Below are 72,089 nucleotides of genomic sequence, written 5' to 3' on the forward strand. Positions count from 1 at the left end.
AAATTAATACAAATAACTGAAAATGTCACAAAAGACTACACCAATTGTAGAGATGTATTTCGATATCATTTGATCACTGTCTTCATTTTAGTACTGAGATTGTTTACAAAGAGACAGAAAATAATTAGTAATAATAGTGCATATACATTTAGCTTCCAGAAGTAGAGGGTTTAGCTTTGAGAAGTGCTACAGGCAATAGGAATTTTAAGCCTGTTTTTCTAGTTAAAGGCTTACCATTTTGCATGGATCAGTATACAGAATCAAGGCATGCAACAATTATATTTTTGGAATAAAACTTGCAGTGCCTTTATAAATTAAAAACCTAAGCAAACAAACCATCACAAGTTGATGCTTTTACTTCACTCTTATCTTACTGGATAACATGACTATTTTCTAGATACAAAGTGAAAGAGTAAAATATCTCTCGTTGGTTTTCACAGAAAAAAAAAGGTGATCATTCTCCACCCATAGTCTCCTCTTCATGCTTGTTTCATAGCTAAGTTCTCTAAAATGAACTCTGAATATGAGATTAAAGATGCAATCTGTCCATTGCATCAAAGAACAAAAAAGTGAATATCCTTATAAAACAGCATGTATTACCTCATGATGAAGATCAGAACCCACATAAATCTATACATATTTTTTGCAGAAATTATTTTCTAGAATTAAATATTGGTTGCAAAAAAAAAACAAGGAAGAAAGAAGGAGAAGGAGGAAGATGAGGAGAAGAAGAAGGAGAAGGAGAAGGAGGAGAAGGAGAAGAAGAAGAAAGGCCATTGATAGGATAGCATCATGTATTTTATTTTATTAAATTTTGGCATTATGTCAAAACAGATTTTTCCTTTCAGTTAATCATGATGGAGTCATAACTCTCCATTCGTATTTAACTACTGAATGATTTTTATCAACAACATTTTTATTTCAAATTATCTCTAATTTCAAAATCACCCTAATTCTTAGTCTACTTTCTCCTCAAAAACTGACATATGGAGAAAATACCATTCCTCTGCTATTATTTAAGGACTGTTTCATTTTTAGGGAAGAAAGATTTGGAGAGTGTCAACTTGGCCAGGTGACCCTTGCTTCTTCTTGTTCAGCTGGCCATCTCCATTTATTTTCTTCCCAAATTTGGGCTTAGCAGAGCTCTGTTTGTTCTCATCTCTTCCTTGGGCAGAGTGAAGGCCTCTATATGAACTCCAATCATACTGTAACTTTGCCAGTGTTTTTTCCAACACTGGCTTTCCCTCTGGAAATATGTCTATCACTTTCTCACTACCATAGAGTATGAACAAAATCTCTTTTTTTCATAACTAGATGTTAATACTAATAATCCAGATTCTCTCTAATATTTGACCTGGTAACTCAGAAGTAGTAAAGGCATCTAGGTCTAGCCTATGCACCCAAGAATCTGCCCATTTCCTTAAACTTAATGAAGTCTTTCAAATCAAAGTGTTGAAGTATGACATTTGAAATGATGTTGTATAGATTTCCTGGAGTTTGGGTTTATTGAGGTAGCAAGAAATAATATTAGATTTGAGGGAACTTGTCTTAGGAGCCTACAAAATAGGATTTTTTAAATGTCCACAAGGATTAGATAGATCACACTTTACTGTTGCCTATCCTTTTTTTTTTTTTTTTTGGTTTTTCGAGACAGGGTTTCTCTGTGTAGCTTTGTGCCTTTCCTGGGACTCACTTGGTAGTCCAGGCTGGCCTCAAACTCACAGAGATCCACCTGGCTCTGCCTCCCGAGTGCTGGGATTAAAGGCATGCGCCACCACTGCCTGGCCACTATTGCCTATCTTTATAGGTATACCAATAAGGACTTGTCAAACCATTCCTTCCACCAACCCAGACACAAAACATTTGACCTACAATCAGTCATGCTTGTAATATGTGCTAGGGCAGTATGGCAGAGAACTTGAGAGAGTGGTCAACCAACAGCCCATGCCCAACTCTGCAAGACTGGCCAGGAATAGGATATTGGATAGCTCAGAGAGCTAGTGTAGAACCAAGTATGACCGGTCACAATAAAAGTCAATTTAATGATTCCTAATGATATTCTGCTATTGTTGGTGAATTCCTAAATGATCTTATTAAATAAAAAAATCATGGAGCCAGGTATAGGGGTGAAGACCTAAGAGATCAGGGAAATAGGGCAAGCCACAGCTAACCCCATGCCACCATCTCCACAGCTTCCTCTCTATCCATGCCTGTATGCCTTGCTGTTCTGCCATCTGATTTGCTCTCTCTGTCCTGCTACATCACTTCCTCTTCCTTTACAGCTCTGTCACTTCCTTTCTTTCTATGCAGACTTCCATGGTTAACTAGTGTTGGAATTTAAGGCATGTGCCACCACACCTTGCTCTGTTTCCAGTGTAGCCTTGAACTCACAGAGATCCAGACAGATCCCTGCCTGCCAAGTGATAGGATTAAAGGTGTCAATTTAATGATTCCTAATGATATTCTGCTATTGTTGGTGAATTGCTAAATGATCTTATTAAATAAAAAAATCATGGAGCCAGGTATATGGGTGCTACCTTTGCCTGACTCCTATATAGTAGCTGGCTTTTCCTCTGATCCTCAGGTAAATATTATTGGGAGACACAGTATACTGGGGGACACAATACATAGGTTGGTGCCTTGTCCAGTAGTTATTAGAGAGGCTTTCCTTTGTGTCAGATGGGAGTGGATACAGCAGTACAAAGCCACACATTATTCAGAGAGAGAGTCTAAATTGGAGGCCTCCATTAAGTACTTCCCCTTGAAGCTCAAGGAATCACATGGGAGAGGAGATGGAAAGATTGTAGGAATAAGAGAAGATAGAGGACATCAGGAGAACACAGTTCACTAAATCAATTAAACAGTGTACATATGGACTCAGAATTGATGTGGCAAGCAAGGGGTCTAAAAGAATTTGTACCAGGTCCTCTGTGGCTCTTAGCTTGAGGCTTTTGTAGGACTCCTAACTATGGGAACAGATGTGTCTTTGACTCTTTTTCCTGCTCTCGGGACTCTTTTCTTCCTCTTGGGTTACCTTGACTGGTCTTGATGTGAGGACCTTTGCCTTGTCTTATTTTATTTGGTTTGCTCATGTTTGTTGTCTCTTGGAGGCCTGCTCTTTTCTGAAGGCAGATAGTAGGGGGGTAGATTCAGGGCACAGAGGTGGTTGGAGGCAGGAGAATGAGGGGAAACTATGATAGGGATATATTGTATGAAAGAAGAATGTATTTTCAAATAATAAAAAATTCCCAACCACAGTCAATTTCTATAAAGAGTTGCATCATTGCTTACCAACCTTTTGAAGTAAGCTTTTTTTTTCTTGCATGTAAACATCTGATCAATTTTAAACAACTTCAAAGAAAGATTCATAAATGCATTGGGATTATTATTTTTAATGGAACATACTACTCACATATTTTCAGCTAATTATGGTCATATAAAACATATATACAACATGTGAAGAACAAATCAAAGTAATGTTTCCATCTCTTCGAGTGTTTTGGTGACATTGGCATCCTCTTCTCATCACATTGAAATATATTCTAGAGTGTTTTCACCAAAGTTTGCTCTACTGTGCTATAGAAAACCAGAGCCAATTCTTTCTCTTTATGTGTGGACTTCTTCATCTAACATGTTTTATCCTTTCTCCACTCCAGGGTCTGTAATCTCATATATATATATATATATATATATATATATATATATATATATATATATATATATATATATATATATATATATTTTTAACCTATATAATGTACACATATATTACATGTATCATTAATTAGTTCAACATCAGACTATTCTCAAAGATATTTAAATTTTTTTTCTCTATTTTTAACAATGCATTTTTTACCTCTGTGGCTCCTCTGTCAGCTCAAGATCATGGAACATACAAAGTAGGTGAAAATAGGTACCCACTGACTTTTATTTATATATTGCCTGATGAATTCAGACATCTTCCTGAAATAAACTGCTGTATTATGTATGACTATTCTCTGTGCATTTGTGCTTTTCTGAACTCATGGATGAAAGCTTCTGTCAAAATATATCATATTTACACAAAATCCAGAAATTTGAATTTAAAATAATATGTATGGCACAGAAGAGTTCCCAGATGAATTTTGAGTAAGATAAGATAAGAGAGGAAGGACAGGAAAGTATAAGTATTTTTACAGTATAATTTTCAGAACAAAAGAAAGGAAAAATGTAATTAGAATACTAGAAATTGAGTGATGGGATTTTTCTGAAGGACAATGAACAGGCATGTCAAATAAAAGACAAGTATAATACCTAAGGGAATCTACTTGAAAGATTGCATTTCATGAGGAATGATATATTTAAAGGATATATAAACAAAATGGACTCAAATTGATTTATAGTTGTATTCATCTCTGAAAATGTATAGGGTTTCTTAAAATCATATGTGTTTGAGTTTGAGGTGAATGGAAGACATACATAATATTAAGAACACTAGGTTTAATCATAGAGTTTTGATTTTAAAATATCCACTGGGGGTAGAGAGAAGCAGGGTGCTAGGGAAGTTCCCAGGAATCCCCAAGGATGACCCCAGCTTAGACTACTAGAAATAGTGGAGAGGGTGTCTGATCTGAACTGGCTTACCCTAGTGATCAGATCAGTGAATACTCTGTCATCACAGAGCTTTCCTCCAGTGACTGATGGAAGCAGATGCAGAGATCCACAGCCAAACATTGGGCAGAGCTCCAAGAGGCCAGTCAGAGAGAGAGAGAAGAGGGATTTAAGATCATGATGGGGAAACCTGCAGAGATGACCAGATCAAATTGGTGGGAACTAGTGAAGTTTGGATCAACAACTGTGGAGACTGCATGGGACTGGTTAGGCCCTCTGCATGGTGAGATGGTTATGTGGCTTGTTCTGCTTGGGGGTCCCCTGGCAGTGGGATTGGGATCCATCCCTGGTGCCTGAGCAGGCTCTTTGGAGCCCACTGCCTATGATGGGACACCTCACACAGCCTTGGGGGGATGCTTGGACTTGCCTTTACTGGATGTGCCTCCTCATTGGAGCCTTTGCCTTCCTGTGGAGGGGAATGGTGGGGTGGGAGGGGGAGGCTGGGGGCAGATGGAGGGAGGAGGGTGATCTTTGATTGGTATGTAAAATGAATAAAAAAATCTTAATGAAAAACAACAACAACAAAAATAGACACCAATAATGTGAATTCACATAGCAAGTGGTTTGTTCAAAAACATATGCTGGGCTTAAAATAATTGATCTTGGTAAAAATGAAAGCATTTGACAACATGATATTAATACTATCTGTGCAGTAGCCACCCTAAATGAATGAGTAACACACATTTTTATTGTTTTTTTTAAAGCCTATAATGGATGTTTTTGAACACGTTAATTTCCATGAAAATCTCTTGAAATTACCCACCATATTTTAAATACATCAATTTATTATATATTAAATTATGTTCACCCTCCTTGTTCCCTGCAGGGAGTAACACTATTAATTATGTTTTTTTCAGATCACTTTCATCTTTTTGAAGTGCATTGTTGGGGTGTACATGTTTTTCTAAATATACTACCATTACTGATAAAAAAAATTCCATTAAAAACAACACCCGTACTTATGAAACAAAACAAAACAAACCAAAAAGCATGATAACTAAAACAATCTTGAATAATAAAAGGATTACTGGGAGAATAACCATTCCAGATCTCAAGATGTAATACAGAGTTTTAGTAATAAAAACCTATGTTGACTAAAAAAATCAAAATGAAGACACAAAGGTAAGTTCATACATCTGTGGACATCTTATTTTTGATAAGGAAGTTAGAAATACACACTGCAAATAAGAATCTTCAAAATATGGTACTGATCAGAGTGAAGGCTGAATGTACAAAGAATGCAGATTGTTCAATATTTATCACACTGCAAAACTCAACTCCTAATGGATCATGGACCTCAACATAATATACCCTGAATGAAATAGAAGAGTTAATTGGCACAAGAAAAGAACTTCTGAACAGGACACCATTAGAATAACAATTAATAAACGGGACCTCTTGGAACTGAAAATCTTCAGTATGGCAAAGGACATCATCATTCAGACAAAATGATGGGCTACAAAATGGGAAATGATACTTTCCAATTACACATCTGATGGAAAGTTAATATCTGAAATATATAAAGAAAAAACTGGACATTAAGGAAACACACACACAAAAAACTATTTAAAAATGGATGGAGGTAGAAAACAAATATTCTGTATAAATTAACCCAGACCCCAAAACACATATTGTATGTATTCTCATGTGGATGTTAGCTTCTAAGCCTTCAACAAGAATCCTACAATCTATATAACCACAGAGGTTAGGTACAGATCAAGAGACTAGGGAGTAGGCTCATATCTCCCAAAGAAGGGGAATTAGAACATATAGTTATACAGAGATGAGGGGGAGAGATTAGAATGGGAGGTTTAAAGGGAGAGGGAGGAAGAGGAGGCAAAGGCAGGGAATATGGAGAAGGATAAATAACACTTAGAGCCACTTGAGGAGTCATAAGGAAAGCTACTACTGTAGAAGCTTTTGAAAAAAAATATATAGGAAAGAAATCTAAATGAAGTCACCAAATAATGGAGGAGACAATTTTCCAACACATCTTTCAGTATCAAGTGAAACACTCAGGGCAAAAAAATGAGTTATGTCTAGACATGTCATTGGGCAGTGGGGTGGGTGACATGAAAAGCTATAAACAGTTCAAATGAATGCTAAGGCTACTGTTTGTTCCCTGATATGCACCAAAACTTTATGAGATGTAACACTTGCATTTGCTCATCCCAGATAAGGACCCCATGACAAACAGAAGTACAGATACCAACAAAGTCCAATTTGAGAAACAATAACTTTTACTGAAGTTACTCACAAACATATGTATGAGGGGATCCTTACAGGAACAGAAATGACTCAGTGCAAGCTAAGTTAGTAAGCCCACTCCAGCATGGGTGACAGATCACAAAAGCTGGGCACCTGGAGCATACTGCTCAGCCAACTAGCAGCTCAACATATTGGAGAGTGGCCTTTCCAGGTGTCTCAGTCTTAACCTCTTTCGGGTATCTTGGTTGGTTTCTTCTTCCAGGTAGCTGGTCTGGCTTGGCAGCTTGGCTTCTCTGAGAATCTTCTTTATAGCTTGGTTTTGCTTTTCTGAGAGGGAATCTCAGCTTTTATTACTTACTCTTGCAAGGAGAAGCCTAGTGAATAGAGTCAATTTCAGGAACCTCCTGAAGCTGTATTGAGTTGTTTACCTTGGTGCTTAAGGAGCTTCCTGCAGGATAGAATGTCTTGATCTCAGAGGAAACTGCTACATAGCATCTTCACAAACTGATAGTAATGTCACATTGCTGAAAACATCACTTACATATCTCACTGAACACAGAGAAGTCTACCTTGTGCCTCACTAGAGCCTTTACTCATGCTGTTTAGTATGCATAGCACTGGAAGACACTCTGTACAATACCAGAGAAGAGAAGAAAGGTAACTGCAGAATATTGTTTTAAGATGTGTTACTTGTGTTCATGCTCTGGAACATGATGCAAAGATGTGCTGCATTCTTTTATGTTGCATTTGTTTAACTCTGTGAAGCTGTGTTACTGTGCCTGTCTAAAACACCTGACTGATCTAATAAAGAGATAAATGGCTAATAGCGAGGCCGGAGAAAGGATAGGTGGGGCTGGCAGGCAGAGGGAATAAATAGAAGGAGAGAAGGAAGAGCAAGAGAACAAGGAGAAGAGGATGCTAGGGGCCAGAAACCCAGACATACATCCAGCCACAGAATAGGAGTGAAAGTAAGATAACAGGAGTAAGAAAATGACCAGAGGCAAAAGGTAGACAGGATAATTTAAAGTTAAGAAAAGCTGGCTATAAACATGCCAAGCTAAGACCGAGCATTTATAATTAATAATAAGCCTCCATGTGTCATTTATTTGGGAGCTGGGTGGTAAAGTAAAGCAACAAAAGAGCAAAAGAGTTAATAAAAAAAAAACATTGCATAAATGTACCACATTTTGTTTACCCATTCTTCAGTTGAGAGGTATCTAGGTTGTTTCCAGGTTCTGGCTATTATGAAAAATGCTGCTATGAAATTAGCTGAGCAAGTGTCCTTGTAGTATGATTGAGCATCTTTTGGGTATATGCCCAAGAGTGGTATTACTGGGACTTGAGGTAGATTGATCCCAGTTTTCTGCAAAGCCATCATACTGATTTTCAAAGTAGCTGTACAAGTTTGAACTCACACCAACAGTGGAGGAGTGTTCCCCTTCATCCACATCCTCTCCAACATAAGCTGTCATCAGTGTTTTTGATCATAGCCATTCTGACAGGTGTAAGATGGTTTCTCACAGTCCTTTTGATTTGCATTTCCCTGATGACTAAGGATGTTGAGCAATCCTTTAAATGTCTTTGTCTTTTGGCCATTTGAGATTCTTCTGTTGTGAATTCTCTGTTTAAATCTGTACCCCATTTTTAAATTGGATTATTTGGTATTTTGACGTATCGTTTCTTAAGTTCTTTATATATTTTGGAAGTCAGTCCTCTGTCAGATATGGGGTTGGTGAAATTCTTTTCCCATTCTGTTTGCAGTTATTCTGTTTTATTTACTATGTCCTTTCCCTTACAGAAACTTCTCAGTTTCAGGAGGTCCCATTTACTAATTGTTGCTCTCAGTTTGCTACTTCACACTTTCTCTTCTGTCAGGTTCAGAGTAAATGGATTTATGTTGAGGTCGTAGGTTCTTTGGACTTGAGTTTTGTGCATGGTGATAGATATGGATCTATTTTCATTCTAGGTGTGTTGATTAATGTCATGGTCTTCAATTTGATTCCATTGGTCCAAATGTCTGTTTTTATGCCAATACAAAGCTAGTTTTATTACTGTATAGCTCTATATTAGAGCCTGAAGTCAGGGATGGTGATGCCTCCAGAGTTGCTTTATTGTAAAGGATTCCTTTGGCTATCTTGGGTTTTTGTTTTTCCATATGAAGTTAACTATTGTTCTTTTGAGTTCTGTGAAAAATTGTGCTGGTATTTTGATGGGGATTGTATTGAATCTGGTGGTTCCTTTTGGTAATTTCTAGTATGCTGATCCTATCTATTCAAGAGCATTGGAGATCTTTACATTTCCTGATATCTTCTTCAGTTTCTTTCTTCAAAGACTTAAACCTCTTGTTTCAATAATTTTTCATTTATTTGGTTAGACTTACCCCAAGATATTTTATATTACATTGGTGACTACCCTAATTATAGAACCTTCATCCAGTAGTGGGGAAAAGCAGAGGCAGAGATCCACAGTTAACACTGGGCGGAGCTCCTGGAGTCCATTTGAAAAGAGGCAGGGGGGACTATGTGAGTAAGGGGAGGGGGGTCAAGATCATAACAGTGAAAACCACAGAGACAGCTGACCTGAGCTAGTGGGAGCTCAGAGAATTTGGATTGACAGATGGAGAACCTGCATGGGACCGACTAGGCCCTCTGAATGTGGGTGACAGATGTGTGGCTTGATCTGTTTGTGGGACCCCTGACAGTGGGGCCAGGATTTATCCTTGGTGCATGAAATGGCTTTTGGTGGAGCCCATTCCTTACAATGAGATACCGTGCTCAGCCTTGATGTGAGGGAAACGGCTTGATCCTGCCTCAACTTGATATGCCAGACTTTTTTGACTCCCCAAGGGGGACCTTACCCTCTTTGAGGGGTAGATGGGGTATGGGGTGGGGGGAGGTGGCAGAGAGTGGGAGAAGAGGCATGAGGGGAAACTGAGGCTAGTATGTAAAATGAAGAAATTTAAATAATAAAAACAACAACAGGTAACCACTATCTCAGTTTAAACCCTTTGATCCACAATGGTGATGTGTGAATGATATGCTGATGTAATCATGGCAAAAACATAGTAGGAACAACAAATCCACTATCTAATTAGAATTAGGTCTGCCCTACAATAGACCTGCTTTGGTGTCTAAGAACTTGAATTTGAATAGGCCTTGGGTCTGAGAGAAAAATCAAATAGTGCTATTCTACTAAGGGAACATAGCAATTAAATGACTCCTAAGAACATTTGGCTAAATCCATAGATCATTGTCTTGCTCAGCCATCATCAGAGAAGCTTCCTTCTGTAGAAGACAAAGCCAACATAGGGACATACAACTGGACAGTGTACAGAGAGCAATAAGCTTTGGAACAAACAGTTTTAAATGGGATGTCCTCACCAAACCCTTCACTTCAGGGCTCAGAGAACTACACAGGAGAGAAGGGAGAATGATTTCAAGAGCTAGTGGAGATGGAAGACACCAAAGAAACAGGCCATATAGATACAATGAGACACATATATGAACTCAGAGAGAATGTGGCAGCATGCACAGGACCTGCACAAGTTTAAGCAGATGTGTTCACAATTCTGAGAGGATGAAGTAGACATGATCCCATCCCTAACCAAAAAGCTATCTTCAACTGATACCCATTTGTTAAAAAAAAATTGTTTTCTCTAATGGAGTCTCACTATACTTAAGGGTATGACCCCAGCTCAGCAGCAGATGGCCAATAAAAAATACATGCAATGATTTTTTTAAAGATTTTTTTTCTTCTATTTCACCTTCCCAAGGCAATCTATGTATCCTTCTTAGGGTCCTCCTTGTTTCCTAGCTTCTCTGGAACTGGGGATGAGAGTGGGCAATAGAATGAAGGGGACAGGGGATAAGAACATGAGGGAATAGGATGGTCAAGCTGGGGGTGGGACAAAGTGGGAGAGCAGTGAAAGAGATATCTTGATAGAGGCAGACATTATGGGGTAAGGGAGAATCCTGGTACTAGGGATATTCCCAGGAATCCACAAGGATGACCCCAAATTAGACTACTAGCAATAGTGGAGAGGGTACCTGAACTGGCCTACACTGGTAATCAGATTGGTGAATATCCTAGCTGTCATCACAGTGTCTTCATCCAGTATCTGATGGAAGCAGATGCAGAGATCCACAACCACACACCAGGTTGATCTCAGGGAATCCAGTCTAAGAGAGGAAAGGGAGATTGTATGAACAAGGGGGGGGGGGTCAAGATCATGATATGGAAATCTACAGAGAAAACTGAACCAAGTTCCTTAGGAGCTCATGAATTTTTGTCTGACAACTGTGGAATCTGCAGTGGACTGGGATTGGGCCCTCTGCATACAGGAGACAGTTGTGTAGCTTGGTCTGTCAGAGGGGACCCTGTCAGTGGGATTAGGATCTATTCCTGGTGCATGAGCTGGCTTTTTGGATCACATTACCTATGGTGGGATACCTTGCTCAGACTTGATGCAGGAGGGAGGGGCTTGGTCCTACCTCAGTTGAATGTACCAGGCTTTGCTGATTCCCCATGGGAGGCCTTACCCTTTCAGAGGAGGGGGTGGGGGAAGCCTGGGGGAAGTGGGGGGAGGGATGAGAGGGGGATATGTGGTTGGTATATAAAATATAAAAATATCATAATTAAAAAAATTTTAAGAAGAAAGAAGAAAAAAAGTTATTTTTTTCCTCTTATACTTTGTTTGAGCATGTTTTTACCTTACTGGTCTGTAGTGGGTAGCCATTCCAACCTTGATCTGGAAGTTCCAACCCCCATTGAGGCTTCAATAACTATCATGCCTACAAGGCAGGGCCAAGAGAGGACCTTGAAGACCTGAGATCCAGATGCACCCTCTCTCTTGTTTCCTGGACCCTGGACGTTGGAAGTAGACCTAGCAGAGTTCTCCAGAGAACATTGCCAGACTGTGCTGCGTCTCTCCCAGAACCTGCAACCTACCTATCCCTTCATTTGTAAGTTACACCACTAAATAAATCTCACTTTTAACTACATGGAGGGGCCTTAATAATTTCACCAATACTGTTCTATTTCTTTTATATGATAATTTGTGATTTTGTGTTATTATGGATTTTGCAATGTGTGTGTTTTTCTGTGTGTGTATGTGTGTGTGTATGTGCGCGTGTGTGCATGTGTGTGTTTCTTGTGCTTTCTATGTTAATTTTTTTTAAATTATGCTATTCTTTTTCTGTTTACCACCTGTTTTCTAAAAATACAGAGAAAGGAGCCATGGAGTTGGGTGGGTTAGGCTGTGGAGAGATCTGGGGGGTGGAAGAAAAACTATTATCAAATATATGACATCAAAATATTTATTTTCAGTAATAACAATAAAACTATTCACTAAAATACTGCAAACACAGATACCTACTTTCTTAAAATTTATTGTGTTCAATTCACATAAAAGACCGCTTCTGTTGTGAAGTGAGCAACACATTGCCACTTGTTTATTCTGATCTATGTGCAACCATCTTCCTTGTCCAAATGTTCCCATCCCACAAGTGAACATTCTGAGCCTTTAATTAATTCTCCCCAATTACTGCCTCCTGATCTCATGGTGATCAATAACTTGAATTCTTTTTCTCTCTATGATACTTCTAATTTGATATCTTGTCTTCAATGTGTGCTTCAGAAGAGGTCGTTTAAACATAGTAACTTAAGCCAACACCTTAAAACAAAGGATAATCACAAAATTTTAATTAAAAAAATCTAGATTGTGTGGCTAGGGAAATGGATCATTCAGTGAATGTTTGTCTCACAATCAAGCAGACCTTTTCTTTATCTCTAGAATCCAAAGTTAAAATGTCATTTTTGCGGAACATGATCTTGTGATTACCTCAATAGAATTTTCTGGACAATTAGATGTCTGTGGTTCTGGGCCACACAGTTTAACCCAGTGGGTGTGGTTCAGGCCAATTAGAGACTCTCTCAATGATTAGATGGATGGCATACCCGAGGAACATCTGAGGCTGTTGTCCAATCTATTCTCATATGTGTGAACTACACACAAATGAACACACACACACACACATACATACACACAACACACACACACACACACACACACACACACAACACACACACACAAATGTGCGAAAATCTTCATAGTATGGCCAGAGAGATGGGTAAAATTAGAAAAGAGAGTGTAAACTGCTCAGGGCCAGATGACTCACCATAGTTTTATCTAGTATTTTGGTATAGAAAATTATAATTTGCTACCAAATAAGGTTTTAAATTGTAGTAATTTAATAAAGTAGGGCAATTTTCAGTCTTTAAAACTTTTCTATATAAACCTCAATTTTCATCTTGTGAAATCATTGAAAGGGAATTTGTAGCACATCACTGTCATAAGACACATATATTTCCTTACAAATCATCAATAAACAAAAACAAAAAATCTAAAATATTTTACCTTAAGCAGAAATCAATTCTTCAGACCATTGGCTTGGATATAAAAATAAATAATGTCAAAAGTCTGATGAGTTTCCCGTGGCTTCTCTGTGATCAACAATGAAATCTTGGCTTTCTGTGAGATTCCATTTATTCAAAGCATAGAGACTGGGAAATCACTTTTATAGTTCTCACATTTCATGGCTTGTTGAGGGAGTCTTATTTTCCCTCTTATGACACTTAAATGAGAAACTAGTTGAATTATAAACTTGTTGCCTCTATGCAAGAATGGATACAAATTATGAAATCTGCTCTCTTACACAGATAAATTATACATTTTCTATCCAGTCCTGACCTTCACTAAAACATTAAGACTTTAGTATATCTTTTAAGCATGAGAACTGTAAAACAGATGAATGAATGAATGAATGAATGAATGAATGAATGAATCTATAATATAGGAATACAAGCCATAAGGCAAAGTTTTACTGGGTTAACGAGAGGATAAAAAGTTTTATGACTCCATGTCCTCCTGCATAAAAAATATCTTTTTTCCCTAGAATTATTGTCCAAATTAACTTGCTGATGTGCCATGATCTTACTGTCAACAAATGTAAATTTCTATTTAAATTAATGGTTTCTTTTCATTTTCCAGAACAGAAACTAAGTGCTTTCTCCAGGTTTCTTTCTAACCATGAAGATTTCTCTGCCTACAAATCTATTCATATTATTCAATATTTACAGACAAAATCTCTGTCTTGAGTAAAAACCTATGCTTGACACCACACTAAGTACGTATATTCTTTGCTGATGACCCCACTGAGGAGTACAGCATGTGGCACTTATGTTGCATTTAGTCTATATCTGTTGCATTGTCACTACACATGGTGAAATAAAGGGTGGTTTTGAAAGAGTATACATAGTAAAATTATACATGCTTAATAATATGCAAGTATGTTTTAAGTAGTTTCTAGTGTACAATAATAATTTTAATTATTGTACCCAAGCCACATCTTTGAAATCTGTTTTGAACTAATAGAAAGTCTATTTTCTTTTGTGTGTTTGGGCATTTTGTCTGAATGTACATCTGTGTAGTACCTGTGTGCCTGGTGCATACAGAAGTTAGAATAGTGTGTTAGATTCCTTGGAAATAGTTACAAACAATTGTGAGCTGCCAAGTAGGGGCTATGAATCAAATGTGGGTCCTCTGGAATTGTACCCAGTGCTTTTGACCTGTGAACCATCTTTACTTGTATCTTTGGTGTCCCGGGTAGAACTGTAAAGTCGAACTTGATTTTTCTTATTGTCCTGAGCATTTCTGAATTGTGGAGTAAATAGCAACTATAAAGGATGATGGGATGGGGGATTTGGTGGCTTTTAATGGTGGTTCATAAGAGGTACTAATGCATTGGAGAAAATGTTATGTTTCAAGCAATTATTCATCAAAGTAAAGAAACACATTAGTGCCACATGGTTTCTGGAATATTTAAAGAGTATGCTGACCACTTGCAGATGAACTGAACTTAAAGTCAAGTGAACATAGTTAAAGTAGCATAATTACAAGGCTTAGAAAATCTCTTGTATCAAATTCAGTTCCTTACAGGGAAACACTGCCATACTGGAATAGACACACATATACTCACACACATAGCTACTTTTTTCTATCTTTATTTTCTAATAGATAAATTAGAGTCACACACGGTGTTTCAGGAGTTGTTAAGAAGGATTAATGAGGGGTTTATTATTGGAACAGTCAAATTTGCAAAAAAATTAAAATATTCCTCATGATTGTAGGGAATATTTCAAAAGAGAACTTAGGGAATCTTAATAGTTCCTGTGAATAATATTTTACTATGAAATTAATTTTCATAAACTTAGGAATCTATATTCCTGAACTAAAATACTGCAGACTCACTTGTAAGACAAATTGTTGCATTTCAGTTTCATTTGGTTCCCATTGTATAACTAACTGGACGGAATGGAAACTGTTTTGATAAATCTTATAAAGATAAACATTAAACATAGTTTCTAAATAAAATAATTCCAGTCTAGATGAATATATATATATATATATGTATATATATACATACATATATCACTTGAGGGCAAGTGTTAAACACAAAGAATTTAACAATAATTGCCAGGACAAAACATTTCTTCAAAAAGCTTGAATGGAGTGTAGCAGACACTAAGACTCAAAGGATCACAGATACCCAACACATTTAATTTGTTCTAGTGCTATGAAAGAGCAATCAAAATGCAGTAGTTGGAGAACTGTTTTAAATTGTACTTTGATTTTGTGTGTACTTTTCTCTCCCACTAAAGTCACAGAGTACAGAAAGCTTCCCTCGCCTCCTCTCCCTTTCCCTTCCCTTCCTCTCTCTTTCCCATTTCCCCCATCTGCTCCATTTCCTTTGCATTTCATTTCTATTCTCATCTTGTATATATTTTTCTTCTTTCCTCCTTTGCCTCTGCTTCCTCCCCCTTTCCTCCTATTCATTTCTTTATGATGTACTGGAAGTGAATCACAAAGTCTTAATACATACTAAGGTGGTATGAGTTCTGCTATTATATGGTATCTGTGGCACTCACTCCACACTCTTCTAATTCTTAAACTAAAGGTGTTATTTCTCTGTCCACATACAGGGGTTTGTTATCATGGACTGTGAATCACATCTCAATAGTATCATGTTTACCAGTACTTCAGCTTGGAATCAGCCAAGGCTGCCCATCTGTTGGCACTGTTGTACTATGAAAGCATGAGACCCACTATGCCCTTGTCCAACACAGGAAAACCTCATTGATTCAGTGCATCAAACACAGCTCAGAAATAAAATTTGTATGCAATTTAGATAAGAAATCTTATCTTGGGGCTGTAGAGATGGCTCATTCATTAAGAGCATTAGTTTTTCTTTTAGAGGAGCTGAACTAGGTTCCTAGCACCCACATCAAGTAGCTTACAGACAGCTTCAACAGCTCGGATATTCTTCTTCACTCTTTGGGTACTTATACTCAGGTACACATACTCACATGATAACTCACACACACATATGCACACATACACACACACACATACACACACAAACACACACAATTAAAAATAAAATAAACCTATAAAGAACAAAATTATATTTTCTACCATTCCAAGAAAATAGTGTAGTATTTTAAAATGCTTATGACTTTAAACTTTAAATATTCAAAAAAATATTTTTATATTCTCACTGATTATATTGGAACTTTATATATAGGAAAAATTATATATTACAAGTGATCAGTGCATAATACTGAAATAAATAATTTTAAAGTTCACTTTTGTTGTAAACCTATTATCAATTCTAATTTATTTTTGGAGACTGAAAAGATCAAGTATTTGTCTTAGGATAAAAATGTTAATAAGAAGACAGAATTTTATCATTTAAAATTGTTTTAGGATTAAAGCTTGTTACTTCAATCTATATACTTTCTTTTTGAGATTTTACTTATTTACGTTTCTCCCTTCTCTTTTCTCTCTCCAAGCCCTCCCATGTAGTCTCCCCACTCTCCTTCAAATATATGGCCTCATTTTTACTAATTGTTATTTCATTTGTATATGTATATTCATATATATTCCTAGATATAATGTTCAGTATAATGTTACTTGTATGTATGTATTCACAGCTGACTATTTCTCACTAAAAAAAAAAAAAAAAATTGTTGTGCCTCTCCCTGGGGAAGACTATCAATTTCTCCCCTGGTCCAAACTATAAATTTTAAAAGCAAAATTATAAATTTTAAAACCACAATAGCTTTCTATATTTCTTTAAAACATAGAAAATTATAAAATTAATACACTGCCTCCTTATATTACCTAGTCTTTCAATTTAAATTTCTCTCTCTCTCTCTCTCTCTCTCTCTCTCTCTCTCTCTCTCTCTCTCTCTCGGTGTGTGTGTGTGTTATTTGTTCTTGTGCATTTTTGTACATATGTTCATGTTAGTGATTGTGGAGGACAAAAATTGATATTGGCTATCTTCCTCAATTGCTTATTCACCTTATGTTTTAGAACAGTTTCTTACTGAGATTGGAGCTTACTGGCTGATTATCTTGCCAGAGAACTAAAAACTGGGTAATCTCTCCATCCCTTACCTTCCGTCTTTTAACCACTTTTTTCAGTTCTGTGCTAAGAGATTATTATTATAGGTAAAAGATATCCAAGGTCATTCACTTTATTAAATATATTATTATTAATAAAACTCACAATAAAAAACTATTTGTTTCTAAATCACAATTTTAAAATGTACATCAGAAAAACACACTCCATTTAGAATCTTAGGCATTTTGTTTAAAGCATTATATCATGAGACCACCCTGAGTAGACACTAGGTGCTATCAAACAAACTGGGAGAACAAAGAAACTGCTTAACCCTTGAGAACAGTGAGCATAGATTGCTCACCTTAGTTTCATCTGGATGACTCAGCCACTCTGGAAAGATGAAGATTTATATCGGTATGGAAGAAAAGCATCAGAATTCATTCATAAGTCAGACTAGAGATCTTGGACCTGGGCTGCATGCAGTACACAGATAAGAAGTTACTTTATTGTTGAGATAGTTTGAATTGAAGCCAGTATAACTTCCTGATTACCTAGATTTTGAATGTGAAGCAAAACTAGGCTTTAGGTGTGCTGCAGAAATCTAGGGTCATTTTTAGAAAAAGTCAGGGGGAAAGATAAAGAATTTAATATGAGTTATATGAGAATAGAGGTACTTAACAAATACACAGCCATTGAAGTGTGAACACCCCACAGTCTCACATTCTCAGTGTCTTGACCAGTTGTAGATCTCTGCAAAAAGAAGACATTCTGATGAGGTTAGAGAGGTTCACTAGTATATGGGTACAATGATAAGCAATTAGGAGTCAATTTAATACTATATCCATTTAACAGGATGATAGTGGTAGGTTCTACCCCTATGGCCTAGAACCCATGACAAGTTCTTGGCCCAGATAATAGAGCTAGGTATGGATTTGATCATATGAAGTGAAACTTCATCCAACAATTAAATCTTTGCTATCATGGAAATTCAAAATGAAAATTCTTTGATATTTAACGTAATTCAATAAGAAAGGCTAAGATAAAAGTAAAAAGTCAATAAAAGTTGGCATGGTTGTAGTGAAAGGGGGCACAATTAGTAACTACTGATATGAATGCAAACTGGTGCAGACACTTTGGAAATCATTGAAGAAGTTATTCACAAAGTGATAAGTAAAACTACCACATGATTCAGCTATGCTACTCTTGGGCATTGTGGTAGTTTGAATGGCAATGCCCTCCTACCATAGGCTCATACGTTTGAATGCTTGCTTCCTAGTAAATGGAACTGTTTGGGAAGAATTAGGAAGTGTGGCCTTGTTGAATTAGCTATGGCCTTGTTGCAGAAGGTGTGGTCCTGTTGTAGGTGGTTTGTCACTGGGCTTTGAAGTTTCAAAAGTTCATGCCAAACCTAGTCTCTCTGCATACTGTCTTCAATCAGTATGTAAAGTTCAGAGCTACTGCTCCAGTGCCATGCCTTCTCATTTCCTACCATGATGATCATGGACTAACCCTCTAAAATTACAAGAAAGCCCCCCCAATTAAATGCTTCCTTTTCTAAGAGTTGCCTTTGTCATGGTGTCTCTTCACAGAAATAGCACAGTAACTAAGACAGGTATATATTCAAAGTACTCTATAAACTATTACAAAGATACATGTTCATTTACAAAAAAATGGGAACGACCTAGGTAGCTATCAACTGATGAATGGATGTTGAAAATGTTGTACTTTTACACAATGGAATATTATTCAGCTCTTAAGAAAAACAAAATTAGGAAATTTGCAGGTAAATGGATAGAGCTGGAAATAATCATTCTATGTGAGGTATACCACACAAAGAAAGATGCATTTCTCCTGTTTTCTGTCTTTTGTGGTTAGATTTGTCTCATGAAATATGTTTGTTTTGTTTAGAATGCCCAAGGAAGTCAGGAAATTAGTTAACAGGATTGGAGAGGGGCGTTTATGGGATATAGGAGAGAATGCAGTGGTATAAAGTGTTAGTCGGGTGGGAAATGGTAGTATAGGGTAGAGGAGGGAATGCAGGGAGCGATAATTAAAAATAAAGGTCTTTTAAAAGGGTCATTAGAAAGCATGCTACTGTAAAATCTTCCCGAAACATATACATACATATTTGTAAAGAGAGTTTAGGTGGTGTTACCCCGTAATGGAACAAAAAAATTCCCTAATAGACACTAAATGTTACCCAATAATAAAGTTCATTATGAGGATTGATTTAATTCTTGTGAATTGCTGGCCAGTGAGGTCCCATGGACCTCCATATATTTAAGGTATTGATAATGTTTGTAGTTATCAACGGGTCATGTTGCTGTGATCCAATTGCCAAAGACACCCCATAATTGGTCAGAACATGGGTAAATCCAGTTAATGATCACTGGGAAGCTTCATCTCTACTGCTGAGTTTTCATAGTGTTGTAAGGAGCTGGAGAGAAGACTATTGGTCAGTCTCACTCTGCTATTAACCCTGAATGCTATAATGATAGCCAGCCTGCAAGACATGCCTACTGCTAACCTAGAGGTAGAAATACCCTTAGAGTAAGTAATTCCTGTTCTAAGTCACTCTCTTCAGCATGAGGCCTTCTACAATCTGCACACATGGTCTCTTTTTTCTCTTGACATTGATGGATAAACCCATTCTAACCATAATTGTATACCAACTACATAAGCATTTTTTTCTTAAAACATTTACTTCCACTTGTCAAACTCAATGGCCAAGATTTAGTGTTTATACTTAGATATGCCTGAAACAACCATTGACAGGATACTTATTTTTTCTATGAAACATTTTCTTCCAGAACAACACATTTTATTATTTTTAGTGTGTGCACACACACACTAGCACATGTGCACCAGCACATGCATATGCCCAAACTTCACTGTGCTTATGCTAGAGTCTGTTCTCTTCTCCCACTATGTGGTTTTAGGGGTCACACTCAGGTAGTCAGGCTTGGCAGCATGCATGTTCCTCCACTATGGCATTCCATTGCCCCCAAATTCTAATTTAGTATAGTTTCCTCCTTTACACAGACTTTTCATTCTCTTTTATAACAATAATTATTCTTATTACTTGGTTATCTCCCATTGACCAAATGAAGTTAAAAACAGAACAAAATTTAATTCCCTGGGGCTATCTAGGAAAAAGGAAAACCAAAATTTCCTCATTGGATATGAACAGGAGGAAGTGCGAATACTGGGAGGAGCAAGACTTGGCTGGAGAATGAAAAGCTTGTGATTAACAATAGTAGATATAGCTTTTAAATTTACAGTAAAATGTCCAAAATTATTATGAAAAATGAGTGGTTAGTATACAAAAAACAAAGGTAGAAAAGGAAACTATTGTACAGTACAGGAGGCAATGCATTTGCAAAGTGTGGGAAAGTGTTCTGCTGGTTCACAGATAACTGCAGTAGAAAGGACAGAGAGTATTACATATTTGTGAAACTAACCTGAGAGTGGAAATCTATAGAGATAGAGGCATGAGAAGGATTTTAAATAAATTCCTAGATAGAAATTCTCAAATGAGGCTGTGCAGTGGGATTACCTGGAGAGCATAATGAATACTAATGCCCTAACTCTATCCCTCCTGATTGTGAGGAAATTAGTCCAGGCTCTATTCGGAGGCTTGCTATGTTTGAGATCCCCAGGGGATGGTTATGTGAAATCCTAAGCACTTACCTCCCCTCAATTTCAATGATAGTCAGGAGAGAGGAAAAAGGACTCGCCTGATAAGATTTACAAGGACCGAAATGACTCAGGGAAAGATTTAATTTGAAGGAAGTCGTAAGGGTAAAAAGGTCACTGCCTTCATTAGTTCACCCATGTTGACATATCACAGACGCCTAAGGAATAAAAGACAAGTTTTCAAAGTTCAGGAAGAGGAGAACCGACAATAAAATACCATGTTGAGGTATGTGGTAAGCAGACCCAGAACGGGGAGAGTCAGCTCACCCATCTTTGGGGGACCTAGAAGCAAACACAAAACAAAAGTGCCAAGGATAATCCTGCACAGGGGTGGAGACAGGAGGCTGTGAGTCTCAGTGGATTCATTCTTGACTCCTCTTGGCTTCTATGCACAAAGCCCCACTCCAGCCTCAGAACTTACTCTGAGACGCCTACTTCACTTCATGGCAGGGAGTTTGTTTTTCTTTGATGGATGAAGTTCTGAGAGAGACAGGTTTTTTAAAACCTTAAGACAGGTCAAAAGATGGCTTCATCACTGATATATCAAAGAAATTAAAAAAGTATTCCTGCTTTACTGTAGGCTAACTCAACACTTGGCTAGAAAGCCTGGAATATTAAAGTAAATTTAAAGCACACAGAGATAGGTTTTTTTTTTTTTAAAGTAACCATGATTTTATTTGGAACTATTAGTGAAAATTTATCAGAAAGCACATAAGAATACAACCTGGAAAATCAAAATTACTTCTAAAATAGATAGACATGCACTAGAAAATTATGAGTGTTCAACTTAAAAGCAAATTGTGATACAAAGATTATATATATATATATATATATATATATATATATATATATATATATTTTTTTTTTTTTTTTTTGGTTTTTCGAGACAGGGTTTCTCTGCGTAGCTTTGCGCCTTTCCTGGAGCTCACTTGGTAGCCCAGGCTAGCCTCGAACTCACAGAAATCCGCCTGGCTCTGCCTCCCGAGTGCTGGGATTAAAGGCGTGCGCCACCACCGCCCGGCTAAAGATTATATTTTTATTTACTTAATTAATTATTTATTTATTTAGAAAAACTTTTTATTCCTTTTACATACCAAAGATCCACCTCTTCCCTCCTCCTGCCACCCCAGCCTCTTCCTCCCAACCCATCCCCCATTCCCTCCTACAAGAAGGTAAGACCTCCCATGGGGAGGTACATTCAGTAGAGGCAGGTCCAAGCCCCTCACCCTACCTCATGGCTGTGCAAGGTGTACCATCATAGAAGTGGGCTCCTAAAGGCCTGCTCATACACCGGGAATAGATTCTGATCCTACTGTCAGGGACCCCTTTGAGCAAATCATGCTACACAACTGTTTCCCTATGCAGAGAGCCTAGTCCAGTCCCATGCCGGCTCCACAGCTGTGGATCTAAATTTCAAGAGATTCTACTAGTTTAGTTTGATTGTCTCTGTAGGTTTTCCCCATCATGATCTTGATGCCCTTGCTCATAGAATCCCTATTCTATCTCTTTGACTGGACTCCTGATGCTCAGCCTAGTGTTTAGCTGTGGATCTCTGCATCTGCTTCCCTCAGGTACTGGAGGAAGGCTCTATGATGACAGTTAGAGTATTCACTGTTTTCTGATTACTGGAGTAAGCCAATTCAGGCACCCTCTCCACTATTGCTAGTAGTCTAAGCTGGGTTCAGCCTTGTGGATTCCTGGGAACTTCCCTAGTACCCAGCTTCTCCTTATCCCCATGATGTAAATATTATCTTAATATAAGAACATATGTCCTAATCTTGATGGCATCAATAAATAATGACAGAATTGTATATATTATCAAAAATAATATAGTTTCCCAAGGGATTTGAAAATTAGATGAAGAAATACAGAAGCAAGACACAAGCAGGAAATAGTAAAAACAAAACTATGCAAAATAAGCAACACGACAATTGACTGTCAACACAAGTGACATTATACTGATTAGGCAGAGTTTTTTGGTTTTTTTTTTTGTGTGTGTGTAGCAAAGATCAAGAAAAAAGAGGCTCTGTATTGCAACAGGGCTATATGGGAGGGTATGGAGAAAAAAAGGTAGAGGGAAATGAATTATGTATTATTTTATAATCTCAAAATATGTAAAATACTATGCCAAGAAAATGATGGGAAAATCGCCTTGTAGAGCATTTTTAAGAGAAAAGATGTATGTGTTAAGAAGTCTTCCTTTTTGCTAGGCACATGCCTTTAATCTCAGCACTCTGGAGCCAGAGGCAGGCAGATCTCTATGAGTTCAAGGCCAGCCTGGTCTACAGAGTGAGTTCCAGGACAGCCAGGACTGTTTCACAGAGAAACCATGTCTTGAAGAAGTCTTTCCTTCATCATCATTGCTACCAGTTTCCTATTTTGTGATTCCTCCTGCTTTTGCTCTATTTAAATATGGTTTTGGAATTAATTTTCTTTTTCCAGTCAACTGAAAGACACAGACCACAGTTTTGAACTCATTTACAGGATATCTGTTATTTTACCCAGTATAATAGTAAATAATTCTTGATACAATTTGTCAACTTGTTACAAGGACTTGTGATCTCATTCAGTTGCCTAAGTTCTGCAATCAACATTATCTGAAAAGTCACTAGCACATTAGTGTGCACACATTTTATATTGAGCAACAGTTATCTTAATTTTTATTGGTCATTTATTTATTTTTTTTTGCAAAAGGGCCCATGTTATACATTTCTGCTCTTTTTCTTTCATTGTCTTTATAGAAACAGACTGTATTGACCCACCAAGACAAAGAATATTTTGTCACTTTTTCTTATCATGTACATCTCTTTTTTATGTTATTAGAGACAAATTGATGTACTTTGAAGATGTTATGAAGAAGAAAGATCAAAATAAAATTGAACAAATACTACTAACACACATGTAAAAGAATTAGGAAGAAATGCATAGTAATATAAACCAACATCTTATTTCAAATTTCTATAAATGAAGAAACATTCTATGAACTCCCATGGGCAGAATCTGTCTTGATTATACTAATTTTCCCCCAAATTCCCCTGTGACTTTCATGCTCTTATTGCTTTTATTATGTATTTACTCCAGGTAGGCAAGAAAACATGCAATCTTTGCATTTCTGGGTGTGACTTTTTTAGCTTAACCTCATCATTTTTACTGAAAATGACACTGTGTCCTTCTCCATATATGAGTGTAACTCCACTATGCACATTTATACAACTAAGTAAATTATGTACATGTATTAACTATCCTAATAAAACTCATTATTTGGTACTATATATGCTCATAAAATTATAGAACTTATTTGCCTGACACACAATAAAAGTAAAAATGACACAAATCAATTTTAAGATGTGTTTTTTAATGTATCTGGTCCACCTAGTTCATGATCATGGGTTCCTGGAAAATCTGGTTAAGGTCTAAAGACTCTCCATCTAATTCATTGACTGCAATTCCAAGAACATCTATTAAACTCTATAAAAATTGTTTGAGTATTTATGTCAGAATACTAATTTAGTATCAGCTAATTCCATTAAACAACAAACCAATATCTGTTCTGGATTAGAAATTTCAAAATCCTTCTATATATGCTAATCTTTACAGATGTCTCTATATAAAAAAAGGTTCATTTGTTGCCAAACCTCCTTTCTACATAACCCATATATGCTCTCATACTTTACCAGGATTGCTGTCTTATGGAAATAGCATATAGCTGATTTTCTGGTCATATTAGTTTCTTTTTAGGCCCAAAATTCTCATGCTTCACTACAGCAAAATACTCTTTTGCAAACAATTTTCTTTCCTTACACACTCCCAAGCTTCACACATATGCTAATAACCTTCTTCTGTTAGTTCCACCTATGGGAAATAGGTGATTAATTTTTTAAAATATGTTTAGATGTTTTACTTGCATGCATGTATGTGCACCACATTCATACCTGGTGCCTGTGGAGGCCAAAAGAAGGCATCAGATCATTTGGAACAGGAGGTACAGATTGTTGTGAGCTGCCATGTGTGTGATGGAAATTGAACTTTTATCACCTGGAAGAGTAACAAGTGCCCTTAACTGCTGAACAGTCTATCCATCCCTCACCATCATGATTTAAAAGCCCAACAGAAAATGGACACCACTGACGCCAAATTTCTTGATCATTTGGGTTTCATGCATATTTCAATGAATACCTATTTCAGATTCACCTGGACTCTTGTTCAGACTGGGGAAATGTGTGTATGTTCAGTCACACTGTCTTTCTGCATTTGCTGCTTAAGCTATTCCTCACAGGATCAAATTCATCAATGGACCAACATATACTTCTCAAGCTTTACAAACCTTTTTTTTTTTCCATTGGGGAATCACCTATAAAACAGGTAGTCCCTAAAATCCTACATGCAAATCATTGTAAAACATACTAGTGATCTTCTTAAAACAAGAAAGAAAGGGGAAATAGGTTCCTTTGAGCTTTCAATTCACTATCTCTAAGTTTTTTCACCCTTAATTTTTTTTAAAAAATAGGTGATGATGGATATTCTATAGAAAGGCACTATGCAGGATCCTCTGCTCACGTGGGCCTTATCTATAGAATTTCTGGTGAGATCCAAGTGCTGGCACTTGAAAAATACCCCAGACATTCTTACTTGTGGTAAGGAGTATGTCTTTGTAAGTCATAAAAATAACTGGTTTGAGTGAAGAAAAAAAAAAACACAAGAAAACATCAATCATCAATCGTGATGCAGTAAAACCTCCCATCTAGACAGTGAAATGACTTCAGCTCAGGGCTAAAACCCTGATCCAGGGTCAAGAGAAGAAGACCATTGATGAGACAGTGCAAGAGTTGAGGGATTTGAGCTAGTCCTGTTCCACTACAAACAGTTTCTTTATGATGGTTTCCATCATCAGTGCTTTGATTGCTGTTGCATATAAGATCTATTTGTCACATATTCCTCAGTCACTGTAGTTCATCCTATCATTTGGTTTGATGCTCTCTCAGAAGTGGTTTAAAATAATATTGCAAATTTACTTGCTTGTCTTTGTTAGATTTTTTTTTGTCAACTTGGCACAAGCTAGAGTCATTTGAGGAGAGGTGCTCTAAATTGCAAAAAAAAATTAAAAAAACAGAATAATCCCACAGATTTGGCCTGTATACAAGTCTATGGAGCATTTTCTTGATTAATGATTAATGTATCAGTCCTACCCCTCTGTGGATCCTGTCACTCCTGGACCCTGGATGGTATAAAAAGCAGGTTGAAGAAGCCATGGAGAGTTAGCCCAGTAAGCATGATTCTCTCATACCATCTGCTTTGCATCGTGCCTAACCTTTCCTTAATAGACAGTGACTGAGGAAATATAAGTCAAATAAACCATCTCCTCGCGGAGTTGTTTGTTGTCATGGTGTTTTATCACAACAGTAAAAACCTAAAGAAGATATTACTTGAATGTTACTACCCACAGGGCCTGTGGATAGAGTATCATCAAATACACCGGTTTAGTTTCTCAAACTCTGCCATATGTGGCTGCTAATAACTCCTTTGTTAGAACCTGTAGTGCAGATTCTTGTTGATCAAAATACCCAAGAAATGAGGTCAAATGACTATGTTGAATTTTATAACATCTTAGGGATTTGAGCCTGGGATCCATAGCGCTGTCACTTATACTCCATACAGATCTTTTTGTGCCAATCATAAACAATAGGACCCCACAAATGAAGTTTTAAGTTTTACCACACATCCCTGTATTAAAAGCATAGCTAAAAGAAAAGTGATAAACTGGGGATCACAGGGAGAATTGGTGGATGGAGACAATTGGATGCTGAATTGATATTTCAATAAAACACAATTTGATTACTCCTATCATGTGGTGATTTGTTCCACTATGAAGTGTGATATGGAAGGATTAGTATCCACCCCCACAAGGTGTGCTATTGATAGGTTAGTATCCCCCCCACAGTGTGCTATGGAATGGTTAACACCCCCCACACTCACACACAATGTGCTATGGAAGTGTTAGCACCCCCACATACATACACACACAGTGTGCTATGGAAGGATTAGCACCCCCCCCACACTCACACACAATGTGCTATGGAAGTGTTAGCACTCCCCCCACACACACACAATGTGTTATGGAAGGATTAGCACCCCCCCCACACACACACAGTGTGCTATGGAAGGGTTAGCACTCCCCCCCCACACACACACATACAGTGCGTTATGGAAGGGTTAGCACTCCCCCCACACACACATACAGTGTGTTATGGAAGGGTTAGCACTCCCCCCACACACACATACAGTGTGTTATGGAAGGATTAGCACTCCCCCCCCCACACACACAGTGTGCTATGGAAAGGTTAGTACCCTGCCTACACACAGAATATGCTATGGAAGGGTTAGCACTCCCCCCACACACACAGTGTGCTATGGATGGGTTAGTACCCTGCCTACACACAGTGTGTTATGAAAGGTTTAGTACCCTCCAAACACACAGCATGCTAAGGATGGGTTAACACACACACACACACACACACACACACACACACACACACACACACAAACTTAGGATAGTATTTGAACTTCTGCAAGATGTTCTCTGAAATTTGAGGAGCTTATAGCAGTGTTAAGGGGAGATTATACCTGGAATGCAACTCAAAGTGTTTCCCATTTAAACATAGTCACAAATAAGGAAGTTCATGTATCAGCATGTGTCAAGAATTTGAATATTTATATCTCATTTCTTGCTTTAACTATTATTTGCAATAATGCATTAACTCTACTCATTGTGTAAAAGACTATGTGTTTATGATTCTTAAAAGCCAGTAGCTTCCTTGGTTGAGGCCTCTCTTCAAGAGCCTTAGCCAGATACTCCAACGGTAGTCTTTAGGCAAGCAGTGGTGAAGCTCATCAAAAGTTTATTTGATGGTTAATCGTTAGAACTGTCATTGCCAGCTAGCAATGTTGTTACAGCAGCCATGGCCTTACACAGAAGAGAAAACAACTTCTTGTATTCAAGAATTTAAAAAGAACTTGATAAGCACAAGTCCATATTGACAAAGAAGATTCTTGGTAAGATCCAACAGTTAAAGGAGTTTATACATCAGTCAGGTGAACAAGTCCAAGACTTGAGACAGTCACAGCATCTGAAATGCCATCTTACTATTACTCATTCTCATGGTAAATGAGTCATTATTAACTTTGATACAAAGCAAGAAGTGTGGGGTGTTGCCAACAGCCTTGTCTGAGAAAAAAGCATTCTCCATTTAAGAGCATTCATTCTGACCCCTGGCATGCTAAGGACAGAAAGAAATAGCCTGTGAAGCTGGGATTTCTTAAGGTGTAAAAGTGAGATATGTTCCCACCTGTTAATCTCCCCATTCTACACTGTCTCTGTTCTCCCTGGTGAATTAGAACCATCTATTACTTTTAAGCAAGGAAAAATATTTTGTGGTATCTTTTAATAAATGCTCAAGGGCTGGGCGATTGTGGCACATGCCTTTAATCCCAGCACGCGGGAGGCAGAGCCAGGCAAATAACTGTGAGTTCGAGGCCAGCCTGGTCTACAGAATGAGATCCAGGGCAGGTACCAAAACTACACAGAGAAACCCTGTCTTGAAAAACCAAAAAACAAACAAACAAATAAATAAATAAATAAATAAATGCTCAAGGCCAGAGAAACTCTGGGTCCTTAGAGCTTCCCAAATGCTCTTTGGGTACCCAGCATCCCCTGACAAATGAAAGAGAGAGAGAGAGAGACAGAGACATAGAGATAGAGAGACAGAGACAGAGAGAAAACATTTTGTGATGCTTTTAGTGATCAAATGTGGATCAGTCTATCTTAACTCTTCACATATCTTGTATTATTGGCAATCAAACTCATAAAAAACAGTGTAGTATTTGTCCATATGTTATTATTATATTATTATTCTTTAAAACACTTTCTGCTCTAGGGCAGGTTTTTGCAGAAAAATTCTCTTCACTGTGAGAATGGATGTTTCAGTGAGAATTTTGTTTAAAAGTGTATTTCTCAGCTGTGTGGTGGTGACACACGCCTCTAATACCAGCACTCAGGAGGCAGAGACAGGCAGATCTCTGTGAGTTCAAGGCCAGTCTGGTCTACAGAGCACATTCCACAACAGGCTCCAAAGCTACCAAGAAACCCTTTCTCCAAAAGAAAAAAAATATATTTCCTTATCATGTGTAAAACGTGTATTTCTCTATCATTTATATTCCATTCCATATTTCCTACTTTAGACAGTTTATGTTTTATTTAATGAAAGCACCTCTTGTCTGTAGAGCAAAATTTGCTAGTTGAAACAATCAATTTTTGTATCTTTTTCACAATTAGTGTCAAAAGTCATATGTCCCTGTTGAACATACCAAGGCCAGAAACTAACTTTTTTTTAATACGTGTTTGGTGCCTCAGGGCTACATTTTGATTTTTTTTTACTTGTGTCTCAGTTTACTGTCAAATTTGAGCCTAGAAATCAAATGTCCTATTATTCTGTAGGCTTTACATGCAGTATTTAAACATTGAAGAATAACTTTTTATTCAAGGGGCGAGACACTCTGAGGGTTTGGGGGGTTGTTGCAAATGGGAAGGGCAACACATTTGCAAATGAGGACTCCCTTATAGACACCTATGCAAAATGTAGCTTTTTGTTTTCTTAACTGAAGATTTAAACAATTAAAATTTACCTATAATTATGATGCCTCAGTCCCAATTCTGCACATTTGGTTTCTGTAATTAGCCTTGTGTGAATGAAAACTGTTTCCAGATGATCAATGTCTTTTTTAAAAGAAAGTAACTGTAAAATATCTGAAAGCATTTTGAGTAGTTTTGTAAACAAGGTCACCAATTTAAATCACATTTTCTACAGAATCAATATAAACTCTAGCAGTGACCCTGTCTGCAAATAAAGCTTGGTTTTCCAAAAACGTTTTGCAATTAGACCAAAGAAAATTTCTCTCAACCTTATTTTCCGAAGTATTAAGGCATTTCTTCCAAATGTGTACATAATAAAATAACAGTTGAGACTGAGTGCAACGAAAGTGGAAAAGCACCTTCTGCATATGCCTCTCTGAAAGTAAATGCAGTCAAAGCAATGCCTTTAGTTGTTCCTTCTAGAACATCTGATGATGCATGGCTGCAGATTTATGACACACGTTTATAACAGTACCAGAGAACAAGCATTCCCAGATGATGCCAGGACCAAACAGTTTAGTTAACACGGTTCAGTAACAAGTTAAATGGAGAGGCACAGTCTCCTTATCATTTGTTTGCTGTTTGTTTGTTTTGCAGTACTGTCCATGATATGATCATCCACTAATTAAAAATATTATAATCTTTTCATAAGCAGTAAAAAAAGAGATAAGAAATAGAAAGCCTTTAAACCCCAAAGTGCCAAAAAAAAATTTGACATGTACAAATGCGTGAAGAGGAAGGTGAGAGCAAAACTGGCGGCATCCAGGTGTTTGGTGCTTACCTTTGGTCTCATTCACAGGCAGAGGCAGGGTGGACCTCTGCAAGTTCCAGGGCAACCAGAGATATACAGTGAGATCCTGTATCAAATTTGTTTAAAAATGAATTAAATCTTCTGAATCTCAAGGTAAATAAAACGTGTATCAACTAATATTATGGCATGTCCCCAGAATTATACATTCAATTATACACAAAATTCTTCATTTCAGGAAAAACTAAGATATACCTTTATATATGTTCTTAAATAATATTTAATATATTACCGCCAGTAATACATGCATAATTCCTGATGTTTAAATTACATTCATTTTCATGGATGCATACAACACAAGAATGTACATATTAATGAGGTTTACTGTAGTGTTTTACACATGTATACAGAGTATATTTATAATAAATGAGCATATTATATATATCCACATTTGTATCTGTATTAGAGAGCATGGTATTGTAGAACTTTTAGACTCAAACACTGAATGTGTAAAATATGTCTCCTACAAATTCGAAAAAAATGAATTACTAACTTTGCATTTATGCATATGTATATATATGATATGTGTATATATATAAACTGCCATCTAAATATTTATTAGATATAGAAAATATACATGAATCATGCATGAACACATAAAACACAAAGGCAATATATAAAATTACATAAATATACATTATTAAACACATATATATAGTTTCCAGTTCCCTACATAATACTTAATTTTGTCAAATGATTAATTCACAAAGACTAACTTAAGAGACTTCTAATCTTCATGTTGCTATGCCTTAATTCTAAGAGAAAATGAATAATGACCCTCCCAATATGTACAACTTAGCAGAAAACCACAATTAACATCTGCCACCAGAAATCAAGCAGGAAAGTAGCAACCCCTTTGGTTAAGCCTGTGAGGATGTTCTCATAATGTCTGTAATGTCCAGAAGGGCTCAAAGACACTGCAGAACCAAGTGTCCCCACTCTGGTGGCAACTCCCTTAAGTGACTGGAGAAGACATCATTCTGACAGGATAAACATCAAAAGTTAATCTCATGTTAACCTCATCAGTGGTGATAATAATCACAGACTGTGGGGCATGATCACACATTTCTGATATTTGAAAGTGAGGTATTCAGTTTACTGAATATATATTACAAATCAGTTATCTCAGAAATATGAGAAAAATTACAAAATAGAAAGATACAGAAGCAATTTAAAAGGTACATCATAGTGAATTTAAAATATTTAAATATAAGTATATATATATATATATATATATATATACACATATATGGAGGTATTTCTGTAGCAGCCATAATAACAGATAATCATAACTGAACATTAATTCATTAGTCAATTCTCAAAGAATAAAGACAATCAGTAAGCTAAAGTTTACTTATCTACAAAATAAAATGCTTTAAAACAGATTTCTACGTGTCATGAAAAAAACAAATATTCAATTTCTCAGGCAAAGAAAATTTCACTCCAGAAGAAAACCCCACAAAAATCATCATGAATAGTAGCCATAACTGGAAATGTTAAAAATCATCAAAAGCTGTTCTGAGCAGCAATGTGTAATTATTCTGATGCAAATCCTCTACCCAAGAGCTATAGTACAGATTCTGACTGATTAGAGTGAAGATACTGATATTCAGTTTAAGTCTAAAATGTTCGTATACAATCTGCAACTGATCATTAGAACTAAAAATTTGGAATTTTTTATTATTTGAGTAAAAAATATTCTATGTATCACTAATTATGTTTGTTGAAATAAATGTCAATACTAAAGATAGCAAGGAGAATTACTACTTTGGTATTATTTTTTAAATCTTATCATTATTTTAATAATGATTTAATAATAATTTGCTTTATAAATATGTTTTGCAAAATCCATGGTTATTCCTTTGTTACCACAAGAATAATGCATGTGTTCTGATGCAGTATGGTTGTCTTGATACATCTTAGTAAATGGATCATTTTAGGAAAGATTTTAGGTCTTTAACATTGGCAATGAAATTAATTTGTAAGATCCATGTATTTCATCTTGAAATTACACAAAGTTTAATTTGAAAAAAGAAACCATTATTAGAAAATTACATTCAAACTTAGAAGTAGATGAATAAGAAGTTTTATAGACAATGTTTTTCTCAGTAATTGCCACAGAAGTGGGATTGCCATGTTCAATTTCCCTCTCTGTTATCTCTTTCGTGAGAAAGATGTAGAAGGAAACATCGTTCCACTCTATTAAAAAGTATAATTGGACTGGATTGATCCTTCAGCTTGATTTGCTAATTGTACCAGATCCTTTCTTATTGTCATGTCATATTTTTTTTTTCTGTAAGAACTAGAGGAAAAGAGGGCTGTGTGAAAATTGCCTTTCACAGTCTATTAGATTTCATTGCTGCAATCTGATGACAGGAATTTCTAGGAGTAGAGACATTTTGTAGGTGTGTTGAAGACGGCAAAAACAATGATTTAGCCAGAATCTTTCCAAATACAAAGTGAACATTATGTCTTTTTATATGCTTTCCTATGAAGTGGAACCTCAACGACTGGGTACATTAAAATATTATGATTGCTTTAACTTTACTACATAATTATCAATGAATTTCTGTATGTGCCAACATTATAGGTATAAGAGTCTTAAAATGAAAATTGCTTTGTTGTGTTGTAGTTGATGCCAAAGTTATTAATGGCATATCCTTCTTCAAGCATACACTTTCAAAATTGAATACATTGAATACAGCAATTCTTACTGTATACTAGACGTTTATGTAGGCACTTACATGTTTTGGATATCAAATATGTCCACAAAGGCTCCCTCCCACTTAATTAATTAAGTCATTAGAAAGTCACTTAATGATAGAGGTTTTGACCTAATCAGTGGGCTGGTTCCTTGTTAGATTCATGATATGAAGTGACATTTTTTTCAGAAATGAAGCCTAGTTGAAGCAAGTAGGTCAACGAGAGGCACCATGGAAAGAGATGTCTTGCCTTGACCATTTCTGTTCCTTGCTACCTGTCCTCTGAGGTGAACAGCTTCTACTTACACATGTTCTTTGAGAGATGATGCTCTGCCTTGTCTGAAGCTGTAAGTAATGTAGCAAGTCAAATATTCCTAGTACATTATGAAACCATAAGCCAAAGTACTAATGATTACTCGTTGGAAATTATTTTTCTTAGGTATTTGCTGTAGCAGCATAAAATAAAACCTTAGTCATACAAGTTGTAGAATAATCCTTCTGTACACTGTGAATATGTATTCCTCTCAATGGTAAATAAAAAGCTGAAATGCCGATAGCCAGGCAGGAAGTATAGGCAGGATCGCAAGACACAGAGCACTCTGGGAGGAAAAAGGGTAGAGTCAGAGAAGTTGCCAGAAGCTTCAGAGGCAGCAGGACATCCTGGAGGACAGATAAGGCCATAACATGTGGCAGAATGTAGATTAATAGAAATTGGTTAATTTAAGTTGGAAAAGTTAGTTAGAAATAAGTTTGAGCTATTGACTGAGCACTTATAAGGAATATAACCCTCGGTGTGGTAATTTGGAAGCAGCTGCTGGGATGGGAAAACTGTGCCTACATATAAATAAGTATTATTCATGGTAGTTAAAATTAACAAAACAAAATTGAACTTTATAAAACTCCTACTTTAGAGTTACAGATACTCAATACTCAAATAAAATACTATCCCATCATGTCTAACATGTTGTGCATTGGCGGGCATAATTTATACAGCATTTCCTAATGATGAATATTCTAATAACCCTTTTTGGTAACTAAAACTGCCCATTATAGGGGCCCATATATGCACAAAATTTTTATATATTAATATTGAAAGTTAATTTTTAAATTAGCTACATTAAGAGCCTAAAAATAACTAATAACAAAAATAGCATGATTATACCAATATACTATATATAATAAATGTTACTTATTTTTACTATACCCAACCATTCTTCTAAGATACAGCAATGACTAAATGACAAGGTATCTAGAAAGAACTGAAGGACTAGGCAGTGTGATAGAGCCACTCCAACACAGCAACAATCAACCTGAGACAGCAACTAAATTACTTCTGAGGTGGCATTACATTTGGGGAATAATGGAGGAGGATGGTGTGGATTCAAGCTTGGAACTCAGAATGTCACAGAACAATTTACAAATTATTTATGGCTAGTATTGTCAACATAATACTGTAAGGCTACTACTAAACCCATGGATGGGAGGGCATAAGATATATACATGCAAAGCAGATAACTGTGTATTACTTGTTTCTCCTGTAGTGCAGGATACTAGGCTGCCTTGTCATAGAGTTTACTTCTAAGGTTCCCCCCAGAGTTCACTTGTGTCAACCATGAGTGTCTGCAGTGTGCAAGAAATAATGTTTTTTATTTCTGATTGAGTCAGTTTCCTAGGCAAAGTATTCAAGAAGACCAGCTAGAGAGAGAGAGAGAGAGAGAGAGACAAAGACAGAAAGAGAGAGAGAGAGAGAGAGAGAGAGAGAGAGAGAGTGTATGTACTACAAATTTATAAATGGCCTTATTAGCTTGGATTACATGTCAGAGGTTTTATTGTTCAACAATGACTGAATATTGGAGATGAATAGAACCTGATAACTGCCTAGTCCATGAAGTTGGATGCCTCAGTGTGGTGATATTTTATTTGTATTAATAAAGTTTGCCTGGAGATCAGACGAAATAGCAAGCCATTTTATGTAAACACAAAAGTCAGGCAGTGGTAGCACACGCCCTTAATCCAATCATTTGGCAGGCAGGGTCTCTGTGTGTTCAAAACCATACTAGGAAACAGAGTCAAGCGTGGTGACACACGCCTTTAATCCCAGTACCAACCATAGAGACCTGGAGTTCTGTACAGACAGGCAGTGACAAGCAAGTAAGGTAGCTGGACTAAGCGCCAATGAGAGGGCAGAACATCAAGGCAATAAAGGTGCAGGTAGACAGGGAATAGCTCACTTTGGAAGCTGTGGCATGGTGAGGTAAGGTTAGCTGGTGGCTATTCCTATTTCCCTGATCTCTAAGGCTTTCACTCCTATATTTGGCTCCTTATTTTTTTGTTTAATAAGACCGCTTAGAAATTTGTCTAGATCTCATTTGTAAATTTGACACTGTAATACATAGAAAATTCTTGGAGCATCACTGATGTTTAGTCCACATTGGGAGGAAAAGTGCTGGAATCTGATATGGGAGGAATATGGCAGTAGTGACACCCTAACAGGAATAGAGAGATACCAGATGTGGGGTAGGCAATAACCCTAGACATCCTTATATTGGAACTATCTGCTGTTCATTAGGAGGGAAGACTTCCCTCCTGGAAACACGCTCAGAAACACAGACACACCCAGAGTTATGCCTCCTAGTTCATTCTAGATCCTACTAAGTTGGCAATCAAGATTCACCATAGTAGTAAGCTCAGTAAATTTCTTTTGAAAGAACAGTGGTAAATAGGATTTGCTAAGCTGAGCATGGTTTGGAACACCATTAAACTCTGCACTGGGGAAGCTGGGACCACAGGAAGATTATTAAAAGATAATGGGATGTAATGCAAAAAAGAGTGGTAGGGTAGAGACAAAAAATATTCTAACTTAGTCTTCTGGTACTGAGATAAAACAATGACCAAAATCAACATGTGGAAGAAAGGGTATATTTAACTTATGCTTCCAAGACATGATCTATCATTGCAGAAAATCAGGATAGGAAGGTAGGTGGGAAATCAAAGAGGACCTATGGAGGAATGGTGTTTATTGGCTGGCTTTTGTTTGCTCTGGTTTATGCTCAACCAGATTACAAATGCAAACTAGGACCACAGGCCCAGGGAGATTATCACACAGAGTAGGCTAGATCCCCTTACAATAGGCAACAATCAAGATAATCCCTGGCAGACCTGAGACTCCTTCTTTTCAAGTGATACTTGGTTGTATGACGTTGACATTAAAAAACTATCCAGAGCATGTAGTTGTCTTTTTTTACTAGAATGGAATAGTAAATTAAAATGTAAGGCGCTTTTCTGTAGGAATTGAGATCTTTCATTACCTCTCCCAGTTCAGTACTCATCTGTGGTGATACTGTGTATGTGCTCTAACAAATAAACCTTGCCTGGAGGTCAGAGTGGGGAGCTAGCCACCAGTTAACCATAGAGGCCAGGTAGCTGGTGGCACACATCTTTAATCCCAGCACTAGAGAAGAGGAAACAGGAAGTGATATGGCTGGATGGAGAGAGGAATAAAAGGCAGGCAGAGACAGGAGATTTGTCCTTTTGGGCTAAGGAATTGTTGAGGTAAGAGGTGGCTGTTGCTTGCTTCTTTATCTCTTTGATATTTAGGCATTTACCCCAATATCTAGCTTCAGGTTTTTATCATAAAGACCAATTAGGATTTGTGCTACACTCATCATCATGTGTTTCTAATTTACCACTGACTACATGGCCGGTTCTATCAAACATGGAATATGTTCACTTATAAGTGGATATTATCTGTAAAGGAAAAGATAGCCATGCTATAAGCCACAGACTCAGAGAGACTAGGTAATGACATTCTCATAGTGAATAAACTTAGGGGAAAAACAGGGAAACAAGAAACAAGACCCAGTTAGCAACTCCCGTCCACTTATGCTACATTGCAAGAAGTCCTTACTATCTTAGTTAGCCTGGAGAAGGCAGTCAAGAAAGGAATGCAATATTTGACTCCATTTGTCAAATATTATCACTTGCATATTAAACCTACAAAAAAGTTTCACTATAAAGCTTATAGAATTATACTAATGTTCTTATCTATTTTCTTTATAGCAATATTTACCAAGTTTACAATGGACATTACAGATGATATTTAAAATTTTATGCTGTGAAGTCTTTGTATTTTCCCAGTCAAGGTAAAGAATAAAAACATCTAGAAAATACGGATAGATTGATTTAGTAATAATGAACCATTACAATGCAATCCTGACATAACATATACAGGTTAGAACTAAGCTAAAAGGCTAGCATTTGCCAACTATGAATAAGTAGATGATGGAGCACACTGTGAAATTGAAACCAAATTATAATACTAGGATATTTAAATTCTTGAATATATTACTTACTTAAAAATGTTAATTATAATTTTTAATTTAATTTTAATGTATAATTTTATAAATTTGAAACAAACAAACAAACATTTTGCACTTCAAAATCTATGTGAAAGAGATATGAGGCAGGCCAATGTACTTCTACATAGAAGGAGAAAAGAGTCTGATATATGTGGTATTAAAGAGATTGTAATGTATTAGTAAGCAGAGTTGAAAGGTTATTTAATAGAATGTAGTGTAGGGAGTTGTCCATGACTCTGTAATGTGTTGAAAGTAATGTCAGAAATCAATAAAGAAGTTAGGGTCTTTAAATGAATAGAGAAGGAAAATGATTATTTGTATGGAATGAATGCAGTGAGATTCAATTCTTTAATCAAAGTTAGACCTGTATGAAATAAGAAGTTATGTCAAAAGTAGTATCTTTGAAATCTGGAATAATACCCAATTGCTCTATTATTTAGGTTGAAATTGTGCAGCATCTCTTAAGACAAGATTTCCTTTCATAAAACCAAAGGCTGACAAATGGGATTACAATAAAACTAGCAAACTTCTGTATCTAAAACACTTTATAGACATTGAAAATTCAATTTGCAAACCAGAGAAAGATATTCAAAACACATATAACCAATAAAGTAATATAAAAACCTCCCACAGATCAGCATGAAAATGACAAACTGGCTAATACAAAAGCAAGAAATACACAAGAAAGCACTTTGAAAGAGGCAATTCATAGAATTACGGAAGACGAGAAGAGACAGTCAATCACATTTATTATCAGATACGTGTAAACTGCAAACTGAATGGATTCAATTTTACACATTTTCCAGGCAGAGTGAAGAAGTATGACAACGTCACATGCTTGAAGACTGATTCTTCACCCAGTCTAAAGGGTTGGCAGAAACAGTCATTGTTTTTAGCCTCTTAGGTCCCTAAGAATTTTAACCTTCATACACTTACTAACCATGAACTACATTTCTAAGTACACATGCAGAAAAACATAAATACATTCTCTAATAATACTAAAGGAGGTTATTTGCGGCACTCTTCTCACAGGCATAGTGGAGTGGTGTGGCTGTATACAGCAGCTCTGTAGAGGAGAGCAAAGCTGTGTCTCCCAGCAGCAAAATGAACGAAAGAGGTATGAAATAATAAAAGCCATTTGTAAAGGGCTCATCATAGATTAACTATAACTATCCATAAGACAAACATACATATTAACATGATATTAAAATCATAAACTGTCTTAATTTTCTAAAAAATTCGAATTTCAAACCACAGGGCTTCTAAAAGTATTTGGAAATGAAAAGTTCGAAGGTAGGTAAGATAAAGATGATCATGTTAGTAGCTGTCTTATGGGATAGAAAAAAGGGACTATGCTCAGTTAAGACCATACCGGAGGAACTGAATTATCAACATTAACAACTTTATAACAATTTTTCATTCCTTGTATGTTATCCATTTATATTTATAATCCTAATATGATATTGATAGCTAAATACACACCCATTCGTGTTTTTGCACCATGAACCATTCTGAACAAGGATAACACAACATTAAAGCCATTGCAAATTTATCCTATGCTCTTTATTTGAGGCTTAAAATCTAACAGCTAAAAAGATGCAGACTGGTAAAATGAAACCAGTCATCAAAGACAGCCAAAACCCCACCTATACACAATCACAGCTATGTCCTTGTGTAACAATTTTGTGTCGCTTTTTGTGATAAAATTGTAAGCTCTGCAGGCACCATACCACTCATATCATTTTCTAGCATGGAGTCTTTCTTCAACGGCATGCCTCAGACTCTATATGTTTTGATTTGTTTTGTTCAAATGTGTGGCTCATTTATTCTCCCATCTTTATAAGCCCCTGTCCATAAATGTCCCTATGTAGCCCAGATGGACCTTGAACTTGAGACCGCTTTGCCTCAACTTTCCAGGCACTGGAATCACAGGCCTATACCACCCCAGGCTTCATTTCAAGTTCTATTTAATAAAGTGTTTCTCTGGTTTGTACCTGGCTTGCAGACAATATCAAGCCCTGTGCTGCCATATATCACTTGGCTGCTTACCTGTAGGAGGTAGTTTTCCTTCCTGAACTGTGAAATTTTTAAAGCGTGGATTGATGTCTCTTTAACTTATATATTTCCAAACTATGTACAGCTCCAAGAATGTAAGCAGACATCCAGAAAATATCAAATTAACTCAAGAATAAGCACCAAAGTGAACCTGCTAATTGAAAACTGCTGGACTATATCCATTCTAACTACTGTTCATTGTAAAGGCTCCCATCTCAAATGAACCCTGAACTGTTCAACAATTTAGTGGACCAGAGCACTGGGAATTTAGTGTGATAGGCATAGCCCCATACCTACTGTAAGAGATTGGAAAAAAAATGTTTGAGTTTCACATAACACTAGAAAAAGAATCATTCTTACTGTTTTCTGGATCCCACTTTCTGGTGACATTGTCTCTGAGCACATGTTTAACATATTTTCTTTTTCTGGCTAGTATGTCCTGTATCCTCTCCTCACTGGCCTTAGATAACATACCTGCTAATCTTAGTGCCCTTCACACATTCCCTTTTTAATTTATAGGGAACTGTCAGACACTGTACCCATATTTGCCACTGAAAATACTGAACAAAAGTGAGGCAAGTTCACTAGCTGCTGCTGGTAAGTGTACAAAACATGCAATCTAATCCATAGGTCAGAAACACCCTGAAGTTTTAGGAAAGGGGTCAGCCTTAATCCTCTTACAGATTACGTCTCTGAAAATGTGCTTAGCCAGACTGTGTAGATGTCTGGTCATACTCATGCATCTTCTCTTGTTTCTAAAGCACTTACTGTCCCAGAAAGCATTTCAGAATTTTAGAATCTTATAAGACAAAATCAAATCATTCTTCTGTCAGCATTCACCAAAATGCTTCTCGAATATCCACTGCTAACTGCAGCACTTTCCTCACCACTCCTTTCCACTTTCTCACTTCCAAATGCTAACGCACATAATGTCAGAGAGTTATTTTTCACCCTTTCGGTTTGACAAGTGTAAGGATGAACAGGAAACTGTTCCTGGTCCATTTCTTCAGCCATGCCCTGCTGCTCTATTCCATTTCTTTTTCTCTTGCTACATTGTGTTTTCTCTTTTGCATCATAGCCATGAAGAAATAAGTCTCTTTTCTGTATGAAATTCAGCCTGAATTTTAGAAAAGGAAAATACTGCATGGGGCTCTTCAACTACCAAGCATTATATGAAAGCACAATATAAGATCTAACAAAGTCGACAGAATGTAGGCTTCAGTAACTGTAGTGTCAGCAAATTGAAAAGCCTGTCCCAGAAATTTTAAGACTTACCCTTATGCTTCTGTTGCCTGAGAACCACTTGTGATACCACAGTCTGTATTACTCAGGGTTCTCAGGATGTGCAGAACTGATAGAATGAACATGATATCTGATTGATTAGATTAGATGCTAGGTAGCTAGCTGGTTAGATGATAGCTAATAGATATTAGATGATACATAGAATGATACATGGATACATAGGCATAGACATAGATGATACAGAAGACAGATTAGAGATATGAGCTGTTAGAGTGTTGACTGTTCACTTCTCTGTGGCAGTGGTAGAATCCTCACATTCATGTTCCCCATGACCAGAAAATGGTCTACAACTGGAGTTTTTCTATTGGCATGTGGGGGTGTGGTACAACTCGTGTCAGTGGTGTCAACAAAGATAACAGGGGGCACCTTTTTAGAGACCTCCTCAAAATATTAATGGATTGTTCCTGGGTAGTGCCCACTTCATATGTGGTACAGGGGGCTGAACACTGACCATATGGTTTTCTGTCTGAAGTGTTATTGCTAAATCAAACATTCAGGATGAACAAAAGTGGCCTTAATCCTTAATTAATCTGTGAGGTGCCATTTTGAAGCCATAGAGATAGTTTATTCTCTAGCACTTTTTGACTCCACCTTTTAAACATGAGTTAGTGGCCTTTGTGTATTGAATTAGTGTATTTTGTCGTTCTGTATATATTTTTTATTTGTCTTTCTAGTGTAAAGATGTTCCTTTGGGAAGAACTTCTTATCTTTTATTGAAGAAAAATAAAACATTTTTTCTTCAAAAAAACCTTATCTTTTATTAAAGAAGCCTATACACTAATGTAATTTTTAAACTAAAACTTTAATGTTATATTAATTTTATTATTAATTAAATTTATTCATTTATTATACATCCTGACCACAGTTTCCCCTCCCTCCTCTCTTCCTATTCCCTCCAACCACCCCCTACCCCAATCGACTCACCCTCTTTTCTGTTCCACAAAAGGGAGTGGGTGTCAACAAAGCTCAGCATATCAAGTTGAGATAGGACAAAGCTCCTCCCCTTGTTTTAAGGCTAGGCAAGGCAACCCAGTATGAAGAATAGGATACAGAAACTCAACTAAAGTATTAGGGACAGTCCCTGCTTACACAACTGAGAGTCCACAAGTAAATCAAATTACACAACTGTCAAACATTTGTAGAGGTCATAGGTCAATCGCATGCAGGCTCCTTAGCTCTTGGTCTAGAGTCTGTAAGCTTCTATGAGCCTAGGTTAGTTATTTCCATGAGTTCCTGTGTGATGATTGATATCTCCTCCACTCATACAGTCCTTCCTCCCTCTCTTTAACAGAATTCCCCGAGATTGGCCATGTGCTTGACTGATCAATTCTGCATTTATTTTAAATGTCCCAGCAGCCAGAGATCTCTGTCATTTCTAGAATTTTGGAAGTTACTTACAATGTTCTTCCTATTTAAAAGGTACTATTATGTCCTTCTGGGGTCTTTGATGAAGTTGAAGACTATATAATTGCAATTATAGTTTTCCTTAGTTATGATAAAGGTAAAATAGCTACAAAACTTTAGACTCACAAAGATAGGATAGATGATAGAGTATTTTCTTTAATTTTGCCAATTACAAATAGAACAGATATTGTAACTGTAATTGTTGCTTGATAACTATTTTGTTATATGTAATTTTACTATGTTAAAATAAAAACCTTCCTCTTTGATTAGACAGAAAAGGGGAAGTGCTGTGGGATGGTATTTCTGTATGCCGTAAGTATGTGCTGCTACCATTGGTTAATAAAGAAGCTCCCTTGACCTATGGCAAAACAGGTTATAGCTAGGTAGGATATCCAAGAGAGATAGAAGGAAAAGAAAGGCAGAGTCAGGGCAGATGCTACAAGCCACCAGAGGAATAAGATGTAATAGAACACAGGGAAAGCCACAAGACATATAGTAATACATAGATTAATAGAAATGGGTTAATTTAAGATGCAATAGCTAGCTAGCAATAAGCCTGAGCCATAGACCAAACAGTTTGTAAATAATAAATAAGCCTCTGTGTATTTATTTGGGCCTGAGTGGCTGCGGGTCACAGGAAATCTTCCAGCTTCAATCAGTCACTAGATACTTTCTCACCTATGTTCACAGCACCTTTACTCATAATATCTAGAACCTGGAAACAACCTAGATGCCCCTAAACTAAAGAGTGGATAAAGAAAATGTGGTACATTTACACAATAGTGTATTACTGAGCAGTTAAAAACAATGACATCAGGAAATTTGAAGGGATATAATGGAACTAGAAAAATCATCCTGAGTTATGTAACCCAGACCCAAAAAAACAAACTTGGTATATACTCACTCATAAGTGGATATTAGCTGTAAAGTAAAGAATAACCATGCTACAATCCATATCCTCAGAGAGGCTAGTTAACAAGGAAGACCCAAATGGGGATGGAGATATATGGAATTCCCTGGGAATGGAAAATAGAAGAGATCTACTGTTTAGACTGGGAGCCAGCGGGGCTAGGAACATGAGAGATTGGGTTGTGGGGGGGGTGGATGAAAAAGAGAATAATAAAAGATACATCTTGATGTGGGGAGTATTTTTGGGTCAAGTAGAAACTTGATACATGAGAAACTCTCTTGAATCTACAAAGATGACCTGGTCTGAAAGAGAGGAAAGAAAGCCCCTCAGGTGTTAATTGATGGCATGTTAGCACTGGGCTTGATTTTGTGTCTTGTTTCAATTAAATATCTTCCAATTTTTAAAATGAGTGGCAGGTTATACTTCATAGCACATACTCTACATAATTCATATTCTAGGGTTTAACATTTTACAGAGGAGAAATCATAGCTCACTGTCATCTCTACTCAACAGAAAGTCATGTCTCTTTGTGTTATGACAAATGTCAGGTGGATCTGTCTGTGAATTGATGGCCTCATTATACCCCGAGGAACTGGTCTAGCTTACCTTTAGGGCTAAATGATAGGAACAGAGGGATTGGTGTTCTCTTCTCAAGGAAACCTAGTCATCATCTTTCCTTTGGGATTTCATTTTCAACTAGAAAATTTGAGAATAAAGGAAACACATGCTACATACATTATCAAGGAAAAGGCCCAGTACTGACTTGGAACACTCCTTATGCATCTCTTGCTTCTCTCCAGTTACATTATTTCTCCCAAATACTTAACATGAGAAATCTTGAAATCTGTAGTCAGTCAGCAGACAAAATCTTGTACAACCTGTTCTTTCCATGACATTAATGCAAATAATGTGCATCATGTATCTTACCAGATATTTCCTGGATCTATAATAATAGTGAAAATTTGGGACTCAAAGATTTATTTGCCATTATTCACTGAACTTAAAGTAAAATTTTCAGTTCTTATGCAAACATAATGATAAATTATAGAATTCCATGAGCCCCCTTACATCCCAACATACACACACACACACACACACACACACACACACACACACACACACACATGCCCTCACTCAGTTTCATTTTATTTTGAGATAATTTTTTTTATGAAAGGAAATGTAACCAAAGCCACACAGACATAAGCATGTTCTCAACATACAGTTTAACACATTAGTAACAACTTCTTATTTTTCTCTGATTACTAAAACACCATAGTCACTACTACTTATCTCATGGTTCTGTTCTAAGAAGTGAAAGAGTCATCTTCTCCTATCTGATCATTTCCATCTCCTTGAAATTATTACCAGCTAATGCCAGTTGTGCATATTTCTAAATATCATTTGCTCTAAGAGTAACTTCAATCCTGCAGCACTGTCATCTTAAGGAGTGCATATATGTGAGTTTTAATTATCATCAAATGTGCAAGATGAGGAAACGATTTCAACTGGACTCTTGTTGTAAAAATGCATCCATAGCCCAATTTCAACTAATACTATGATATGGAAATGATGATAAGGGTGAAGGCCATAGTTAGTAAAAATGATTGGTGGAATGGAATAAATTTAGGCCTGAACATTCCATTTTTTTCATTAGTGATATGCATTTATTTACTGTACATGATTTTATGCAAATATGAGAACTCAAGTCAATAATCAAAGTTAAAATCTCTCCAAATGCTGTGCATCTTCCTAGGTTCTTCCAATAATATTGCACTTGCATTTTTCAAACCATATTTTACCCAGTCAGGCTTAAAATATTGCTCTGCTCTGCCTTTCTTCTTCTGAAGTGACACCTTGAAAGCGATACCTTGTGTGTTAGAGACGACAGACTAAAATAGATTCAATAAACTGTCTGTCTAATTTATGCTGCACACAACATTACACAGGGACAGTGTGCAATAAGGCAAAGAGGAAGGAAATAAATAGTGCTTCTGGCATTTCTGGGAGTTCAAGTTTGAAGCCTAGGGGACTAATTCTTGTTGGCTGTTTATATCTCAATCTCAAGAAACAGCTGGATTTATAAATATCCCCTTTGTCCTACAATTCCTTATGTTTCACACGACTATCTTGAAAATATTTGTTAGCAAATTCTGGCTAGCTTTTTCCCCATGTTGGAGAAGTGGAACAGATTTTTAGGTTTAGTATGGATTTAGCTATAGCACTGTCCCTATGAAACTTACTTTATTTCAAGAAAACAGTCACCCACTTGCTAATTACAAACACAGGCCCTTTTCCAGAGTATAGACTTGATTACAAACCAATAGGGAAATGGTCAGGAAGCATAACATGCCTAGATTCGTTCACCACACTAACTTACATAGAGCCAACCATGTCTTTAAAATCATGTCCATGGGAAATTCACTGGTGGGAAACTACGGACTCTTTGTTAATTAAATAAAGTGAAAATGTTAATAGGTAATGTATATTTTTTTGTTTTGTTTTAATAAACTCATTTTAATTTTAATAATTGTTTATGATAAGTAAATGCTTGATTTGTATCCCAATGGGTCAGAAAAAATTACTCAGGGAAATATGGATTGCAAGCAGGGAAGCTTAAGAAGCTGACTTTATTCTAACCATTCTTACACGTTCAACCTCTTCAAACTCTTAAGCCAAGAGACCTTAGCGCCTTCTTGCTTCCCTCGGTTTCTCATGGATCTTGCCCCTTTAGTGAAAGTATATGGTTCTTGAAGCTTCTGTTGCCCATTTTCCCAATGCTTTCCACTTTTTTTTTATTCAAGAGTACAACACTCCTAATATCATATACCATATTGCCTATGTTAAATAGTTAGTAATCTTGTATGTCAACATAAAATTCCATTAAATGTTAAAAAATTATTTCAAGAGATAATAGAATTAAATGATTTTGTGCTTTAATTAATTATGATCAATGATGAATTACTGCAATGTGCATAGTAAAAATAATAAAATAAAAAGAATAATAAACTTTAAAAACTACTAAGATGATGATTGTCATGTGTGTTAAACCAAATCAGAGCTTTATTTTATTTGAAAGAGCCACATCAAGTTATTTGACATTTTGCTTTGTCCCATACTTAGCTGAAAAAGTATTCTACTTTAAAGGACTATATTTCTTGATATTTCTTATTGATTGAGGGCTTACATTGGATCATAAATTTGACCTTCCTTTTTGTTGGGAAATGCTTTATGACTCTCATATTCACCTTCTGACACCTCAGCTGTAGCCATAAAATGAAACAGAAGCATCACACTCAAGTTAATGTCATATTCTCTGACCATGTTTTCAGAGTGTAATAAAGAGGCTACAATGGAACAAACACTACAGCAGTGAAGGGCATACTCACTGACAAAGTCAGCTTAAAGAAGAGCCTGTAGTCTTCTAGTTGAGATAGAAAATGAAGGCAGCAACACCTCTCAGAATCTAGGCATAATAAATGTGAAAATATTCAAAATTCTGGAATGATCTGTAAAGGAGAAGATGATGTTACTAAAATATTCTGATATTAACTTGGATTAAAATAGATTTTAACATGACTTATGCTTTATATATACTTATTCCTTTTCCAAAATCAGTACTGTATATTTTAAGTATTAAAATTTAGGTGCTTATTATTTTCCACAAATAAAATTATAACTCTAAACTTCTTAAAATTAGAAGGCTAATTGAGGTATAAGACTGATGAAAATTGTGATTAGCTATAATATATTAACAGTATCATAGGGAATATGGAAAGTTTCTTAATTTTATAGTGTTAGTTTTATTTAGTAATGTTCTTCCACCCTGGTAGAGTGTGACACATTTAGTTTATGTTTGTGTGTCAGTCTAAGAGCTCACACTGTCAGTAGCTGGTTACCTGTGGAAACCAGATTAAATGCCCACAGAGAGCTGTTGGCTCTCACAGTTACTGCACTGGATCTCAGCCAAAAGGCTAAGAGGCCATCCCTCACTGTTACTATCTGGGCATTTTCTGAAGTTGTGCTACTCACATAAGCTCTGGTTGCTGCAAATTCCCTTATCTTCTAAACCTTGCTCAATTCTGGCTTTGGTGAAGTATAACCAAGAACAGTATGAGAAGGGAATTTCTAGGAAAGTTATTTTCAGAATACCCAAAGAGAAATTAAAACTAGCATAATTCCATTAGGTTTTCAATTACTGTGGACAATTATGTTAGTGCTGCCCATCATATAACAAACTTCTAGATACAGATCCTACACATTGACAAATTCCTTCTCCACAAGACAGGGCAAATTTCTATGCACAGAAGTTTTTGACTAAATTCTACATTTATCTTTGAATTCTTATGTGTCTGACAGATTGTAATCACAATAACAAAGTAGCTGAGATGATCCATCTAAATGGAAAAAAATGAGTTTGTTTTGTTTATAGTTTTGGAATATCTAGTCCATGACTGTTTAGCTCATGACTCAGGTCTTGTTGCATGGTGAGAATGTAGGTGCTGCAAAGAGTTCTCCCACTTGCTCTAGAAGCAAGAAACAAAGAGAAAGATCTCATGATACCCTATGATGTCACATCTGCAACTATGTAAAGACCTCAACTACTAAAGGCAGTATTACCTTCCAATAGCAACATATTGGGGACCACATCTTAAGCACATGGGCCTTGGGAAGGCTCACTATTTGACGTATAGTATAGTTGAAGTTCAAAGTTCTGAGTAAATTCCAGTGAGAGCTATTGGGGTAGGCAACTGCCTAGTGAGTCTCTAGCACCTGCATTAATTTTCTGGACATAGTTATAATAGCTTTCATAGTTGCTAATAGTTCCCTAACAGCTTTGATTGTCAAGAATTCCATGTTGATGGCAATAGAAATACTTTTCACAGTATCAACATCAAAAGTTTCAGTCTCCCTGAAATCTGCTCTGGTAGAGAAACTGATGAATATTCCTTCAAATTCATATAAATACTGAGGCCAACTAAACAGCTTTTATGCCGATTTTTGAGATTTACATATTAAAATGTTTACATTCTAAATGTAAACATTGTTATTTTCGCATGAGTATAATATGCATATTATATATTTTTTTCTATATATGTCTATATAGAAAAAATATATATTTATTGTAGCCATGAAGAATTCAACCTGTCCTCATTTGGAACCAGTTGACTGGTAAAGAGCAATATTGCCATCAGAATGCAGATTCATACATGCACTTTTTAGAATTCACTTCTAAAATATCTTCTTGTCTTCTATCAACAGAGATGAATTCTTACATGCTTATATGTGTAGTACTAATAATAAATAAATAAAATACTACATGTGTTTCAGTATCTGCCCTCATTTCCTTAGCATTGCATTTTCTTGTCACCCCTTTCAACTGTGACAACAGTTAGCAATCTGTTGAGTAATAATAAACTGAAAAATCTGTCATGCCAAAATACTATTTATCTACTCTGATGATCACAGCCTGTTTCCTGACTTTTTGCCAGTCAGATTTTGAACATTTGTATGTCTTGTCTCTCTGATAGAAAAGGAGAGCTTCTACAGTGCTTTCCTAAAAAATGGAATGGCTCTTCATAGGGAATACATATTTGAACTATGGCTCACACTGTAAATCATTTTCAAACTAGATTTGTAATATGTTTGCAATGAGGATATGTTTGCCATGAGAAAGTTAGGGAATATTAGTTAATTATGTTCTTCAATGTCCTGTATCCTTATTGATGCATTTTATTTTCTGCTTGCTTCCCTATCTCTGGTAATCTCTGGTTGACCCCACTCCCTTCTAAATTTTATCATTTGCTTCTCACTTTACACAGACTATGCTTTGCGAAACAGAATAATTATTTCTTCATAGAGAAGAACATTTTATCAGAGACTTAACTCATTATCCTTTCTCATTTTCTGTACATACATGATCAGAAACTCATAGGTGTTCAAGAAAGCTAATTTGCCAAGGGTGAGAGTAGGAAAGACAAGAACTCAGAACTAGAATTATGCCTGTGATTATATGCACAGGATAAATCAAAGATGAGTTAGACAGAACCCCAGCTTTTGCTTTTTCTACACATTAGCTCCATATCTTCCCTGATGGAATTAAACAGGTGCATCAAAATAGATGTGCAATGATTTTCAGTATCCAGGGAGTGCCTAATCATTTAGTGAAGATAGAGATTGAATGCAGAGCAAAGAGGGATCAGTCCAAATGTGGGAATAGAGTAAGTACTGAGTCAACATAGAGGACTGTCTTCAAGTACACCCTTCTTTCCTAAGGAGGTATTAATGAAGCAGCTGAGCTGTTCTCAGTTTAAGACCCCTGGTAGCCAGGACATGAAAATGCCAAAGCTAAAGATACAGATATATAGCTGAGAGCATAGCCAACCCCTACATGCCTGCATAGTGATTACAACTTAAGAAGGTACAAATTCCAGGGCTGTGCTGGGTATAGGGCTGGCAAGCACCAAAGAGTCTGCATAGTAAAGTCTTTGCCACTGCCTACTCTAGCCCTGAAATAGCACGTGAAGCTTTTTATATGGGATACACTCGTCATAACCCCCACTGATTTAATTAAACTTCACATTATCAGCTTGATTTGTCCTTTGCATCTCTTTACTCTTATTTAGTTTCTAGATTTTTGTGTCATTGTCTTTGAAGTTTATGCATTTCTTTTTTTTCCCAGGGTGTCATGGTTAGATTAGAAGGAGACATTGGCTCCACTAAGAGGCTTTAATGTAAATGTTATTAGGAGCAGAAGAGGCAGTGAGCTGTGAGCATGGGATGAAGAAGGAGGCTGGAAACCTAATTTAGAGTGAACAGGCATCACTGAGGGTAAGGCAGGTCTCTCCATCTCCTCACTCCAAAGTCAATGCTGAGTCCACATGAAGCTTTCACAAAAGGGATAATTTTATCCTGTAACCAGTGACACCTCCTCAGAATCCACAGTTTTTGTCATTCAGCACCCAGGTTAGGAGTCCCAACTTGGTCTGTGGATAGAGTGGCAAATATCCTGGCGAAGTTCCTATTCTGAAACAGAAGGATAATAATGATGGACAATCATTATCACTTCAACACAGGACCACAGCTTTTAGAAAAATCCCAAATTAGCTGAGTAGTGAGGCTCTTTCATAATGAGCATTTCTCTTCTAAATGGCACTTGAACTGGAGGCATTAAAAATGGGAAAATATTGTATACAGTGACAACCTTTCATCCCTGAATTGAAACCAACTTGGTTATAGTATACAAACTTCTCAATGTACACCTAGATTTCATTGGCGAGATTCTAGCCTGTCTATGCATTTCTTTCCAAATTTGGTTTTATAAGTACAACCTTATCTTCTCTACATATGACTTGTAGCATTAAATTATATATATATATATATATATATATATATATAATTCAATTGCCAATGTATAGTATTTGTCTTTTGTTTACTCTGTTGCCTGCCTTCGGATTAATCTAAAATTGATTGCTATTCCAATTTTATCTTTTTATTAAATTTTAGTTTATACAATGTACTTAATCTTCTTTTGGAAAGGAACCCAGAGATTGCAAAATGCATTCCTGAAACATTATTATTAAGTGTGATAAAACTACAATTACTTGAGGAGAATGCATCTCATCCCTTACTACTTTGTTTTTGATATTCACCATTCTTGCAATGATGTGTCCAGACATAGTGTAATTGACTTATTTTGGGGAGAAATTTACTGTTCTATGAAGCTACTTATGCTGCAAACTTTGAAAACAAGAATATTGGTCATTTGTTATTCAAAGTTTGCTTTCTTTATATTGCTTGCTGTCTTCTTCATTGGCTTCAATGTGAAGAGTGTTTGATCTCTTGTATTCATTTTTTCTCCATCACAGTGTGGTGTTACCTTTCATCACAATGGATATTCACAACTTTGATACACTGGTTACATTTTCGGTTTTAACGTTAATTCCTGTCAAAGAGCATGCCTCCTCTTGCTGAATAGTTTAACACAGGAGAACAATGGGAGAGAAGTTTAAATGGGAAAAAGATGGGAGGGCAGGGCAGGGAATGGAGGGAGGGACAATTAACACTAAGGATGTCTGAAAATGTCTAAGAAAATGTACTATATCGCCAGGTGGCGGTGGCACACGCCTTTAATCCCAGCACTCGGGAGGCCGAGCCAGGCAAATAACTGTGAGTTCAAGGCCAGCTTAGTCTACAGAGCGAGATCTAGCACAGGCACCAAAACAGGCACCAAAACTACAAAGAGGAACCCTGTATACACACACACACACACACACACACACACACGCGCGCGCGCGCGCGCGCGCGCGCGCGCTCCCACACACGCATACACACAAATACTTTTTCACATAAATGACTTTAATTGAAGTTATACTTGAAGATGACACTGTTCCTACTAGAAACTACAGGTTGACTAATAAAATGAACAGTTCCAAGTATGGGATACCTACAATCAAGTTGTTGGTTATACATGCCCAAGATACTCTTAAACAATTCAGCTATTGCTGTCTCTTGATTGCCCACCAAAACTTAAAAACTTCTATGTTCAATCTCAAGTGTTTCTGTTCAGTTGGAAGCCCTGCTTCAGTCCCACTCCCCCACCTTTCCAAACCCCGCCCCTCTCAGAAAGCCCACCAAGTGGCAGCTTCTCTCCTGGGAGGTGACTGTGCTACAGGGTATTTAAATTGCCTTCTAGAGAGCAGCCTCCTGGTTTTTCCCAGTCTCCTCTCTGTCTCATTTCTAGGGGCTGGAAAAGGTCACCCAGGATTGTTTTGCCCAATAAACCTGGTCTTTTATTTTTAATTCGGCTTGATTCAGTTACTGCATCGTGGAAAGACTTGGTATCTAGGTACGGAAACCTTTCAGTTTCTTGTAGATCAAGGAAGCAAATATCCCTATCGTGTCAAAATAAGATTGACTCCATATCCACTGTTATATAGTAATTAGAGATATCTTTAACGTTCATATTCTCCACTTTATTTAGAATTCCTAGTTTTTGTTGACAACAATATTAGAATGTTATAAATTGATTCATTCCCCTGGAAATCAACTCTCTGTTCTAGGGCATGTTCTGATGTCAAAATCTGGATGCCAACATGCCTTCATATGTCAGCTGAAATCTACAGTTTAGATGCATTTTCAGAAAAACTTGCTCTACTAATTTAAAAAAATAGAAGACTGTGGTGGTTAGCTCCATTTTCCACTTGATACTACCTAGAAACACTTGGGGAGAAAGTTTTGATGGGAGATTGCCTGAATAGACTTGGCTGATAGAGAATTGTCTTGAAGGAATTAATTGATATAGGAAAATGCATCCTAAATGTGGACAAAAACCTTTAATAGCAGCCCAAATAATAGAATGTAGAGGAAGGAAAGCATTGCTATTTTGTTCACATGGCTTTCACCCTTGCTGTTTAGTTTCGCCCAAAATGCCTGTCTCTGCTGATTGCTTTGCTAATATTAGACTAGCTTCTTTGCACTTCAATAATAGACTCAGGAGCAGCAGTTCTAGATTCTCTAGACCTCTGGCAGAAAATTAAGACTGCTAAGGTACCCAGCAAGGCCTCTAGTCTCACTAAGAATCTACTAGGGGTCTCTCAGCCTCTCCAGTGAGACGGCCCTTTTTTTAAAGCTAATCTGACTATAACATGTAAACGATTCTGATATAAATCTGTTTTAATATATATTCAGTTTCTGGGATTTCACTGGAGAAGGCTGACTAATCACTCCATATGATTCACATAACAGATAAAGCTAGATTAGAAACCACTTTTTGACTACCATCAAATGGGGTCATCATATTTAGAGTTCCTTTGTACATTTTGCAACATACAAAAAGATACAATTAAAGTAGAATATAATTTTAATATTCATGTTTTTCTTTATCATATTTTTAAATTTTTTACAATTTTATTATTTAATTATACTTACTTTAGAAAAACATAGAGAAACAATTAAATGAAAATAAAAATTATCCAGTATCTCTTCCACAAATAATTATAGGATTATGTATATTTTTTCTACATTTACATACCATTTAAAACTAAAAACAGAGCCACAAAATGCTTACACCTTCTCATTTCATAGTATGAAGTGACCATTTCTTTATGAAAAATATGATTTCTACTTAATTGTTTAACACCTAAAAAATAAGGGAAACATGGCACATCTTTCTAATTTTTTTTTATAATCAGATTGTTTTGAATACTTTGCTATTAGAGGTAATGCACTTAGTAACACATGATTCTTTGAATGAATCTCTCAAAACTTCTTAGAGAAAAGTTTCTAGACTAACAAGGTGCATTAGGTATTTTAAAGCTTCTGAAACACTGTACCAAACTGCCCTACAGAAAGACTGTGCCAATTTACAATCACATGGATGGCCTTCTCATTGTGATCTCATGGTCATTTGGTAGCAGCTTGGGGAACTGGATATTCTCTCCAATTTCATTGCTGTGAGTTTGGTAGAAGAGGCAAGCCTGACAGGGTTTTGTGCTTTGCTCCTTTTACAATGCAAGACTTGCCAATTTCTGTAGGCCATTTGCTTTGCTTTGGGTTGCTGGGGGAGTCAGTATCTCCAGTGAGCCTCGAACAGTGCACTGTCTTGTCTTTCTGACCAAATGCTCCTCTTTCTCAGCAAAGGCATGAAAGTTGCAAGTCTTTCTCCTTTTTAAAAATTTTTCTTTATTCATTTGTTTTACATCCCTAACACAGTCCTCCCTCCTCTCCTCCTAGTACCTCCTCCCCATGTCTCCTCTGCAAGCCCCTCCCCATCCACTACTCTTCCTCCATTTCTATTCAAAAAATGGCAGGTCTCCTATAGTTAAAACAAAACATGGCATGTAAACGTGTAGTAAGACAAAGCACCTTGCCTTGTATTGAGGATATGCAAGGCAATCCAGTATCAGGAATAGGCCCCCAAAGCCAACAGAATAGTCAGAGACAGCCTCTGCTCCTACAGTTGAGTCCCACAACTATGTGGCCTAAGTTTTGGAGAAGGTTCAATGAGGTGCTAAAAAGAAGATATATTCTTTTGTGTTTGGATGAAATGTTCTGTAGATATATGTTAGATCCTTTGGAGTGATAACGTCTGTTAGTTCCACCATTTCTTTATTGAGTTTCTGTCTAGATGATTTGTCCATTGATGAGAGTGGGGTTGAAGTCTCCCACTTTAATGTGTGAGGTTTGTTGTGTTATTTTCTATATCATAATAAGTTAAATTCTATTCAAATATTTGCTTTTAAAAAGTCAGTCCCTCAACTACCATTTTGGGGCCAGTGTGGAAACCTACTGCAGTGGAACCTTCCTGGAATCGACTCAGGACTAATGAGGACTTCTAGTAAAGAAGTATACAGAGTCTAAGCAGGCCATCTTTTGTAGCCAGGCAAGACTTTCAGTGGCAGGAATGGATTATATTCAGTTGAGTTGTTGGCCAAGGGGGTCCAGTGGAGATCTGTAAGCAACCCAAGCAAATGTAAGGACAGAAGACAACTCTCAGAAAACTGACAGCAGGACTCATGTTGAGGAGAACATCTGCAGAGCTTGTTGAATGTAGAGGTTGAGGTGGTGCCTGCATGAAGCCTTTACCCCTACTTTCTAGCCTCTTTGGAGTGAGAAGATACTCCGCAGGCTATAGAAAAAGAATCCTGGACACCAATCCAGTCACAAAAACCTCTACCACAATCTGTCCAGTCCGTGAGATGTGCTGAGGCAACGGTGGCATAGAACTTGCAGGAGTTGTCACCAGTTCTTGTTTAACTTGAGATGCATGCCACAAGAGGGAGCCCATGCCCTGCATTGGCTGGATGGTCAGGAACCAGAGACTGGACATCCCAGAGACGTGGTGTAAAACCAAATATGACTGTTCCCACCAAAAGAAACAATGAAATGATCATAATGATAGTCTCCTGTACTCATATACTAGAGATTAGTGCCTTGTTCGGTTATCATCAGAGAGGCTTCCTCGGGTAGCACATGGAAACAGGTACAGGGGCCACAGACAGATATTATATAGAGAGAGGCTAAATTGGAGGTTTCCATCTATTGCCTCCTCTTAGATCTCAGGGAACCCTGAAGAAAAGGGGGAGGAAATCTTTAGAAATCAAAGAGGATGGAGGACAGTAAGAGAACATAGCCCACTGAACCAACTAAGCACCGCTCATATGGATTCACAGAGACTGAAATGGCAAGCACAGTGCCAGCATGGGTCTCTACCAGTTCCTCTACATATATGTTATGGCGGCTAGCTTGATGTTTTTATGAGACTCCTAACAGTGGGATCAGGTGTATCTCTGATTCTTTTGCCTGTTCTTTGGACTCTTTCCCTCTTATTGGGTTGCCTTGTCCAGTCTCAATATGAAAGCTTTTGCCTTGTCTTATCTTGTTTTCTTTGGTTGATGTTTCTTGGATGTATGCTCCTTTCTGAAGTGAAAGGTGAATGGAGTAGATCTAGGGGGCAGCAATTTGATTGGGGGAGCTGGGAGCAATGGAGGGAGGGGAAAAGGTGATTAGGATGTATTATGTGAGAGAAGAATCTATTTTCATTAAAAATAATCACCAAAAAAGGGGTCATCTCACTGAATATGTTTTTCAACAAGAAAAATGATAAACGCAGAAGAATTCAACCATGACTTTCATTGTCAAAATGTTGGCAAAAATCTTAGAACAGAAAAAGAATTTCCTCTGTTAATAATTTTATATTATTATTTTCCTTTATTATTCCTAGGTTAGCATTTGCATATATAATAAAAATATAACAAAGTATGAATTTGGCACATTTTATGACCTACAATTGAAGTATTCCTAATTAGTGAATTCACTGTAATATTAATATATGAGACAACTAAGTATCTACTATTAATCTTCAACTCAACGTATAACATTTTTAGAAAAACATACTATGTACGCATGGGCCTACACACAAAGTACCATTTTTTGTCAGCTTTATAAGGTCCTGTTATCTCCTCTGATGCTTTTCTCCAAAACTAAAATATGGCAGATTCTAACTATTTGACACAGATGTCAGTAGTTTCCCTTTCTTGAGCAAATGTAATATCCGTGTGTCTTTCTCTCTCTGTGTATCTCTCTGTCTCTCTTTTTCACTCCCTTCTTCCTCCTCTCTCTTATCTCCTGTTCTTCTCCTATCACTCTCTCCCTCTTCTCCTGTCCTAGTCCTGTTCCCTGTCTTTCTTGTTTGATATCACAAGAGATGCAAGCTATGCATTTTAATAACATACAAACCATACTTCAAGGGGCTGAAGAGACAGTTTTCAGGGAGCTCCCTACTTTGTAGAGACATGGGTTTGATTACCAGCACTCATGTGGTAGTTCACAATGATCCCTAAATCCAGTTTCAGGGAACTTCATGTCCTCTGGCCTTTGTGAGAACCAGACATCAACACAATGCACCCATGAAAACCAACAGTCATACACATAATATAAATTAAGAAAATCTTAAAAAAAATTTAATTCTACAATAACCATTAATTTTATACCACATCATCTAGAAGTCCCAGAAAAACCATCCTCCACGAATACACAAGGTCATCAACTACATAGGGTCCAATTTCCTTATTGAGCATTCTAGAAGTGAAACAGGAAGTTTCTGAGCCCCATATATATAGAACATGAATGTCATAAAAAGTTGGTAGTGAACCTCATGATATTTGTTCACCATCTCCCTTTGTTCTGGTTCATAACTGATCTAAGTGAGAAAAAAATGCCCTAGCTTCTCCATCATGTAGAGAAAGAAGAGTATATTTATGTCCATTTTTCCAGTTTCTTGAGACTAACCTGGAAACATCTTCTGTTTCTATCTCTCCTGTCCTAAGCCCTGGCAGGACCTGAATGCTGCACAAGTCTAAATGAGGTAGCAGGCTGCTGCCCTAGGCCATTACCATGTCACAGGCAGTGAATATCTTAGGGCTTAGCAGATTCCTCGCAGGAAGAAATGCAAGAGTAAGGTGAATATCAAGAATTCTTTTTTTTTTAATTTTTTTTTTTATTTTACAATACAATTCAGTTCTACATATCAGCCACGGATTCCCTTGTTCTCCCCCCCTCCCGCCCCTCTCCCCTTCCTCCCAGCCCATCCCCCATTCCCATCTCCTCCAGGGCAAAGCCTCCCCCTGAGAACTGAGATCAACCTGGTAGACTCAGTTCAGGCAGGTCCAGTCCCCTCCTCCCAGACTCAGCCAAGTGTCCCTGCATAAGCCCCAGGTTTCAAACAGCCAACTCATGCAATGAGCACAAGACCTGATCCCACTGCCTAGATGCCTCCCAAACAGATCAGGCCAATCAACCGTCTCACCCAATCAGAGGGCCTGATCCAGTTGGGGGCCCCACAGCCCAACTATGGTTCATAGTTCATGTGTTTTCATTTGTTTGGCTATTTGTCCCTGTGCTTTATCCAACCTTGGTTTCAACAATTCTCGCTCATATAAACCCTCCTCTTTCTCACTAATTAGACTCCTGGAGCTCTACCTGGGGCCTGGCTGTGGATCTCTGCATCAAGATCCCTCAGTCCTTGGATGGGGTTTCTAGACAGATCTCCCAAATCGAAACTTAACAGAGAAATAAAGGACTTAACTGATGTCATGACTCAAATGGACTTAATAGATATCTACAGAAGATTCCATCCTAACAAACAAGAATATACCTTCTTCTCAGCATCCCATGGAACCTTCTCTAAAATCGACCACATACTTGGCCACAAAGCAAATCTCAACAGATACAAAATAATTGGAATAACCTCCTGTGTTCTATCAAACCACCATGGTTTAAAGTTAGATTTCAACAACAACAAAAACTACAGAAAACCTACAATCTCATGGAAACTGAATAATGCTCAACTGAATCACCAATGGGTTAAAGAAGAAATAAAGAAAGAAATTAAAGACTTCCTAGAGATCAACGAAAATGAAGACACCACATACCCAAACTTATGGGACACTATAAAAGCAGTGCTAAGAGGGAAATTCATAGCACTAAATGCCCACATAAAGAAGTTGGAGAAATCTCACACTAGTGACTTAACAGCACACCTGAAAGCTCTAGAACAAGAAGAAGCAAAGTCTCCCAGGAAGAATAGATGCCAGGAAATTATCAAAGTGAGATCTGAAATCAATAAAATAGAAACAAAGAGAACAATACAAAAAAATTAATGAAACAAAGAGCTGGTTCTTTGAGAAAATCAACAAGATAGACAAGCCCTTATCCAAACTAACCAAAAGACAGAGAGAGAGAAAATCCAAATCAACAAAATCAGAAATAAAAAGGGAGACATAACACCAGACATTGAGGAAATCCAAAGAATCATCAGGTCATACTTCAAAAATTCTTAATTGTCAGAGGACTTGATGAAAAGCCAGTTTTCATCTCATCTATTTCAGAGTACAGATAAGACTTAGTAAAAGCTAGATGCCTGAAGGTACTGGAGCATGAATGTGCTGAGAGGTATATAGCATACAGAGAAATGACAGAGGATCATAAACAGTATCATAAGACAAAATATTACTGAATATCTTAAAAAAGAGAAAAGGAGAAAAATCCTCACAAATGGGAAATTTACATACATTGACCTAGAGAAAGTACATCTACAGAACCATTCTCCAGGATGATGGTGACATCTTCCTCTTGCAAGAAGTCAATGCATAAACACTCAGCGAACACATCATCTTAAAAATGCATGAAGTACAGCACATACTAACAAAGGTACATGAAGAAGCAGGGGGAAATGATCCCAAAGGCACAAAAATCTCCAGAACATGACGAAAAATGGTCAAAATAATAACCATTAACAGAGTCCTTTAAACTCTGAAGAACTGTGTCTAAACAAGAGGAGAATAGAAACAAAGAGAAAAAAAGAGTAGAAAAATAATTTTGAAATCAAATAATATTATGTTAACATATAAAAACACCCTGAATAATTCAAATGGACTTGATTAAAGCAGAAAAAGGGATTGGTGAAATTGAAGAAACTTCATTTCAAATTATCTACTCAGAAAATTAAAAATAAAAAGATTGAGGAAAGAAGAATTAAGGAAGTGCAAGTCACATACAGTATCATGAAAGCATTGCATTATCCAAGGTTTCAGGTGGAAAAGGAGAAAGAAAAGAGTCAGAAAGATCATTAAGAACTAATGGCTCCAAAGTTCCAAAATCTGTCTATCCACATTTAAGAAACACAGTCACTTGCTGGGTTTAATACATAAACAATCAAACTGAGGGACTCTACGATCAAATATTCAAGATCAAAAACAAAATTGATTTCTGAATGCAGCAAGTAAAAGACAATTCACCATATTGAAAGGTGCATCAAGATTATCAGATTTCTTTACACCAGATGACAGCAGGTTGATATTTTCAATGTGCTAAAACTTAAAAAAAGAACTGTGCTAACACAAAATAATGTAACCAGTCAAATTTTCCTTTAATGGTGAAGCATATTTTAATAACGACATCCCCAGGTACATAAAACTGTAGAGGTTTATTGCCATTAAGGCTGCTAGTAGAAACAAGTAGGGGGAACTGTTCAGTATTAAGATAAAGATTTTGCAGAGCAACATGAAAGCCCATGAACACAAAAATCACACTAGTATAGGTAAACACCAAACCGATACAGAATGATGTCATGCTGTGGTAGTGATGCAAAAATTACCTTTAGGCATAATTTAGAAATTATAAGAGAAAAAATATAATAAAAAATTATATCTATAGAAATGTTAGGGACATACCCATATATAAAATGAAATATATACACCAGAGAATAAATATATAATGCACAGTGGAGGGAATTAGAAAGAAAAGAGCTGAGTGTTTAACAAGCTTAAAATAATTCTATGCACCAGGTAGTGGTGGTGCACACCTTTAATTCCAGCACTCGGGAGGCAGAGGCAGGCAGATCTCTGTGAGTTCGAGGCCCGCCTGGGCTACAGAATGAGTTCCAGGAAAGGCACAAAGCTATGCAGAGAAACCCTGTCTCGAAAAACCAAAAAATATAAATAAAAAAATTATTTGCTATTCAAAAAAATCTACCCCTGGAAGGCACACAAAATAAAACAAGAAAGAACACCCCCCCCCAAAAAAAAATGCCACTATGAAGAAAGAATAAATCACAATAGGAGCAGGTAATAAATGTTATTAGGACGAACAGAACTCTAAAAGAAAGTGTCAGTAGAAAGCTTTCTTTTTTTGTTATTCACTTACATAAAAAAAATGAGTTAAATTCCCCAATCAGAATACATTAAGAACCAAGATTGGTTTTTTAACACTACCCACCCATCTGCCTACAAAATCCTCACTGCATTTGAGAGGCACATTTTTAATTTATAGATGAAAATTGAAAGGTTATTGCATTTAAATATTAAGCCCAAATTATCAGATAACAGGAAGCCACAAGCACTTTTCTGACCACAGTGGAATGAAATTAGCAAACAAGAGCATTGAAAGTATTTGAAAGTTAAGCAGTTAACTCCCAAACACTGAAGGAGTAGAACTAGAAATCAGAAAGAATATTAGAATTTAGAATTTAGCTTTAGAGAGAGAAAAAACAGAATGCAACATTTTGAAACTTATAGAATACAACAAATGTAAAACTGAAAGGGAAAAACTGCTGTGTCAAAATCTATATTTATATGTAGGCATTGTGTAAAACACAATGTAGAATTAAAGCATGAACTGAGATTACACCAAAATTGAAAAAATATTAAAAGGTAATAATACAGAGTAATGAAGAACTGATTACTTGACAAGACAAAGTCAATTTACAATCTCATAGCTAATAATATTAACAAGTGAAAAACAAAGAAAGAAAAAAAGATTAAAAATGAAATTAATGCTATATACATAAAACATGCCATAAGGTACTAATTAAATAGTTATACATCAATTAATTGAATATGTTGAAGAAAAATATAAGTTCTTATAAATGTACAATCTACTAACACTGAATTTAAATGAAATAAGGTACATGGATTTTTGTAACAAGTCAGGACATCGAAAGAGAATTTTTGAACTTCCCCTAAATAAAAATCCAGAGCCACATTATTTCTCAGAATTTGTACTGTCTTATGATGTCACAGGAGCAACATATATATGATTATAACTTACAAAGTCTGCAAATTAACCTGACACATGTTTCTGGAGTTCCAAGGGAAAAGTCCTTGCCTGGACTCAAGATCATTGAGCTCTTCCTGCTGCCTCACATGTGGAAATGTCACAGGCATATCACACAGACTTTTCAATTTCTTTAAAATCTTTAATTTCAGATAATAACGAAAAATGCCAACAAACTCAGATTAAGATATCTCTTCAGTCCCCTTAAGTACTTCAAGATTTGAAACAAAAAGAAAACTTTATCAATGACTGAATAAAAAGAAAAAGAAATTTCAACTTCAAATAAACTCAAATAGTGTCTTAGCAACACTAGTTTTGTGCTTTTCCAAATGTGTCCCAACGATTGATTTTGTTCATAAAACAGACATGGTATTATTATGCACATAGTGTTTAGGTGATTTTATACAAAAATCAAAGCCGGGGGTGGGGGAGGACAAAGGCTACAATGTACCCAAAGCATATTTTCTAAATTTTACTAATTTGCTACTAAAATTTGTGTGTTAGAATTATTTACCATCCATTAGTCTAGCAGCTAGTGATTTGTTTAAAACATTTTGTTTTCAGATGGTTCAAAAATATGTTTTACTATTCATTCACTCAAAGAAGAAAGTTTTAACAAATGCCAAAATGAAATTATAAACTTTAAGAATTTACACATTCATAATACATTTTTATATTTTAAAGATTAGCATTTAACAAAATGTGTTGTGAATGAAAGTAGTCTGATATTTCAGTTGATGATTTAGAATGTCTTGAACTGAATTTTTTCTGCACTATGTTTACAGGTGGATGTTATGCTAGTTGATCATAATCCTATTTTCTACCACCTAAAAAGGTGCTTATTTAGGAAAGAAAATTTAAGACTCCTCATAGATGTGTGGGTCAACAGAGGATCTCTGCTAGTCCATCTATACAGGGTGAAAAGGAGCAGCGCCTCCTGGAGAAATTTCCTATATACACAGAAGTTATCAGTTTGCAGAAATGTGAGCACAAAATTCTAAGAATTCTTCAGATCATGTCATGGAACGAGTACACTATAGTCTCTTTGCTTATTCTACCAGCCAAAGCGTATTTTATGATGAGTCCAATGTTAGTGAGTTAGAGAAGTGTTCTCTTCACTAGAAATGGAAGAAATGAGAAGGAAAAAAAAAACACATATTAAAAAAGATAAAGTACCAACACACGGCTGCTTCCAAACAGATCAAGCCAAATGACAGCCGTGTGTTGGTGCCGGGTCCTGGGCTTGTTGCATGAGTTGGCTTGTTGAATCCTGGGACCTATGCAGGGACACTTGGCTCGGTCTGGGAGGGGGGGACTGGACCTGGCTGGACTGAGACTACCAGGTCGATCCCGGTCCTCGGGGGAGACCTTGATTTGGAGGAGGTGGGAATGGCGGGTGGGTGGGGGGAAGGGGAGGGGGGCGAGAGTGGGAGAACAGGGGAATCTGTGGCTATTATGTTGAACTAAATGATGTTGTAAAATAAATTTACTTAAAAAAAAAAGATAAAGTAGTTACTGTATTCTTTGATGACATTACCCATGTATATAACAATGATCATAATCACCTCCATTTCACCCCTCCTAATTTACCTATATCTACCCCTGACCTATTCTCTTAAGTTCATGTCCTTTTTCTTTTCATTGATTTAACGTTAAATGATCTTAGGGCTGTCTATATATGTATGAGTATATCCATCCATCAGCTGGAGCATGGATAACCTACCAGTACCCCAACTCAAAAGAAGATCCCTCCCCAGCAGCTACTAAGTATCAGTAGCTTCAGAGGTGAGATCCAGTGGGCTCCTCCTCCATCCATGTCAGAATTTGTGCTGGCTAGATGTTATACAGGTCTTGTGAAGGTAACTTTTGTGAGTTCATTGTTGCAATAGCCACACATTGTTGGTAAGGCAGTGTTCATCACACTCTTCCCAGAGGTCTGGCTCTTAACCATGACCAAGTATGCTTCTCCACATTAACTGTTGCCCACTGCAAAATGAGCTTCTCTGACAGTGTTCAGAGCAGCATGTATTTATGGACACGTGTATGAACATTTAGTAGGCAATTTGACAAAATGACTATAGGCCAAAATAGCCATAGTGCTTTCTATCCTATGGCCTAGGATCTCCCAAGCCATGGAGTTCTTTTTGACTAGGATTTTATTATGAGACACAATTCTATCCTAGGGAATAGGCATTAAATCCAATGAAAAAGTAGTCGGTTATCTCCATAAAAACCATGCCACAATTATACCAGTGGGTATGTCTCTCTGCGGGGTTGTTATGTATGCATAACATACATAACATCGTCCAGTGCTAGGTAAGAACATTAGTGTGTTTTCTCCTGAGATAGTCTGCATGACAACTTCTAGCATTATGAAAGTCAGACAGCAGGGAGTAAATTTCCCAGTAGGTTTGAGATCAATATCTCCCTGTCTTACAGACAAAGAGTATGGTGGTTTCAGAAAGAGGGTCTTTAGATACAGTTTATATCACAAAGTTACTTCCCACAGTTATACAAGAATTATTAGAACTATAACACAGAAAGCTAGTGATATCAATTCACATTTCTGGCAACCATGAACATAGATTTTCTTGTTGTTGTTTTTAGCAGTAACTGTGGTGGTTTGAATGAAAATGCACTGTAGACTCATGTTTGGATGCTTGGTCATGGAATTATTTCAGAAGACTTGGAGGAGTGTGTCACTGGGGGTGGGCTTTCAGGCTTAAAAAGCACATGCCATGCCATAGTCTGTCTGTCTGTCTGTCTGTCTGTCTGTCTCTCTCTCTCTCTCTCTCTCTCTCTCTCTCTCTCTCTCTCTCTCGCCTATAAATCTCACAGCTACTGTTCCACCACTACACCTATTTCCTGCCATGATAATCATGAACTAACCCTCTAAATCTGTAAGCAAGCTCCTGATTAAATTCTTTATTTTTTAAAAGTTGGCTTGGTGACAGTGGTTCTTTATAGCAATAGACCAAGAACTAAGACAGTAATATTATTTTTTCCAAATAATTTATTGTTAAATAAAATTTATCCTATCCACAGCAAGTATGTAAATTTTTTTTCAAATAACTTATTTTATTAACTCTGCGTCTTATTTTTTAACAGTTAAATGGATTACATTAAATTTTATTCCAAAGAAAAATAATTTAGGGAAGAGAACTATAAGTTCCTGAATACACATCAGAAGAATATAAGTATATAAAATAGAATATATTTTAGAATTTAAAAGATCACATTGCATAGTATTATTATGATTCCCTAAAACAGCTGTAGATATAACCTTTAAGAGATTATTTACCTTTGCTAAATATCTAACAGAAAGTTAAATTTATGTAATTTTGACTTTTATCTTGACACAAAAAAAGTCACGTTCTGTGCATCAAAGGCAGTTTTCAATAGAGTATGCACAATTATGAGCAATTCTATTCTATGATTTACAACAGATGAAAGGAAATGTGCCTATGGCCACAGCATTGCTCAGTTTTGACAGCACTGAAAAATACATGGCATTGAACACAAACCCCCCCCACACACACGTGCACATGCATGCACACACACACACATATATATATAATGTGTATATAATCAGTTTTATCCATTTGTTTTAATATTTTTAAACAAGAACTATAATGGCTTCGTTATGCATATGGGATAAACAATTGAGAATTATCATGAGGTTTCACTTTCAAAAGTATTCAATTGTCATTTAACATTCCCCGTGACATTCTTTGTCTAATTAAGCTAAGTTTTCTTTTCCTAAGACTCATATTTTATATGTAGTTATATCAATTATACATCTAAATAATTTTAGTTTCAGAGTTAAGAGTTTCAACAGGAAAAACATTAAACATACACTAAATATAAACTGCTTAGGAGTAGAAATCAAGACTCCAAGCTGCTTCCTCTAATCTTCAACCTCAATTCTCTATAAATTATCTAAATCTAGGTGTTTTCTCAAACATTATATGAAGATTTCCACTGCTTTATTTTTAATTTAAAAGAAGACACTGGTATTCAAGTTTTAAAGCACAGTATACACAGTGCCAAGAAATACAGTGACTTTGAAACTGCTTTAATATTCATTTTAGGATTTAGATTTTATTAGGAATTTGCAAACAATAAATTATCTTACTGTACTTAGGATATTTGTTTCTCATCATATGTGTGAAACAAATTTTGGTAAGCCTAAATACAAATAATCTAAGTATAATTAATGCAATCAATAACAAAGAAATGTAAGAAGATAAAAATCACTCAGAAATCTTAAAGATCAATCTAAACCCTCAATTAAAGATTCATAAGAATATTCATGTCCAGTTTAAATATTCAATTAAATAGTAATTAGCTCTTGTGAGTAAGAAGAAATCAAAAGTACTTGAATGGGTACACAAATTTTATAAAAATAAAAATGAACAACGTATGCCTTCTGTCATCAATATCTTTATTATTTGTGTGTGCATATGAGCATATGCTTGTGACTCAGCAACTTATTTTGCAGCTGTTAAGATATAAGATCTAAAGATCTATGTAAATGAAATCTCTAAAGTATTTCCCAAAAAATAGTTTAAAAAAATGTCAGAGTTTAGAGAAGTTTTATTTACTTCTCTATTGCTATTGAGAGACACTATGATCAAGGCCATTTATAAAGAAAGCATTTTTTTTTTTTTTGGAGCCCACAGTTTCACAAAGTTACCATCCATAACTGTCATGACAGTGAGCACAGGAACAGACAGGCAGGCATGATGCTGGAGCAGTAGCTGAGAGTTTATATCTTGATCCAAAAGCACAAGATAGGGAATGATAACTAGAAATGGTGTGGGTTTTTGAAGCCTCTACGTATGTCTCTATGGCACACCTCCTCCAACAAAGTCATACCTTGTAATCATTCCCAAGTGGTCCCACCAACTCAAGTACATGAGCTTATGGGGTCCATTTTCACTGGACGCACCACAAGAAGTTACTCAACTTGCCAACCTGATATTGTAATCCAGATGTGGGCAGATGCAGCATGCATGTAACCTTGTAAGACTTAATCCAAATGGCCCAAATCCAAACCTAGTATTACTTATTAAAGTCTCCTGTGTGTTTGAAAAAGGGAGAGGATCCTGAGATAGCTGTTCTAGTTGTGTGTTTTGCCCTAGGTTTGAGTTGCTTTATGTCTTCTGAATTCCTACTCAGTTCCTAATATCATGCTCATTACCTGTAGGACAGATGGTCCCTCTAAGCTCTCCTCTTAATAAATTAATTTCACTTAACAGAGGTATGATTATTAACAGTTAAGTCTTATGGCAAATGCATTTCCATTAATAATTAGAGGTTAATATTACTTACATTAATAAATGATAGTTGCAAAAGTCCAAGGAGAAACATGCCATTAATATCTTAGCTGATTTAGGAAATTGAGAGTGAAACATCGGTAATTTACTGGAACTGCACAATTGATCATTGACAGAGCAAGATTGCTGGTCACTCTATCAATTTTGTGCTTTAATGAATTAAATTTGGAAACAAGAATGAGTTTAAGAAAGACCATGGACTTTTCAAGGACAATATGTTAAAAGACTCATGCCCACTCATGAATGCACACACATACACACATGCATGCACATGCACATAAATGCAAATGCACACATGCACACACAGCATGCACACATATACATGCACATACACAGTTTTATAATACACGCACGGTGTGTTTAACAAACTTGATATTTTGATATTTATAAAAACTTTTGATGATGTTTCATTATGCAAGTTACAGCACATTGAATGATCTCAGGTGTAGAGATTCTGTAGAGGTTTCTAAGTATTTCCCTATGAAGCAACCTTAGTTAAGTGTCGTACCAGGGACAGAAATAATGTATTTATATACTTATTTTTATTTAGCATTTTTTCTGGGATTAACCAGCATTTCTCGAGCATCCAGAGAGTTTTATTACCTCTTAATACCACCTAATATGCTAAATTTTCAATATTATATTACCTTTTGGAATAATACTAAATGCAATTATCACCGATGATTAATCCAATATAAGAAAATCCATCTCTTCATATTGGAAAGTCAAGAGAGACTAGAAAAATGAATTCTATTTGATAGCATTACTGATTCACAATATCCTGACAAATCCTCATATATTATGGATAAATGCATTTAGTACCTTTGCTCTTAAGCAGTTCCCACACTCTCAAAGGAGTCATTCAAAGGAGGGCAGAGCAAAACCTTCTGTCTTTTGAGGGGATTTTGACCATCCCCATTGAACACTCAGAAACACCTTATGCTTTCTACTCAACATAACAAGGAAGGTCCAGATATCATCCTAAGGATTAATTCATAAATGATCCTTAAATTACTACATAGTAAAGGGAAAATGATCTAGTGTAAGAGCTGTGAAGCAGGTCCACACTGAGGTGATCCACTTCCAGTATTATCAAATGAAAAGCCACAGAACTGTCTCTCTATGTACACATCTGAGGGTCCATTTATTTGTTGCTTAGATAACTTCATGGGTATTTCATTTCTGAAGCATTTTTTAATTCTGATGAAATATGAGTATTAAAATCTATCATTGCTAATAGGAAATTTCTAAGAACTTTGGCTAGTGTCAATATAGAACAGATAAAGTGAGTAATGGCTGCTTTAACACACAAGCTACAAATGAAAAGATACAGTACTCATGAATGTATGTCTTTTTAATAAAATTAATTTTACTTTTTACTCTTTTTCAAATTGTTTGCAATTATAATATAATAGCATCACTTCCCCTTTCCCTTTCCTCCATCCACACTTCCCCATGTATTTCAAATTTTTCCCAAAGCCTCAGCCCTAGACAAGGAACTATAGGCAACTGGGGGATGTTGAGATGAGTTACCTTCTTAATGTTTGAATAACAGACTCCTTTATCATAGTATTTCTCTAGGGCTATACGTCTCATTTGGACTTAAAATCTATTTATTTTACATTTTTATGCATAGTTATTACCACCAGACTCCTCTAAAACACACTGCTACTCTGTGGTTATCATTATTTTTATTTTGTTTACTCTATGCAGCTCTTGTTTTTATCTGTTTTTCCCTATAAACATAATGGCAACTTATCAATTAAAAAATAGATAATCTGAAACTATTCATCTGTTTGCTCATCCTCAACTCTGACAGATATATCTTGAGTGTACTGTGGTCTTCTAACAGCATTGTCTAAATAGATAAGAGATTTAGGATGTGAAGAGTCCTAGTACTAATCATTTCCTCAGTTTCTTTTTCCTTTGCTATTGTATTATAGTAATCTTGCTGAACTAGATTATAAGAACCAAGAGAAGCAGTTATCATTGTTTACCTTTGGTAATTTGTCATATGTCCATTAACCATGCCTAGTTCCCAATTAGGTCCATCAGCATTTGCTGAATAAATGAATGGATAGTGGACAATAAATATTCATTGTAATATTGTTATGTGTTTCTGTAATGCATAAAATATGTTTGTAGTCACAAAATAAAAAGATTGACATTTGAGTAATATATAGATTTACCTACAGGTAATATTGGAATGGTATGTCTTTATTCCAAAATTCTAATATCTGAAAAGCAGCTGAATACACATTCATGGATGGAAACATGATAGAGCTAATCTATAATTTAATTTTTATAGTACAGAAAATCTTTGAAAATAATTGTGTTTAAAATAAGAATAAGGATTTCTGTGATCATTATTGCTATATAGGCAATTTGAACAAAGGGGTATATAAGTAACGACACATGTCTACATAAAGATCACCTTTATAATATAAACACTAAGTTCATTGAAAATCTCTAAAATAGAAAGGAATCATGCCTCAAACTTTGTAAAAACAAAGCTGAGTCATTATGTAAAGCTATCTACTTCAGGGTGCTTTGGTGGTATATAGAAGAAATTCTATCAGTGAGGAGTGTGAGGCAAGATCACAAATTTCCAGTCTCGGATCACAGATTTTTAGTCTAGCCTGAGGTACAATAGTCAAACCTTGTCTAAAAACAATCATTTTGTGTGTGATTGCATCTTTGTTGAAAATGAAAAGATCAAAATGTGGACTTGAGGGTTCACATTTTCTTTTAATTAATGGTAAGCAGTTTGATTGAGTATGTATTCTCTATTCTTTGACCCATTATAGAATGGGTCTTACAATTGTACTATAAATTGTACTAATTAAATGTACCAATTAAATCATTCTTATTTTATGTGATGGTATCGGTTCTTATGCTGTAGTTCTTACCATAAACATTACTGACAGCTTGTATATGAAGAACATGATATTTTTGAAAATCCCTGATTCTGAATATTCCTTATTTAATGTAAATATATAATAAACTTAAAATTAAATGCAAATTTGCAAAGGTATCTCAGATATTCACAGAAAACCTGGGGATATACATTTGCAAGTGATATACAAAGAAATGCTGACAGACCATGCCTTCCAGAAGACCGGGTAGGCTGCCTGCAGTCCTGCCCCAATCTCTCTGCTATAGCAAAACAAGTTCTCAGGGTTGCTCCCAGCTCTGTAAAAGAACACAAGCTGAAGCTTCCCCACTCCCATTCATAACTCCTGTGGTTCTCACAGACAAATCACCCCTGCCCTCCCTTCCCCTCCATATCACTGTGTCTCAGCCCCCGACTTGGGTGGACACACACTGCTCAACCAGATGCCAGGCCTGTCAGAAGCCTGAGAAGGCTGCCCATGGATATGCAGACCCTTCTCTCTCTGTTAACCCAGGCCCAATTATCAGGGTCACTCTCAGTGTTCCAGTAGAACACCAGAGACTGCTTCCCTTCCTCCCTGCCCATGCCTCCTGTCGATCCATCAGACCACCCACCTATGGGCTCTCCACTACATGGTCTCCAACATCAGCAACCATTCCTATGGTGAGCATACCATCTGAGAAGGCCAGATACATAGGGAAAACTCAACCAACGAAGTCCCATAAAATCCAGGGGGAAACAGAAACCAAGGAATAAAACACACAACCAACAAAGACAAACCCAGGAAGAAGACCCTAGACTTATAATCACTCCATATTCATATGTCTATAGACACTATGATAAGAATATGATTAATAATAACTAGGGTAATATGTCTCCATCAGAGCACAGCTATCCTATCATATCAGGTCTTGAATATCCTTTTATTTCTGAAACACTAGGAAAAGACCATAAAAATCAACCATATGAAGATGATCGAGGTCCTTAAAGAGAAAATGCACAAATCCCATAAAGAAATTCAGGAAAACACAAACAATAAATTGAAGAAAATAAATAAATTGTTCAAAGAAATACAGGAATACAAAAACAAACTGTTGAAGGAAACAAATGAAACTGTTCAAGATCTGAAAATAGAAATAGAAATAATAAAAAACAGCAACTGAGGGAATCATGGAAATGGAACATTTCCTGATATAAACAGGAATTACAAAGGCAAGAATATAATAGATAGAATATAATAGATAGAAGAAAGAACCTCAGGCATTGAAGTTACGGTGGAAAAAAAACAGATAAATGTGCCCAAGAAAAAGTTAAATCTAAAAAACTCCTGACATAAAACACCCAAGAAATCATAGACTTAATGAAAAAAACACAAACTTATGAATAATAGAAATAGAGGAAGGAGAACAATCATAGCTCAATTGCTCAGAAAATATTTTCAACAAAATCATGGAAGAAAATTTTCCTAATAAAGGAGATGCTTATAACAGTAAAAGAAGCATATAGAATGCCAACTAGATTGAACCAGAAAAGAAAGACCCTTTGCCACATAATAAGCAAAACACTAAACATATATAGCAAAGGAAGAATATTAAAGGCTGCAAAGGAGAAAGACCAAGTAACAGAAAGGCAGATCTATTAGAATTACATCTACCTTTTCAACCAAGACTCCATAATTCAGAAGGGCTTGGACAGATACGCTGCAGAATCTAAGAGACCACAGATGTCAGTCCAAAATACTATAGCCAGCCAAATATTCATCACTAAAGTGGGAGAGAAAATACAGTCTAATTTAAACAATACCTTCTAAAAATTCAACTCTGAAGAACATGGTAGAAGGAAAATACCAGATTAAGGAGGTTAGCTACACACATGAAAACACAGGAAATAATAATCTTACTTCAGGAAAAAAAGGAAAACACACACACACACACACACACACACACACACACACACACACACACACCAGCACCAACAACAATAACAACAACATAACAGGAAAAATATATGGTATTTATACAATTGAGTTTTTCTCATTGAACCAAGAGAAGGCTGGACATCATGATATGGATCCAAATAGAAAAAAAAAATCCTCCTGAGTGAGGTAACTCAGACCAAAAAAGACAAATATGGTTTGTATTCACTTGGCAGTAGATATTAGCTGTTAAATAAATGATAATGGAGCTATACTCCACAGAGATTGGGTAAGAAGGTAGGCTATGGGGGTAAGGGATTTTGGGATGAACTTGTGGTGGGTGGGGATGGGAACAGGTGGTGGGTGTTGGAGGAAGAGTGCAGGGAAAGACACATGGAATTGGAGATATTTGTTTAGGGGTTTGGTTGCCAAGAGCAGTGGAAAATCCTTCAAATCTATGAGGTTGACCCTAATGAAGACTCCTAGTAATGGAGGATCCTGAGTTTGAACTGGCAATCTTTTGTAGCTAGGAAAGGTTTCCAGTGATAGAACTGGGTTACATTCATTTGAGTTGTTGGCAGAGGAGGTC

The sequence above is a fragment of the Peromyscus leucopus genome, chromosome 6 (genome assembly GCF_004664715.2).
Source record: "Peromyscus leucopus breed LL Stock chromosome 6, UCI_PerLeu_2.1, whole genome shotgun sequence".
Taxonomy (NCBI): Eukaryota; Metazoa; Chordata; class Mammalia; order Rodentia; family Cricetidae; genus Peromyscus; species Peromyscus leucopus.